At 39.0% G+C, this 59651-nt stretch overlaps 1 protein-coding gene across 2 annotated transcripts; it reads left to right on the top strand.

Moving 5' to 3' along the window:
- Positions 1-42459: 42459 nt before the first annotated feature.
- LOC131229556 (transcription factor bHLH25-like) lies at positions 42460-47073 on the top strand. Of its 2 annotated transcripts, none has more exons than XM_058225550.1 (5): positions 42460-42602; positions 43449-43532; positions 43779-44402; positions 45121-45492; positions 46417-47073. In XM_058225550.1, the coding sequence occupies exons 2-5, from the start codon at positions 43497-43499 to the stop codon at positions 46489-46491; spliced, it is 1107 nt and encodes a 368-aa protein (XP_058081533.1). In that variant the 5' UTR covers positions 42460-42602; positions 43449-43496; the 3' UTR covers positions 46492-47073. The 2 variants fall into 2 exon arrangements, with proteins under 2 accessions (XP_058081533.1, XP_058081534.1); XM_058225551.1 differs by lacking the exon at positions 42460-42602 and adding an exon at positions 42621-42675.
- Positions 47074-59651: the final 12578 nt, after the last annotated feature.

The raw sequence follows: 59651 nt of genomic DNA, 5'->3' as shown, positions 1-59651 counted from the left end.
TTCTTTCTTTCCTCATTCGACCGTTTGAGTTTCTCAATATGAAGTCCTTGTCTCAAGTTATTTTAAAATCTCTTTCCCTCCATCGATTCAAGTAGACCAATGGATCGAATTCCTATAGATGTAGTGATTGATTTTTGTCCATAAGGATGTGGGTGCCGGCAATGATCATTGAAGTTAATAGAAGATGGAAAACAAGTGCCATGCGGTCGAAATCTCAGCCATTTGGACGATCCTGATCGTCTGATCTGATAGTTGTCCATTGATGTGGAGGGATGCACATTTTCGTTTCTCTACCATTCTATATGTAATCATCTGGCATGATCTTGTCACAGGACTGATTGGGTAATGGCATGTTCAACATCATCCAATGGGATGAGAATCCGGCTTTAGGTCGAGGTGCGCCAACTTCTATAATTCTTCCCTTTGAAAAAAGATAAAAAGAAAAAAAAAAAAAAAAAAGAAAGAAAAAAACAAGTGCCCACAGTGTAAGTTATATGATATTCAGGCTGCATAGCACTCAGAAATTGAACACGGGGCTCACTGTCGTGGTGTCACTATCCGAAGATCAGATTAGTTGAACGATCCTAACCTCTGATTCATGGACACTTGTTTGCGGAAACAGGAGCATTGATTTTTTTAATCGTCCAATAAATGTCCAGCAACCCAATAGTTAGATAATCAAATGAGCTTGGTTTGGCTGGGTACTAGAAGTCAGGCCCTGGGGGTTTCACGTGGCACTGCATCACATGGACGGTTCAGATCTTGCACTCATATCATAGGAGATGAGTTCTCAAAAAGTTCTCACGAGTTCTCGTGTCAACTGGTGGGCAGGTGAGCCTCTCTCTCTCTCTCTCTCTCTCTCTCTCTCTCTCTCTCTCTCTCTCTCTCTCTATATATATATATATATATATATATAATTTTGGAGCCTAAATAGCCTTTGCTGGACCTATAATCTATGAATGATCTTGACCATCCATTTTTTCATGCCACAGACTGGATGGTTTGGATCATTCCATTAGTATAGTTTTATCAGGACAGCCGATGAAGAGTCTCTCTCTCTCTCTCTCTCTCTCTCTCTCTCTCTCTCTCTATATATATATATATATATATATATATATATATATATATAAAATTTTGGAGGCCTAAATAGCCTTTGCTGGACCTATAATCTATGAATGATCTTGACCATCCATTTTTTCATGCCACAGACTGAATGGTTTGGATCATTCCATTAGTATAGTTTTATCAGGACAGCCGATGAAGAGTGGTCTTTATCTGATCAATGGTTTCTCTTCTTCTCTTTTATATATATATATATATATATATATATATATATATATATATATATATATATATAATTTTGAAAAAAATATATTTGCTGGACCTATAATCTATGAATGATCTTGACCATCCATTTTTTCATGCCACAGACTGGATGGTTTGGATCATTCCATTAGTATAGTTTTATCAGGACAGCCGATGAAGAGTGGTCTTGACTTGATGAACCGTCGAGAGACATGATGTGGATGCCAATGATTACAAATGCAAATATGTGCATGGGAAGGTTCCTATGCTCTTCAGCCCATCATTTCATCTCTCTTATTTATAGTGCCATTTTCATCTTCTCATTTTAGCTTCTTTAAGTTGGATAGTTAGTGTTATTCTCACAAATTAACGAATCCCTAATAAGGTGAAACATCGTTTGTTTGTTTGTTTGTTTTGTTTTTTTTGTTTTTGTTTTTGTTTTTGTTTTTGTTTTTTGTTTTTTGTTTTTTGTTTTTTTTTGTAACCTTGTGCATTAAGAGCCATGCAGGTGTAACTTTCGTAAAATTCACTCCATCCATCAGGCGTGCTGCCTCATGTTCACCTTGGAACCCAAAAATCATGGCCATTCAGAACTCACATATGCCACTATTAATTGTGCAAGGGTCCAATCTGGTATTTATCTGCCATCAATCCATTAATTTGATGTTCCTCATTAGGATGAAAGAATTACTCAAAATTCACATTATTTCAAAACTCAGGTGGGCCATAGCATGTGAATGTAGAAGTTTTAAGGTATAATTTTAAGGGTTGGCCCACCAGAATGCTGAATGAACCTTATTTTTGGGATTGAGGCCAAACAAGGGTTGATGCAAAACTGCTGGAAGTTGTTATAATAGTAGAGACCAATGAAGTTTTTTCTTTTCTTTTCTTTCAGCCCGTTGAATGTTAACAACATCTAGATTGAAATGTTACCTTCCTTGAAAATGTTCCTTTTAAGTAATATTGACATTTTCACTTGCAAAGTCTAAGTCAATCAGGTTACCTACCGTTCATGGATGGTGCAAGATCGGTACATACTAACTTCTCATTGTAAAATAAGTGTTTAATATAAAATGTTTAATTCTCGGAATCCAATTTTATTACAGGAGATTTAGAAGAATTTTTTTTTTTTTTTACTCCTGTCATATATTTACCACGATCGCATTAAAATCTTGCAATTTGGGTTTACTCTAGTCATCCAATGAGACAAAAGATAAGTATGAGAGAGAGAGAGAGAGAGAGAGAGAGAGAGAGAGAGAGAGAGAGAGAGAGAGAGAGAGATTAAAAAAATGGAAAATGGTTCACCACCAATGGATGGTGGGAGATTTGTTTAAATGGATTCTTGCTTTCAACAAGTAGATGCAAAATTTTCTCTATCTTGTATCATGTTTCCATAACAAATAGTTGTCTATGTAAGTGAAATTGCTGAAAATGCGCTAATTTTAAAATTTCTTCAAAGGGAATTACGTCGAATGTGTAACCATGACTGTCTTTTCATTACATGGACAAACAGATGGAGATGAGGAAAACCTACCAGAGACGTTGATTCTTAACCATAGGAGGGAAGAGAACACCGTGTATATTATGAGATTTTTGTATTCAATGGACTAGGGTTTTTAGGATGGAAGAGATTGGTTAGGGCTTGAGAAGAGGGAGAAGTATTTCAAACTAAAGCCATACACTTATATTTATAATCTCCATCTAGAGAAATCCCAATTAGAGACTAACTCTTATATCTCTTCTAATAAGAGAACCTAATCCACATCCTCTAATTAGGGTGTGAGACCTCTGAAACTATAATTCCCTCACATTAAATCCACAAGTGGACCTCCGTCTTAATCTCTAACTACTTGTCCTAGACTATTGATTTGCTTAATTGGGTATGTTTGATTCCAGGTATGTAAGCATATAAATTCCAATGCTCCCATTGTAACATACACTTATTTACTTTTGAGATCGAATGAATTTTATTTTTTTAAACTTGATTGATCAGAATTCATTGAAAATATTAATATAATAATATATAAACATTTACAAACACAATTCATAATAAAATTTGACAATCCATTCAATCCAACGCCTTAGATAAGTATCATGTGTATCATTATCACCTTGCGATTATTTATGATATTTCTTTTATACATCTTCATGGCCTGATATTGATTTCGTCATTTTTCTAGCATGCATCTGACCTAATCAAATATGTGTGCATGGCTTTACAATGAACACCAAAATAATGTGACCTTATTGTGACACTGCGACGTAGCATGTAGAGTAATAAGGACACAAGAATTACGAATGTGACTAGCATATTCACACAATAACTAGATTAGAATCAATATATCACTGGTAACTAATTAGTCTTGCAATATATATGGCTCAATTCACACATCATTAATGATCAAGCATTTGTCTACACGATCACAATATGGGATCTATCTGATCGACCAATGATCAAGATCTATCCGATCAATCAATGATCTATCTCATTGCAATATATAGGGTTACACGATTTGACTAGGTATAAGCTAATTTGTATAAAGTCTCATCCTAACCATCTCATAAATCAACGTAAATTGTACATCTCATATATAGATGTATCTCAATTTGCATCACTCCTATTGTGCATACCCGCATAATGGTCTACGGCGTGCGACAAGTGAATCAAACTTTTAATCGATGAATGTTGGTCACTCCTCATTGTGAGGGCAATTTGAATATCTATTTATATACTTTATCATGAAATGATCACATCTATATAGATAAACTCAAACATTAGAAAATTTCAATATAATCCAATATATAAATATGTACATGTGTGTTCATTACAAATGTTTATTTTGATATTAGTTTGATTATTAACTCCATCGCAAAGATATACACCCAAACATATATTGTCAAGAGGCTTTTATTGATATGAGAAACATAAATACATTCTAGGTAGTGGTGTACATCGAGTCGAACCGATTCGAGCTGGCCTCAGCTCGACTCGGCTCGGCCACTAGTCGACCTCAGCTCAAACTCGGTTCGGCTCGGTCCTCGAGCCTAACTGGCTAGCTCGGCTCGATTCGGTCAGCAGCTTGGGCCAGTTCGAGCCAAGATCGAGCCAAGTTCGCCATTGCAGCATTTTCACAAACACCTGGACTGCACCTTCAAAATCTCATTGTATTTGAGACAGCAGCAATGGTTTTACATGTATTTTATCAAACACCTTCTAAGCAACATAAAAATCAAGAAAAAAAAGCGTGTTGGTTTCATATATATCCACACTTCTTTGAGTCATTTCATCAAACACTTGGTGAGCAACATCAATATCAAAGTAACTAAGTCACCGAACTGGTTCGATCTAAGTTCGATTCGAGCTGGGTTCGATCCGAGTTGAGTTGAGCTGGGGCCAGCTCAAACTCGGTTCGAACTCATTTTCGAGCTCAAAAAATCAGCTCGACTTGGCTCGAACTCAGCTTCGAACCGAGTCGAGTGAGCTAACCGAGCTAGCTCGGTTCGTGTACACCTCATCTTCTAGGCTTTGATCTAACATAGACCCTTTATTGCATTCATTGAAAAAAAAATGCTTGATTAAAAGGTTAAAAAATAAAAATAAAAATAAAAATAATAAAAATAATAAAAATCTGTTACATGGTATCAAGTAGATAAATGCAAATGATGCATGCAAGTCTTAATCTATGATCATCGTTCGAATCATTGATTAGGTGAAGCATTTTGGTGCTTCAAGGACTCAAATAGCCTTAGTGGTCATATCTTGAATTAACTCTTGGAAATTCAAAATTTCTGCCAGTGAGTCTGCCTTATCTCAAAGAGTTCCAAAGACCTTAGATAAAAATAGCAAATCAAGGGTTAGTAGGGATTATCTTAATAGTTAGCATGGGGCTACTTGGGAGTTTTTATTTATTTATTTATTTTTAATTAGTCTAAACAGTCAATATGGAGCCATTGCTTGGGGTTTTGGAAGCTTAGTGTTGATTCACCATAAGAGCCTAGAATAGTTAACACTAGGCCACTGCTTAGGCGTCTTCGACAGCCTGGAAGAAGCTTGACTGCTAGCAATTAGATAACTGGTGCGGAGCTGCAAAGTGATGTTTTATGACTCCTTAGACTCTTATTCTCACATTATTCCAGAAGCAACTCAGGAGAGAAGAGAGAGATTCACAAAGGATCCAAGGAAAACTTACGCGACCTCAATAACTAAAATAGCATGAAGTGCAGAAATGAAGACCAAAAGGGATATTTATAGTAAGGGGAGACAGATTAATTCCTAGCTACAAGGTGTTTGCACGGTTATTTCTCACCGAAAAAGGTTGTTAGGCAATTACGAAAACATGTCGACCCGCCATTAGACAAGTAGGAGTATTTTCCATTAGCACATGCTAATTAGTATGAAATGTTGTTCTACATTGACCTTGGATTTTGGCATAAATTGGATTTCTGCTAAAGAAACTTTATTATTCTTTCACACTATTCTAGACAGCAAGAAGACTGGACTTTGATTTCTCTAAAATCTGCGCTATTCTTGGATAATGAGTGTGGACTGAAAACCCGAGGACCAACCTAGCATTCACCATTAGAGCCTAGCTAGCATGTTGAAAGGGTTCAGCAATGGCTATAATCAATTAGTGCAGAATATCAATGGTCTTGACCATTCATTAGCGCCGGGTGTCATTAACAGTCTCGTGCCGACCATAGCACGGTCTCGTGTTGGCCAATGATGGTTTTCGCTGATTGAAATTAGCAAAATTTTAGTGTTGACAATGTGCAAATAAACAGTTCAGATGGGCTACAAAAGTCCGACAATTAATAAGAATATTAGTTATGGTCACATTTTTATATATTTATATGCTTCTTAAGATTAGTTAGCTTTACTTCTTATTAGTCAGCTAAATCCTTAAAAAGTCAGCTAAATCATGCTTTTCACAACTTCTTAACAAATGAGGTTGTTATTCATTTATCACCGACATTTTAATTATCCATAGCATAAGCCCATTGTAAATTGAGAAAACATTCTACCTACAACATAAATTACTGTGATAGAGATTCATGTGGGGTCCACCATGATGTACATATGACATCCAACCTGTCCAATAATTAAATACCTGGTCAAAATAATCCAGCCCAAAAGTCCAGCCAGCTGAATCATTGGCTAGGACATACCTTATAGTATATCCACCAACAAATTAAAAAGTCCCCAAACTCGATTTTTTTTTTTCTTGAATTCATATTGGTCAGCCTGATTTTTGGGTGTCCCATTTTCTTGATGGGTGACCATGTTGGATGGGTTGGATGGCACACACCATTGCGACTTTATTGTAGTCCACTACATACATTATATTCTAAAAAGGTATACATGGTTAATAATTACTTATAGCAACTTGTAAGAAATATTACATTCTTTGAAGATATTCCTTAATAATTTTAGCTTTGCATCACTCACATTTATTGTAGATACACACACGTGCGAGGTCGACCTCACGGAACTTCCCATGATGTCGAGCTGTGTGGGCCCCATCATGATGTGTGTTGAACATCAACACTATTAGACTGATGCACCCTTCCATGGTGGGCCACGGGCTTAAAAATCAAGTCAATTCATGACGTGGTGGACCACACCACATACAACAGTTGAGAGGGATTACCCTCCCATTAAAATATTTATAATCATTTATTGGGCCCACCAAGATGTGGTTCACAAATCCAGACCATCCATTGTGTGTGTCCCACTTGGATGAGGGTTCAGACAAAGTTTCAGCTGTATCCAAAACTCTGGTGAGCCCCACCAAGTACTTTTATATGTTTTACGCTGTCTTCACATGGTTTTAAATGGTATAGCCCACTTGAGTTCCATATAGAGCGGATTTTTGGGATATCCCATAACTTAAAGGGGACCCATCAAATGCAATGTGTTGATGTTCAACACACATCACGGTGGGGCCCACACAACTTGATCTCATGGGAAGCCGACCTCACAGTATGTCTCTCTCTCTCTCTCTCTCTCTCTCTCTCTCTCTCTCTCTCTCTATATATATATATATATATATATATATATATATATATAAAATTTCTCAAGCAGTCAATTGAACTGCCATAACTACTGATTCTAGCTTTGCTTGCACATGCGATTTAATCGGAAATGAAATTTTCATCCAAACATGGTAGTGGAAAGAAAAAAAGACGTCCTTTGATTATTCATCCCAGCCCAACCTAAGAATTGAAGATAAAGATAGAGTACTTTGATTATCTAAGCCGATTTGTGAATGGTTATTGACAATTAATCAAATGGACCTATTTTAACAAACAAGTATCCATGAATTTGAGTTTGGGATTCTCAACTAATCTGATTTTGAATCATGATTTAGCAATAATGGGTTCCACAATTTAATTTGAGTTAATGAATGCCACATGTGCACCTTAGTGCCTCTGAATCAAAGTCATACGAGTATAAAATAACTAACCTTACAAAATAGTGATAAAACGTGAAAATGAAGATCCTGATTCCCTGATACTTGATATAAGTAAGACATTTTGTACGATGTCGTACAGCTAATGCACTGTTACACGACACCCTATGCTTTGAAATTTTAGACAATGAATAATACAATGTTAGGCTCCAAAGTCATGAATCAGGATATACGGTAGACTTATATGTTAGTTTAGTGCTAATTTTAAAATGGTGGTGACTAGTCGCGTTCACATGTGGCACTGATGCAAAGCTATCAAGAGCTTTCAAATTAAGAGTCCCATATCGTGTTGGAGCATACCTCCAAAGTCACACTGATCAATCAATCCTAACCATCCAATTAATGGGCTATAAAATAGATGACTAAGAGTAAAATAGTGAGTGATCCAAATTTGAAGAGAAAGATCTAAGTAGTTGATATGATTTTCTCAGTGCAACTTCGAGGTTGTGCTTCATCCATCAGATCAGCAATTGGACGGTCCAGATTGTCATACAGCTATGAAGAGTTGCCACTATTTTAAGAAGAGGTGGTCACAAGTCCAACCCAACAAGATATGTTCCACCCACCAGATAACTTCCTAGCTCTAAAGTGAATAAGATGTTCAACCCTTTCAGTAGATAGATCCCACCATGAGGACCACTTAGTACAAAAATCAGCCCTGTATACAAATTCTAACCACTCATAAATAGAAAAATACAAGTGGGGTCCACTCAATGGGTGGATGTGGTTGATTTTTGCATAATGTAATCCTTGTGGTGGGGCCAACCTATTAGACGGGTTGGATGTCGCACTCACATAAAGGGTTGGAAGTTATTCTTTGGGTGGACCATAACTAGTGGGTCCAACTTGCTAGACTTGAGATGTCTTTTTAAAATGGTGCAAGACTAACATAGGAGACATTATACATTGACGTACTGATTTATTAATTGGAAGTGGCCAGTTGGGATGAGAGGACCTTTAGAAAGTTTAGAAAGCGATTCACACGCTTCTGTGAGATCTGGGCCACTCATCATACACTAGTGTGAGGAACGGGCTACTCATCAGGTGGACTAATGTTGTAGATAGAACATAATCAACGTGTAATTCTTATTCTCTAATCATCCATTCTTCCACATGTGGGCCACCTGATGAATGGATCGTGCTGATTTTTTAGGTAGGGAATGTTCACGATGGGCCCCACCTGATGAACGGCTGGTTCTCGCATGTATATTGGCACGTGTGCAAATGTCCCATTCAATCTCCTCCTCATGCGAATCACATAAGTATATACTTGGTGGGGTTTAAGAAGCAATATAATCCTCCCAACTACTAGGGTTTCTAATAAAAATGAATACAAATGTTACCATCAATCTAAGGCAAGATCCATTAATTTATGTTCACAACATTTCCCATTATCTCTCTCTAGGATCGGAATAGGAATCCCCACCATGTCGTATGAGTGACATCCACTCCGTCCATCAAGTTCGTTCCTTGATGCTACATCCTTTCATGAAAATTCGGCCTGATCCATAACTCGGGTGGGCCACACCACAGAGAACAATGGGGATGAGGTGACCTATTGGAAAAATTTCAGATGCTGTGCAGGGTCCACCAAAGAGTTTATATAACATCCAAACCTTTCATCACGTGGGCCTCACCAGGAGGAAGGGACTTGGTAAAAGTTCAGCCTGACCCAAAATTCAGGTCGGCCACATTGCCTGAATTTAAAGGTTTCAGGCATGATGTGTGATCAACTTGAGAATTTTATGGGGCTGATTTTTGGGATGTACGTAACATGATGGGACACACATAATGGATGGAGTAGATTTCATGCACGCAGTACGCTTGTCCCAGAATCGGCCCGTATCTCTCTGACCAGGTCATAGATAGCTTGCAACCTCTTTTTTTTTTTTTTTTTTTTGTCGTTTATGGGAAAGACACCTAAAGCACATGAACAAGTAGCTTATTTATTTATATTAGGAAGAAATAATCATTATCTAATCATACTTATTGCTTCTTAATAACATGATTAGGGCTTGTGGGGTCCACTTTCGAAATGCAGATTATCTATTAAATCCCTAGTGTGTCATCCGTTGGATTATGGCAGATCATATAGGTAAAATACATTAAAGAACGATCGAATATATAGTGTTCCGGATTAATTCGTGTAAGCAATAGGTAGCCGTTGGATCACAACGACCGCGTCCGAGTCGACTCGGACGAGTGAGATGCCATGGATTGCGCTGTTAGAAGTTGCAAACTGTATCTCAATTGGAAACGTCTAAATCATGGGCCCTAGTATGGATGGGTCATAGCATGAAAATTTGATTGATTGGATGATCCAATCCACCACTGATAAATGGACATATGCGACTTGGGTCATCATGAGATTTGGGTCATCGCCTATCTAGGTCATGTCCCATGATTTGGACCGTCAGGATCAAAGCCGCATGAATGCCATTCATTAAGTCGCTGGGTGCATGTGTATGGATCTTCGCACTCTATCGGATTATTTCATAATTGTTGATCCTTTATTAAGTACTCGGAAAACTTAAAAACTGAGATAGCAGCTGTCCAAGGGTTTCCGGTGATCAAGGTGGATAACACCGTTCGTGTGTGGCATCTATTAAGTTGAGATATATATATATATATATATATATATATATATATATATATATATATATATATATATATATATATGAGCACCTACGCAGGTGCGCGCCTTTGCACGCGTGTCATGGGTGTATAATCTGAACGGTCCATGTGATGCGGAATCCCATGAAACTCTAAGGAACAAATTTTCACCTTGATCTAAAATTTTGGTGAGCTATAACAAAGAAAAATACAAATCAAGGGAGGAAACTGTTTTCATTTTTCATGGCCCACTAAAGTTTTGGATCAAAGTAAAACTTGGGCTTTGGAGGGTTTCATGAGGTGCTGCTTTACATGGACAGTTTAGATTTTAGATCCACATCACATATGATGGGTTCTCAAAAAAGTTCACACCAGTTCCATGCAAACTGGTGCGCAGGGCAGCATATATATATATATATATATATATATATATATATATATATATATAATTTCTTATAAGTCAAGGTCTAGTGGGTCACTTGGGTGGCTTTGATCTGGGTGATGTTGGGGTCACCACCCCGTATTTTTGGCCATCTGATCTGACTGGACCAGGCCATGGTCAATATATCTAACATGCAACATGTGAGTAGATCCTGTCCATGTAAGACAAAGACAACCTACTTAACGCATATAGATTAAGACAAAGGCCATCTACTCAGGTCGAATATTACGGCAAGTGGTCGGAGTTGTAAATTACACCCTGATTTCCGAATCTGATAGGTGGGGCCCTTGTTTTGGCTATCCAATCCAACCATTCGTCTGTTGTATTCAGGTGGATGGACTGTAATCCAGAAATACGCCAGATTGGAAGATTCTGGCCATTAATATTGAGATTTTCTCTTAGTTGAATGTGGACGGTCGTTGTTGTATGTCTTCTTAGCCGTCTATTCGTAAAAATCGGAAGGCTCTGATTGTACTATGAAAGAGATTTTTGGGGCATGGTCCATTTTTATTTTAATTACCATGTGTCCTTGCGTGTAATTTCGTTAATGATCACTGCATTGAAAATTTCAAAATTAACCTGTATAAGAGGATAGAACCGTACGTAGTTTACACGTGTCCACATCTAACTACCAAATATAAATTTTGGACCGTTGCGATCATGATGGTCCCCACCAAATGAAAGCTCCCCTTGCAGAAATGCCTGCTTTGCCAAGTGGGCTCCGCCACCTTATGCAAATATTCCTATCTCCTAAAATAGATGGTTTTTGTCATTTTTCAGTGCGGTCCACTTCTGACAAACACTTACAACAAAATATAATGAATAATGAATAATTTAAATATTTTCAAAATACATTTTCTGTGTTTATTAATAACTGTTATTATGACTAATCATGCCTTGTTGAAGATGTATTTTGGTCATGCTTGTGGGGATCATAAAGGAGGAATAGGGTTGTTGTATTAATATAAGGGTGGTGATGGAGGGGAGGGGATGAGATAATGAGGAGAAGATTATTGTCTTTATCAAGTAAGCTAAACCTTGAATGCACAAGACAATTTTTGAATCCAAAGAAAAATTGTATCGAGATATGATGCTTATACTTCAGATTACACCATTTATAAAGAAAGAATCAAACCTTAACATAAGTTTTAATTTGATTAGAATAGATATTATTCGAAATAATAAATTATGTCAAAAATAAAAATGTCTAAATTTATCTTTAAATAAAAAAAAGACAAATCCTAAAACTCTAAGAATAAGAAGATACATAAAAAGATAAATTATTAAAAACAATAAGCTGTTCTTAAAATCATAATTTTAATTTAGAAGGATGTATTTTCTCGTGGAACGAGCAGACGCGAGCCACTATGGGGTTAGTTGACCCCGGATGGCCTGCTATATAAAAATCAATAGGTTGTGCATCCTATGATGATACCTGATCAAAAGTTGTGCCTAATTTACAGTTTCAACTTTGAATAGCAATTTCATACCACGTAGAGTGAATTTCTTCAACCGGGACATGGGGCCCAATTACATTATGCTCTATGCAAGACTGGGCTCGAATCGATATGATGGACTACTTCCGCTTCTACTTGAGCTTCTTTCGGTGCAAATATGCAAAAAAATACATCCGTGGCCCGCTCTACATTAAGTGGTAATGGCCATGTAGCCCACCCAACATTAAAAGCCTGATTTGGCTTTGGACTAGGTTTGGATATATTGGGTTGGCCGTGGGCTAGCTTGATCTGACATACATGCCCTGATAAGTTTTCTAAGAGTTTGGATCCTCTGTGAAACAAGAATTTCTAGTTCCCTACATTTTGAATGGGCCATGTCATCACTAATGACATCATCATTATTGCATTAAATGCAGACTACGATGACATGGCCCAATCACATTGCAAGGAATAGAAAATTCTTGTTTCACACGAAAGGAGGATCCAAACTGATTTTCTAATTGAGCTCAGGCTTAAACTAACATGACTTCCTATGTACATCCTTTAACACTACTGTGTTGTTTGGCAAGAGTGAATTAGAATCTAAATCAAAATTTTCATGTGAATTAAAATCCACTAAAATATAAAATTTGTGTTTGGTAGCTTGTAATTAGAATGTATTAGAATTCTATAATATATTCACATAAAGTTCAATTTGATTAAGTAAATCAGTTTTAATACTCTAAATTAATGTACATATGTGACATTCGACAAAATGATTGTAAAACACCATTAAAATATATACTTTGGCAAAAAATAAAGAAATTTCAAGTCTCGGGTGGGCTAAAAATGTAAGGATTTTAGACAATGTGACTAGTCAATTGTTTTTTAATCGTCTATTACTTAGTCAACATTTAAACAATTTGGATCATTCTATTAGTGTGATTTTAGTGACGTAGCTAATAATTAAATTGTTTAGAGGTATCATCAGAGTGCCACTTGTACGACAGTTTAGTAGCCTAATGACACCTTTGTTACTCACGTGACTCTCCTGTAGTTAAAAATGAAGTTATCTTTTTATTTACCCTAAATTTACATCAATTCACAGTCAAATAAAATAATTAAAAAAAAACACCAAAAATCAATTTTTTGAAATTGCGCAAGGCGGTGAGCCCATGGTCTATGTGTGCGGAAGCTTGACAAAGCTACAGAATGAAGGCCATATCCTAGAGAGAGCGGGGGGGAGGGGGAATTATGCATTTTAAACACAATTGCTTAACTTAAATTAATATGCATAACACAATTGCTTAACTTAAACTAATATGCATTCAAGCTAAGTAAAACAATTTAATATTAAGGCTTTCAAGCCATTAATGGGTCTGATCACATAGATTAAAAATCATATTTCTATGAAGCACCTATTCTATAAATAAGATAATATACATGTGTGTGTGGAATATGTTAACTGTCAAATACTAACATTTATCTAATCACGCATACATATAATTTATCAATTAATCACATAAGCATACTTAAGCAAGCATTCAAAGGCAATCCCAAACACAAGCATGTATAATGGTTCAGTTTTCCTACTCCACTCTCAGTAAACATATTCAACCCATGAGTGTACCGAATTTCACTATCAGAGATTTTAAGTTAGGTTTACTTTTAACATTTATAATCCCACACAAGGACCAGCTTCCTCAAAAACTAAAGTGATTTTCTATATGCTTGTCACAAACCTCGGTCCTAATCCAAGGACCTATGTTTACTCTCGCCAGAGGCTCCCATTGTCACGCTCCGAAATTTGGTACCCGAGTTGGCCAGGCTTGAACCCGAATTTCAGGACAGTGAGTTATACTTAAACAAAATATACATCGTAACCCACATTATTTTCATGCATTTTCAAGGCGATCGGAGCAATTAAAATGATAATAATCATTGTCATTAAACAACGTTCGCTAATCAATCCTTAATTCTTTAATTACATAGATAAAAACTAATAAAATAACAAAATGTATTGAATTTTAAGAAATCTTTAAATAAACAAAAGGAAAAAGTCTTCAAATCTTATCTAATTGACTCTTCATACACAGACCATATAAAACAATCTATAAGGGTGTGAGCATGACGACTCGTAGGGTCACATCATTCCTAAATTTGAAAATTCTACTTTAACACCAATACAACACAATAAAATAAATAAGATCAATTACGAGTATTGAATCAACATTTTACATGACAACAATAACAATTTATTTTTTATAATATCAAAATAAGATAATACAGTCATCTATTATACATGCTGATTTATTAAGACCAACACTAATGTAACGTCTCGAAAAAATCCGTACAAAGACCCGAGTACCACCTTAGACAGAAATCACTAAGGACCAAATCCTTTAGAAATTAGACGAGAATTATTTAGTGCTGAACCAGATCACCTGTGAAATTAGCACTGATCACTATAAACATGAACTGAAAGACCCAAAACGTGTAGAATCATTGGTGTTACTTTACCCTGAAATCTAGGATCAATCTCTAAACCCAGTTGCTCTTGGGAGCACTTTGAAACTTCGTATCGGACCTGGACCGCACGTCGAAAGTCCGATTACTGCGAAACTAGATGGTTATGACCGCATTACTAGACTTGATAACCATCTCAGAAATTAAGTCCTAATAGTACCCAGAAACGCACAACTTGAGCCAGGAGCGAAGTGTGTGAGAAACGTGAATATCTTTAAAAAATGAACTGAAACTTAAGTGAATTGAGTCGTTCACTTGCAGGCCAAATCTAAAGATTCTGACCGTCGAAATCTGACCCAATTACACCCTCGGATCAGGAAAAATTTCCAATACATGTCAGTGCACTTATGGCCCTGATCGAGTACCGGTGACCATTGAATTGAAACTGGTCCACCACGGTCGATCTGTAAATCCGATCGGACCGAAAACTCAGCTTGACCTAGATTTAATGTCAGTGAGCTTAAGTCTGACCGCACAAAGAAAAGGGACCTCCAGAAGTGCTCCGTTGAGCCGAAACAGATGAGTTTTGGCTATAACCTAAGTATACCATGGCCCTGGGGCCATTGAGCTCACGTTTGAGCCTATATAAGGGTCTTAAACCCTCTCTCTCCCTTTACAATCGAATTTCTAACCCTAGGTGAGAGAAGAGAAAAGAAAGAGAAGGAAAGAGAGAAAGTGAGAGAGAGAGTTGGCATTTGTTTCGGGGATTCAATCCCGCCGCTCCATGTGCTTAACTACCCTTCTCGTGTTGCTATTTCGGCGATTTCGATTTTGTTCTTAGGTTAGAAAACCTAACTCTAATCTGTTTTAGGGTTTTCAATAGTGTAAATAGTGGAATAGCTAACCTATTCCTTGTTATAGGTTGTTGTGGTGCCGTAGACAAAGACTTACCTTTTAAACTGAGTTCGTTACGAGTCTACCAGCGAAAGGTGCTGACTATAAATGTTTAGGTTATGATTTTCAAGGCTTTCAATGTTAGTTAATGATCTATGACTGACTTGAATGATACCACATGCTTAGATGCAATGTTTTTCGCACTTTATACATATATATGAACTATGTTGAAAATAGTGAAATCCATGTGTTTGGTAGCTTGTAATTGGAATGTATTAGAATTCTATAATATATTCACATAAAGTTGAATTTGATTAAGTAAATCAGTTTTAATATTCTAAATTAATGTACATATGTAATGATTGTAAAACACTATTAAAATATATACTTTGGCAAAAAATAAAGAAATTTCAAGTCTCGGGTGGGCTAAAAATGTAAGGATTTTAGACAATGTGACTAGTTAATGTTTTATAACGCCCTGAAAATCAGGGGTCGTGCATATACTCGACTCCCGAATTTCGGAGGTCACTTATAGCCAATTTTCATTAATATGCGATCCAATCTAAATGCCCAGCCTGGAATCTCCTGGAACATGAAGTACATCCACACAAGTCCACTGAAATGAAAGAGACTGAATACAAATATATATATATATATATATATGTCCAAAGGAATACATAGGCCGCATAAGATGCTACCCAACAAAATCACAAAAGAATAATATGACCAAAAAGAGTAAAACTGAGCCCCTGCCCAGCGATCCAATCCCGCCTCTCAAGCTGGCGGAGAACCGTCCATCAACTGGAAGTAGGACAGCTCGTCCTCCTCCTCGAAGCTCGCCTCACCAGGCTCCTCCAGTCCCGAGTCACCTGCATCTATGAATGGGTCTGGTTGGTGTTTTAAAACACCATCCCAGAGTGGGAGTGAGTGATCAACTCAGTGGGTGCTATTAGTCTTAAGTTATCACAGACATCAATTATAATATGATCTTAATGAAAAGTAGACAATCACATACGTCTAAGTAATCTTATTAATGCGCATGTATGCAGCATGATATGATGCATGCCCTCACCACAACGCTCCCTCGTGCGACACCATCTAACGATCGCCAATGCCAACACTCACTACCCTAACTAGTGCAATGCAATGATCGTGTTAACCGTGTGATTAGTTAGGTCCATTCATCCAGCAGATTTGGGAATCTGGTACACCCAACGTATCAATGTCCTAAACGGGTTGCGAGGCCAAGACCCCCCAATGCGTGAGGCCGAGACCCCGCGGTCCGTGATCCCGTCGGGTTCCTCGTCCCCGACTTCAAGCACATGAGGAGTGCTATGAGAAAGGGATCGCTCGCGGTCACTACGGGGAGGCGCGGTACCCCGGCATAGGCCGACAGCTCGGATACAGTGTCCCATTCCACCATGCCCGGCTCACGAGGCTGTGGACTAATTTCAAGTGTATTATTGATGAGCTACAATGGTTGTAGGGTGTTCTAGGTTCCATACAAGTGTGAACAAGCAGGGTTAACAATCAAGGTTGGTCAGACGGTAGGCTAGACCACCTGAGTCGGGCGAGCATGAGGCGAGTGACATCAGGCACAAAGGACCCATGTAGTCGAACTACAGCCACCCGCACACACCCGCCCAAACGCATGGGTCTAGCCATAGCATAGTTCAACCGATGGGACTACCGTCACTTTTCAAATTTCTGACCAACCCAAGGATAGGAATTGGGACTCATAGCATGCTAACTACTAAAGTAACATCAAGCATATTCAACACCATGTTCTCATGTTGCTTAACATACAATTCAAATTTCTCTAACAAGCAAACTATTAACATTATGAATAAAGTATATATGTGTGGTGTGAGTTGGTGAGGAAGTTAACACTTCCTCCATGTTGAGAAATCATGTACACAAGAGTAATGAAATCATACATAATATGAAGCAAACAACGTATAAAAATCAACACGGCATGAGCATATGATCATCCATACATCAAATCATGTGAGAAACATAAACGACATCATGAGAGAGAGAGTCAAACATATAAATTCATACCATTTCAACCAACATACAATTCCTAGGATTTCCTAGGCTTTCAAAAATAACATCCAAGCAATCAAAATCATTAATCTCGTATTAAAATTGGTGCTAGGTCACCTAAGAGTAATAATCCACACCTCCGGATTGTTGAAGGCTTGAAAGACGACCTAGGAAGATGGATTTTTAGGGTTGAACGACCGGAATCCCTAAAGCAAGCATTTGTATGTTAGAATTCATGTCAATCTCTTCTCAATACATGGATTTCAAGAAAAAGGGGTGAGGGGTTTTACCTAGACGACCAATGGACGATTCTTGTGGTTGTGGTGTAGGGATTTCCTTGGAGAAGGGGTAGAGAGTTGCAAGGTTAAGCTTCCTTGGGCCCCACCATCAACAACAGCCTCCTTCACTCTCTTCTTCCTCTCCCTTTCTCCCTTTTCTCTCTTCTCTCTTCCTTTCCTCTAGGGCAAAATCGTATGGGGAGAGGGGGTGCCCAAATGAGGCACTTTTATAATGCCAGATTTGGCATAAATGGCCCCAAAGGCTAGGTTTTCACTATACTAGACCTATAGGAGGGTCTTTCTAAGCTCTAGGGCCCACTATGAGGTGTACACATTGATTTACACCGTAGGATAGTTAGCCCTAATGATGATCTACATATGGACATGATTGGCCTGCCATTTGGATGCGCCGATCAACAGATATGATTAGAAGTCTGTTCAACGGTCACCGATGGTCGATCGGGACCACGACTATACGGATATGAGAAGGAAAATATCCTTACTCCACGTGTGAAGTTTGGTCGCAAACCGACGGTCCGAGATCCTCAACTTCGCATAAGAGTGGATGACTCAATTCACTTAAGTTCCAATTCCTTTCTTTAGGGTATTTGCGCTTCTCATGCACTCGTCCTTCGGCTCAAGTTGAGCGGTTCTGGACACTACCCAGGTCCGACTCCCGCGATGGACGTCAAGCCCAGTAAGACGGACATTACTCTATAATTTTGTAACTAGTGGCCTACCAACGAGCGGTCTAGAGCTTGTTCGGGAAATCGGGGCATTTTTGGAATGAATTAGGTATTGAGATTTCTCGTGGGCGATGATTAGGGTTTGGATTAACTATGTTCATAGTGTGGCCTATTCATAACTAGTGAAAGTGGAGATTCAGTCATGATTACTCTAAGCCGTCGGTTTTAGGCTAAAAGAGTAATGGGGTTGATTTGATCTATTATTCAAGATCCGGGCCTTATCTGACTCTGCCCTGGTTAGATATTTAATTTAGTTATGCTTGCCTTTATTAGTTAGCGAAGGGTCGGTTAGATTTGGGCCCTCTGGCCTTAAGTTTCAATGAATTCTCACAATGGCCCCCTAGGATTCCTTATTGGCTTTGGGGTGGACCCAACACCCCCTTGGCCACCAAATTAGGTGTGTAGGTGCCTTATGGCCCAATGAGGGGCCATATAAAATTTGAGAACAAACGGATGGACAGTTGTGGGGTTTGAGTTAACGGTTCTGATCTTTAAACGGCCCTAAAGGGTCCATTCTGGTGATTGGAGTGGTTCTGGTGGCCCTCTGGCTATGAAATTTTTAGGATAGATGCTTCATGGCCCGATGAAGGGCCATGCAAAATTTGGAGACAGTCGGATCTGGGGTTTGGTCGTACGGGTCCAATTTACGATCGACGGTCACCGTTCCACGATCAGGTCCCAGAGTTGGTGAACAGGTGTAGGAAAATTCATTAGACCTCCACCGTGAATGTGAAAGAGATCCGACGGTTGGATAGCCCGGTATCTCGGTTTCATTTGCAAGTGCTAGATTTCGGTCCTAGCATTAGTTCGAGCTGTCGGCCTACACTGATTAGGTGACGAGCCCTTTGTAGTGACCTCGAGCATATTTTAAGATTGCGTTGAGGCGATGAGCCTTTTCGTAACAACTAGAGTATAAACTAGGCCTACACTGATCAGGTGACGAGCCCTTTGTAGTGACCTAAAACTGCAACATCATATGAGATTTATTAGGACTAACGACCCTAGAATGGATCATTGTTCGGGAAATGATATAAGGGAGGTACCTTATGTCACGCCCCAAACTCGGAAACCGGGCTCACAAAACTCTCGATCGTCGAATCCGGTGCTGATAGCCTCCGCAATACCCCATTCTCGGCTCCTAGCGTTCATACGCTAGATTCCGATCCTGGGATATTACAAGGAGAATTTTTTTATTTTATTTTTACATTTAACTCGTAATAAGCATAACCACAAGCACACCCAAATCATAAAGGCAACATCATCATCACATATCCACTAATATAAACATTTGAATACAATGCTGAATGGAAAATACATAAATCGAAAATCAAGCTCCAGAAGACCGCTGCATGCTCCAAGCTCAACATTGCTGCAACCTAACATCACCTGCACGCATCTATCGTGCATAAGCTTATAGAAAGCTTAGAGGGTGGTGTAAGTGTGTGCATAAGGTAAGTGCCAAGTATTCAACGCAAGGCCATAGTCATACAATACCGAAAATACTGGTAATCTATAAATCGTACCATATCAGAATAAGAAGAAATATTGACAAGATCGTAAATTATCAGGGTAAACAGAAATACCGACAAGATCATGATAAGATCATAAATCATACAATAACAAAGTAAGCGAAAATACAGACAATTCCATGAGTCAATCAATATTAAAATACGCAATATAGAACAACTATGTAAATGAGGAGTCGTAAAGGGGCTAGGTATCAGATGTCGAGGATGCGATGCAATATGCAATTTCTAATGAGTCCATGAATAACATCAGTCGTATCTAGACCATATAATGCAGAAGCACAGTAACCAAAAATGTCATATGCCATGAATGTAATGCAATATGCGGTGCAAATGGAACGACCATGTTAGAGTGTGAAGTCGGGATGATAGTACGTAGTATCGCAGGTTATGGGGTCCATCACAAGGGACTTCTATCCAAATCAGTCCCATACCTAAATTTGGATAGTTAGACTTAATGTGGTAAACCTCTGATCTCAGGTTAGTCGCGCGCCTAGCCAAAATTCTGGTCATGTGAAGGTACACAGCAATTAGTTGTGCACCACCAGTCCGAGTGGATGGTGAATGAAATGAATGCATGAGTATGCAACTCCTACTTAATAAGTCCACATATCAGTACAGTTCTCTTCTGGGATCATCACCGGGGTTTAGTACACTCCAAATGGCACTGCCGCTCTCCCAGCCGCACAGTCCAAGTGAGCGTAAGAAACCTCACTATCCGCCTAACCAATAGTCTGCCAATACCTATCCGGCACGTCGATAGCGGACCCATTCACGAGCTGATCAAACTCAGCCTAGGATTGTCCCCTACCCTCGGGCTGGTAAGGCCACACCCCCTCCCAACCGACCACGACACAGTGGGAGACGCGACCTCCTGGTATTCGGCACTCGGGCGCTCATGTATCCACTCGGTCTCGATGTTGGGGCGTCTCCTGGTTACGGAGGTTTAGAGATTTTCACTCAGAGACATCTATGACACTCGTATGCTAGAACCAAATATTTTCGGTGTCCCATCTGGCCATTCACGATATGCCTGTAGAGGCTACGACCCTGATGTCGCTAGGGCGTACAGTCATCACAACACATAATGTAGGATGCATGAGTCATACAATCCAGTCATACGTCAATCCTACACATACCATGCGCTCATGTGAAATAGCCTCCGCCTATCAGGGAGTCTCGTAACAATCTGCCCAATGACATATGCAATAGTCAACCACATCTCATAACAAACATGCAGATGATGCATATGGGCATGTATGATGATTTATGCTGTCACATACTCATAATCGGTGTCAACGATCGGCCTCGATAATGTGGACATTTAACCAATATTGCCCCCAAGGAATGGCTCACATAGAGCTAAATATATAATGAGCCTACGACCCCACATAAAGGCCTAATATACAACGCAATGGGCCTTACTCAAGGGCCACATATACACAACAGGTGGACCCTACTCATGGGCCTCAAATACATGACATGTGGGCCCTATACATGGGTCTCGAATACATCAAATGGGTCATACATCATGGGCCTAATACATATCATAATGGGCCTTGCCCATAGGCCACGAATACATCACAATGGGCCTTACTCATGGGCCTCAAATGCATCACAATGGGCCTTGCCCATAGGCCTCAAATACATCACAATGGGCCTTAACTACGGGTCGCATATACATCATATAGGTATCAACAATAGGCCTTGGCAATCGAAATCGGCCTTAACAATCGGGTTCGACATTTGGAATCGGCCTCGATACTCAGCCTCAGCAATCAGAATCGGCCCATACAATCGGCCTCGACAAATCAGAATCGATCGATAATCTAAATCGGTCACGTCAATCCGCAATTGGTCATGACAATCGAAATTGATCGATAGTCGAAATCGGCAAATCGGTCATGTCAATCGAAATCAACAATCGGTCATGATAAACGGCATCGATCGGTAATTTGCCTCGATACTCAGAATCGATAATCGGTCATGATAATCGGCCTCGATCGCCAGGCGGGATCCATATGTGGACGACCGATGATGGACCAAGCGATATCAATGGGGCCCATTTGTTTGGGTTAACCCACTGGAGAATGATGAACATGGGCCTTATCAAGCCTAAGGAAAAGTCACAATGTAGAATCTAACCATCACTACTCAACAATGTTGACATTTAACCATCATTACTCCCAAAGAATGGCCCACATAAAGCCAAATATATAGTGGGCCCATGGCTTCACACAAAGGCCTAATATACATCGTAAAGGGCCATAATACATTGCATGAGCCTTACCACCTGGCCATAAATACACCATAATGGGCTACGACTCGTGAAACTCAATATATAGCAATGGGTCGCACTAATGGGCCTCACACACATCAAGTGGGTTACATCAATGGGCCGCATTAATGGGCCTCACACACATCAAGTGGGTTACATCAATGGGCCGCATTAATGGGCCTCACACACATCAAGTGGGTTACATCAATGGGCCGCATTAATGGGCCTCATACACATCAAGTGGGTTACATCAATGGGCCGCATTAATGGGCCTCAACTCACGGGCCCCAATACATCACAATGGGCCTCAACCCGTGGGCCCTAATACATCATAATGGGCCACATCCCATGGGCCTTGAACACACCACACTGGGCTACGTCCCGTAGGTCTTAAATATATCACAATGGGCCTCGTACCTGGGCCTCAAATAAATCACAATGGGTCACGTCATGCGAGTCGAAAATACATTACCATGATCCTCAACGCATGGCCCGAAAATATATCACAATGGGCCGCTCATATGGGCCTTGTGTATATCGAATCAGGCCGTGCCAATGAGCCTCATGTATATCGAATCGGCCTGGACGAACAATACCTATAACAGTGGGCCGCATGTCCAGCGGACTGGATGGTGTGGTTATAACACATACATCACGATGGGCCCAACCCCAAAATAAATGGACGGTGTAGATACAACGCCTGCATCATGGTGGGTGCTTAGATGGTACAGCTGCATCATGGTGGGACCGCACATGGGTCCTCAATTTAGACGGCATAGAGGAGGCACATACCTCATGGGGACCACAGAAATTGGTAACGTCAATTCACCAGCCATGTAGCAGGCGTGAGGTACACCATCTAAACCATTGGTAGGTGGGTCCCACATAGGGCCCATAATATAAGTATATACCATATACATATATGTCTATGCATATATATATATCTATATATATATATATATATATATATATATATATATATATATATATATATATATATATATATATATATCACACACACACACACACATATATATATATTAATATTATATTAAAAGGAGAGAGTTCATACGTCCAGCGTCTGGACTGACAGTGTGGATTTAAACCACATAGGGTCCATACAAATGGATGGACGGTGTGGATGGCACCCACACAGCAACTGGTCCCACATCAATGGGGGCTGTGACGTCAGTACAACACCAATATAGTTGCTGTACGAAGCAGCCAGCTGTTGCTGCTTCAACGGCAGGGGTGGGTCCCACGTGAGGCCCACCATAACGTTTATTTCCATCAAATCTGTTGATAAGGTCACATAGACCTGGAATGAAGAGGAAAACAAATTTCATCATGATCCAAAACTTCTTTGATGACCTAAAAAGGGTTCCAATGGCAGCCATTAGACCCCACTGTTTCCTGTGATGTGGGTCGCCTGAGTCCTAGATCAGTTTGATTTTTGGAGTAGGTCCACTTGGGGAAGTGGCCCACCCGATGGACGGTGTGGATATCAAATATACATCATGGTGGGGCCCACAGCAGGGGCCGTGGGTCCCTGCCTTCCGCCCGCCGTAATGACGCTGCAGTGTCCTGCTGCAACAGCAGCAGGCGCTGCCTAATGTTCATATTTTTTTTTTGAAAAAATAGAATTTCTATGGTTTTTTGTACATGGGGCCCACAGCAGGTGAATCTAACCCATCCATTGCATTCCATGTCTCAAGACAGACCAAACAAGCCCAATTTTAACGGTGAAAACTACTATTTTCTAAGCTATGGCCTGCCAGATAGTTGGATTGACTTCATTTTTCAGCTCAACGCCTAAAATGACATGGGGAATAGAATGGATTGCGTGGATTGGATTGATATATCAAGTTGGGGCCTGTAGGAGTGGTCCATCCAAAGTTAAAAAATCAAACTGAGACTTTTGTTTATTTGTCAGTGCACAACACTGTCAGTTCACTCTTCACCTTGTGGCATCGTCCAGCGTCCCTGGACACTGGATGGTTGGATCACACATATATTTAAGGTGGGCCCCACCACAGATATGCTATCAGGGTGGGCCACCAATGGTTGGATGGTGTGTATCACACATGACTGGTGGGTCCCACGTCCAGCACCATCTTTCAAGGTGGGTCCATGTTCCAACACCAAAAGAGAAGGAGAGGGAGAAAGAGAGAAAATAAGGAAAGATTGGTGGAAATAGGAGGGACCCCACTACTATGGCCCCCCCTATACAACACATATATCAAGATAGGTCTTACATATGTGGCCCTCAAATCACAAATCAAGTAATAAAATCACCCACCTCGACATCTCTCCTTCCTTCTACCGCCAATGCATGATAGAGTCCCAAATGGACAGTTTCAATGGTTAAGATGGGCTTAGGATGGTGGGATCGGGTGGTAGAAAGGTGGGCCACACTACTCTCCCCCATGGAAGCCATGGACGTGAGTTGCTCCCATGGAGCTTGGGAGAAATGAGAGAGAGAGAGAGATGATGGGAGAGAAGTGATGGTGAGTGATGTAAGTAAGTACTTTCTTGTAAGAAAATGTTGACTTTTGGAGAGGGTGGTTATACTTGGGGATGGGTGTAAGTGATGGTGAGTGATGGGAGTGTACTTGACATTTGATGTGATGGATTCTCTTAGGATTTATAACGCGTGGCGTTTTCCTCGAACTGAACGTGGGTCCGCATCCCCCTGCCAGGGTACCGGATTGGTATGCAAGATGCGGCGTTGGAACCGCGACGACGGTGCGGTCGTAATGGTACAAGTTTTAGTTCGAACTGACTTCAGTATGCGGGAGCAGCTTGAAAACTGCCTATCGTATGTGACTGCTAGGATTGACGACCCTAGATGGATCAATGTTTGGGTATATGATATAAAGGGAGGTACCTTAGTTTTTTAATCCTGCTGTATGAAAAGGTCTAATAAGAACTCGGTAATCATGTTCATGCACCGCATTGCATATGCCTTTGGCGTTAGAGTTGAGCACTGTGGAAGGGATGCATACCGCGACCGTGAGATGAAGTTCGCAGAGGAAGTGCAGGCGAGGGCATACATCATTAATACATAATATCCTTGCATTAACCCGAGTACTTAGGAATGCTTGTTGTATTGCTTTATCATTATTGCGTGACTAAATTGATAACATGTTAACCTTTGCTTTATAGCTCCACTGAGTTGATCACTTACTCTCACGTTCTGGGACGGTGTTGTAAACACCAATTAGACTCTGTCTTAGTTGTAGGTGGTGGCAATGCCTACGAGGCAGAGCCAGACTTCGAGGATGACGAGGAGGCATTCTCCTACATGCAGTTATTGGACGGGTTCATGTGAGTCGTGTCCTGATTGCCGAGGCTACAGGGACACTGACTAGATGCCCTTACACTGTTGTTCTGTATTTTGGAGCACACATGTATACTCATTTTGTACATTTTGAGAGTATACATGTATATATTTAACCTGGTAATATGATCACACTTCGGAGACCTACTACAGTTCATATATCTTATAAATGTATTACAGTCTTCTACTTGCAAAACTCACTTGTCTCTGGAGTATGATATACTGTTTTGGTATAATCCCATTCATGTTTAATGCACTAATACGGACAACATTTAATCATCATTATCTATGTTGCATAAGTGATGTGTTGGAACTCGGGAGTTGGGCCTATGCTCGACTCCCGATTTTCAGAGCATTACAACTAAGGTTTCTAATTATCTAATATTTAAAATATAAGAAATATAACACATTAAATCACTGAGTTGACTTGGTGAGTCGACTCGAATCAAGGCTACTCTAACGTATAAAATCAAATGATGAAGATATAAACTTAGCTGATAAATGGCTCGAAGTTGGAATTTGGAATCAGCTCAGATGATTGGGCTAGCGGGTCATCGGGTTGACTCGCCGAGTTAACTTGATAAAACTACCTGCTTCTCTTTCTTCCTTCTTTCTTTTATTATCATTTCTTTTAGTCTTTTCTTCTAATTTATTCTTCTGATCTTGTCCAAAATGCGCTGGAACAACAACTCAGGGGATAGAACAACAAGTCAGACGACTCGGAATGCTTGACTATCTCTTCCTCTCACTGATTCGTTTTCTTTCATTTTTCTTTTTATTTCTATCTCTAACTCTTTCTCGTGATGGAGACTATCTGAAGGCTCAATGGTCGTACAGATGTCTTTAGAAAACATGGCTTTTGAGTTTCTGATGGAGACTATCTGAAGGCTCAATGGTCGTACAGATGTCTTTAGAAAACATGGCTTTTGAGTTTCTGTGGCACAAGAAAAGTTGGCACCAATGCGATCGTTTGAGTATCAGTTTCATTCGGATCTCAAACTCTACACGTTGGTATTGATCTTGGCTCAGATTTAGTATTCATACACTGCTTGAAAGGCCCAGATGACTTCTTATTTGAATCTGAAATAGTGCTCCATGCAGATCATGTGGTCGCTACTTGACAAAAGAGATGGTGTGGTCTCAATGGCGGATTCTTGTATAAGATAGATCTCAATGTACCGTTTGTTCTGGATGGCTCAGATGAGTCCCACGGGCTGAGGGAAGGTGGATTTTGAAGCTTCAATGAACTTAGTTAGGGGGTATTGTGGTTGGAAGCTTTCAGATGTTGCACATCTCTCGTCAAGTGTGGAGAAGAGTCGGCGTTATCTTTGGTTGAAGTCTGATGTTGGAGCTAATGGTGGGTCCCACAGATTTTAGGAGCTTTTGAGATCTTTCTTGGAGAAGATGAAGATTACAAAGGTTTCAGTTGTTGGTGGCCCAGCTGCAATTACTGACGAGGTTGTTCATATTTGGATGGTGGAGATCTTCTTAACAGACGGTTCAGATTGGTGGGCCAATCCCATTTGGATGGTGGGTTGATGGCCAAAGATGGGTTCGAGTTTGCAGTTGTATCACGGAGAATAAGGAGAGGAGAGAAAATCGGGAGGTGGGATTGGTTTTCACGTCACTTTTGTTTTTGTTTTTGTTTTTGTTTTTTTTTTGGTTGAAATAGGGTGAGACTATAGAGATGTCGTGAAAAATCTACTCTATCCATCAGTATTTCCACCCATGATATGGCATGGGCCTAAAAATGAGACTGATCCAAAGCTCAAGTAGGCCACATCGTAAGAAACAATGGGGTTTGGGATACCTGCCATTGAAAAAAAAATGGATATTACACCCATGGAGACTAACACGTACACCCCCGTGTTCGATGGCTTGTACAAGAACTTGATTTATGTCCTATACAAGAACTGAAGTCCTATATAAGAACCTAATAAAGTTTGGCACTCAAAGTCTTATACTCAATCCTATACAAGGAATGAGTATACTTGGATTCTTACAATTTGACAACTTACTTATTGCATTGAGCCACTTTTGTAATGTTAATCTTGAGTTGTTTCTTCAAAGCTTTCCTATGCTTGAATTCACTCTTCAAATACTCTTTCGATCATGATGCCGATGCGTTTACAATGCTTCAGCTCCAAGATCAGACACCTTACATATGATGCTCCTTTGAGGTAACCAAGGTGATGAGAGGTTGGGTGAATCTCGTACAACCAATAGAATGTTGTAATTCCTAGGGTATTCACCTAGATGAGTCTTCTAGAGGATTTAGACAAAGGGTATACCAATACAGTTATGTTTAATCTCTAAAAAATGTTGGAGTTCAAGCTCATCTTCAAGATAGAGATTAAAATTTTTATTATAATGTTAATATCAAGGAAGATAACTTAAAACTCAAAGGTTTAAAGACTTATGATGAGTGATATAAATATAGAATTACCTGGGCTTCTATTACACAAAATACTCTTTTAAATGCCCAAGAATCAAATGCCCTTTTATAACAAATTGATTTGCAACCGATATAAAACGGCTAGTTAGCGACTCTGTCAATATGATCGAAATGTCATTCGATAAGATTGAACTCTCTGTCGATCTCATTGAAAAAATATATAATTTCTCTATATGGTTGTTTGACTCATTCTTCGATCCAATCGAGTGGACCTTCAATTAGATCAAGTCTCATCGACAACCTGTTGATGTGATCAAAGACCATTCGAAAATTACTGTTTTTGGCATATGATTTGAATGTGGTTTTGCACCTCTTATAACCTAAGTTATTATATTCCAATTAGGCTCTTAAGGCTAAGGAATGATCGATAAAGTTTATCTATTAAGCCATAATCATCTATATGTTCAAAGGTTGTTTTGGGTCAATAGTTAGGTTCACCAAGGCACCTACCTCATTTATCTATTCTTTGATTCTTGATGTTCATATTCTCTTATATTTTTAGTCTTCAACTTCTAAAGGCTCAATTGACTACATAACACATGGACTCACGTGATTGATAAACAAAATACACAAATTGGTACACTAATAATATGAAAGTCGATAAGACCTAAAGGTTAAATTAAAAAGCGAGTATAAAAACTTGAAGCATACAAGGACAACGAGTCAAAAGTCAAGCTCCAAAAAACAAGATATTAGCGCACTTTTCGTTTTTTATCTATTTCATTTCACACTAATTCATACCAACCAAAATGTAAGCATCACATTTTAAGCTTTGACCAAGACCTTCATCATCTGAAATATATAGAGTTGATTTTGTTGCTTTGAATGTCTATTTCTTTGTTCATACCAGATCAATGGATATACAAGGAATATCTAAGTAGGAAGTAGGGATTTGTAGGGTAGGGCTCGTGATGGGGCCCACCCAATTTATTATTTTATTATTTATTTACTTTTATTTTTATTTTTTGAGCTTGGGCTGACCTTGAGGCTCGGACCTTAGGTGTTGGACCAAGCCTGAGCTCAGACGAGCCTGGCACTAAACTTGGCTCATGGCGGCCCCTACTTACATTAGCTATGCACCGTTAATAGATGGTGGCGACTCTTCAAATGCACACACTGAATAGTTGTACAACAATCTAGACCGTCCAAATCAATGACATAACTGTGGATGCAGCATATGTTAAAAATTGCACTGAGAATTTAATATCAACCTGATTTTCCTTTCGAATTTAGACCATTTACTATTATACTTTTAACCATCAATTTGATAGACATTAATTGAGTGGCTAGGATTTCTTCATACACATGGGACCAACAATTCACAGTAGTTTAGATAGCCGTGCATTAATGACACGTACGAAGGATACGAGAGAGATTTGTGCACGTGTTATTCACATTATCAAAAGATGTAACACGTGCGTATTTACATAGAAAACGAAAAGGCTTAATTGATTAATGGTTTATATTACGTAGGAGCATGACTTTTTGCTGACGTGGATGGACAACTTTACGTGGATGAGATCCACTCCGTCCATCAGGTGCCCCACCATGTTTAGTCTTTGATCCGGACGCAGATTGCCTACTGACACTACCAGTAACGACTCGCTACTGGACGGTGCTCTGTGGGCCCCACCATGATGTATGTGTTTTATCCATGCCGTCCATCCATTTTGCCAGCTCATAATATTACGGCACAAGGCAGATCAAAGTCTCAAGTGGACCAAACCATATGAAACAACCGGTGATTGAACTCCCACAGTTAAAAACGTCTTAGGGCCCACATAAGTTTTGGATCAAACTGATATTTGTGTTCTTGTGATCCAATTCACGAGTTGGATGGCAAATAAACATTACAGTGAAATTTTTAATGGTGCACATTCATGACCACTGTTTTGCTGTGGTGTGGTCCAATTAAAATTTGAATTTTTCTTATTTTTTGTGCTCATGCCCTAAAATAATGATCCAAAATAAACGTACGGGTGGATAAAATACATTCATCATTTTGGGGGCTCACATAGCAACGTCCATTCGCAACGTGGCTACTGCCGGTGTAGTATTGAATCGGTTTCCGAAAACGAGGCAGCGTCCAAATGGACGGCGTGGCCCCAACGTGGCCAGTTCGTAGGAACTCCCGGTATGACTGCGCGTAGTCAAGCGGTTCTAGAAAAAGTCAGCAGTACGGAGTGCGCATCAAGCGTCGGTGCACACCTTTTCCTCACCGTCCACTCGATGGGAACCCCGGCATATGTAAAATGATTCCAAAATCCCCCACGTTTAAAATACAGGACGGTTCTCAAACTCACCGTGTTTTCACGACCGGAGATAGGGTGCACGGACTTCGGTGTACGCAATGCGCACAGAACTCCCGGCCCACATGTTGAAATCTTTATTTATACGAGTGACAGCTGATTTGTAGAATTTCTTAGAGAGTAATCCAAATGTTGCTTGTCCGGACATGTAAAGATACCATACAATAATCCACGTATAAACATGATGCTAATACCACACACACATACACACATGTATATATGATATTCTCTCTCCCCTTCCTGGCTGATGAATCCGATCCTGTGAATCATCTCAAGGAAGTCACATACTTACACAAGATGATCCAAAACTCAGGTAGGCCTTGCAACAAGGAACAATGGATTTGACGGATAGGATGGCCTTGACAATGTGCGTGTGGCTTTCATGGCTTGTGCATGCTTTCAAAGCTGTTAAAAGGTGGGAAAACTAAAGATGAAAGGATACTTTAAAAATAAGGCCAATCTAAAGCTCAAGTGCACCACCACATAAGGATAATGGTTAGGATGGTGCTTACAAGAACTGGGCACGGGATGGCCCGACTTGCCTAATTCAACTCCTCTGACCCGTTTGGACTCATTCGAATCGAATCAAACCGAACCGAATGGGTAAGTTGGTCCGAATCAAGTAAGATTTGCCCAATCTGAACTCAAACCAAGTTGAGTTCGAATTACCAAGTCACTTGACCCGACTCAAGACTTGAATTTGGGTGTGTGTGTGTGTGCATATATATAAAATTAAAAACCTTAGTTTTTAAGTCTTTTTAACAATATACGTTGCACCTGGCCACAACTCCGGCTCGATTCCAAACTCTCTCTCTCTCCCTCTTTCAACTTCTTCCAAACTCAGCAGCCACTTATCACCATCACCACCCTCCTCTCTCTCTTTCCTCCACTCCCTCCCTCCTCTTCCAAACCTAACAGCCACCTAGGGGTCCACATGGTTCAGTTTGGTCCGGTTCTGGGGTGAAACTGGAACCGAACCGTTCCTAACGGTTCTAGGAAATTCGAAACTAGAACCGGACCGTTGGCACCCTAGAACCGAACCGTTAAAATCGGTTCAGTTCCGGATCGGTTCCATGATTCTGGGCTTTTTATAATCTAGCCCAACTGCAAACCTATGTCCATTCATGTTGTGGTCCATTTGATGAATGATTTAGATATTGTATAAGGTGTGCAAAAATACATTTACGAAAATAATTTTTCTAGAGAAAATAATTATAAGGTGTGTAAAAATACATCGGTTCGGTTCTACGGATTGGATCTACGGTTTGGTTCTACGGATCAGTTCACGGTTCGGTTCGGTTCTACATATCCCCAAACCAAGAACTGAACCAATGTCACCGATTCTTTGATTTTTGGAATCGGAACCGGTGCACTCTAGAACCGGACCAAACCGGACCGTTTGGTCAGTTCCGGTCCGATTCCACGGTTCTACCGGTTAAATGTGCACCCCTACAGCCACCCACCAACATCACTACCTTCTTCTCTCTCTTCTGCACTTCCTCCCTCCCTCATTTGTCAATTCGAATCGGTGCCAACTCGAACCGACTTGGTCCTTTTAAACGAATTGGACTCGGTTCGGATTAGTCTAGGCTAGACCTGGACTCAAATTGGTTCAGGCATGTTGGACTCGATACTAAGTCTAGTCAAGTTAGGTTCAGGCCTATTTCAAAATCAGATCGAGTTGGGTCAGCCCTAATTCGGTCTGACTCTGACTTGATGCCCAACTCTAGTGCTTACCATACAAACATTCTAGATTGTGTGTGAGGGATATTACAGTTTATATGCCATCCAACTCATTCATCAGATGCTCAGCCTAAGATGAATGGACACTCCAAAAATCAGGCAAATTCAAAAGTCAGGTAGGCCACGTCACGAGAACAATGTCTACCATACAAACATTCAACATTGTGTGTTGCGCCCCACCATAGTTTATATGCAATCCAACCTGTTCATCTGGTGCTTCAAACTATGGATGAAGGGATAACCCAAAAATCAGGTCAACCAAGACTCAGGTAAGCCACGTTACAAGGAACAATTGTTATGATAGTTCTCACCATACAAACATTCTAAATTGTTTGTAGGCCACCATGGTTTGTATATTCCATCCAACCCGTTCATTAGGTGAATCGAACAAAGATGAAGAGACACCCAAAAAATCAGGCCAATCCAAAACTCAGGCGGGTCACACCATATGAAAACTTCGGTTTTGAGCACAAATTTACAATATTCCTACACTGCCGCTCATGGCCAAACAAAAGAGGGCGCACCTGGCTCTGCGTTTGGACGTCATGCACACATCATGGTGGGTCCCACAGAGCTTGACTCAATGTGATTATTGCCTATTCTTACAATAGTTTATACTATAATACTTGTAAACGGCTCAGAATCATATCTATCTGTGGATAATCCAACGATCTACATTCTATTGTATTGTAGTTTTCAAAGCAGGTAGAGATACGGAAAGATATTCTTGCCGTGGAGAAAATCGGAAAAGAAATAAAAGATTTCCATAGCCGTTCAATTGCTACCTGTTAAACGTGTGCAAGATCAACGCCAGTCATCGGGTCGGGTACAGTGTAAAAGCATGGACTGCCAAAAACTTGGAGTCGGTCTACTCACTAGCTGGGCCTTACACGTGTGAGGAAAGTGGACGGTCAGAGAAAATGGCTGACGGTCTATATTCAATGTGCATATGTCACCCCTTTGATGAGCTTAACGGCCTGGATTTTGGATGAAAACATGCTCATGGCGGGCCCCACCTAAATGGCCCCAGATTTTGATACGTGTGACGCGGATTGCCTCTTCAAAAGCGAATGACAAAAGGAAAATGATACCAGAAGCTTTTAAACTAATGAATTAAGAATCTACTGTGCTATGCTAAGCCCACGCGCGCGTACAAGTCACCTATTGCACACGCCACAATGCATGCCAGCGTGGCATACAGGTCCAAAATCCAAGCCATCCATCAGAAGAGTATCGGTATTTTGATTACCCATACTAAGGATTAATTTCGCCCACTATTTTGGTGGGCCACAATTAACTGACGAAATTCCCTGTTGTGGAAAAATCAGATGAAGTTTATAACCGTCCAATTATTTTAATATCATGGAACGGTTACTTAGTGGACCATCCTTATCCTTTTGAATTAGTATTTTCATGGTGAATTTCACAAATTAGATGGCCTGGATATTTCACCCGTGTGGTACGCAGGCATATGTGGTGGCGTGTGCATTAGCCGACCTCTACACACGTGTGGGTTTGGCAAAACTCGACTTTAGTAATCCAAAGACCAAAGTGATTTGACCAAACGTGTGAATTAGAAGCAGACAACGTTTGGGAGCCGTAATTGCTAATTTCATATGTTTTAATTGACTTTCACGGCTCTCGTGTTTCATGCCAAACAAGAGAGAGGGAGAGAGGGACGCGGTTTGGCTAGTGACGCCAACATCATCCAGCTATCTGGTGTCAAAGCTCTGTAGGCCCCACCTTGATGTATGTATTTTATCCACGCCGTCCATCCATGTTTTCAGCTCATTTTAGAACAGAAACCCAAAAATTAGCGAGATAAAAATCTCAGATGGACCACACCACAGGAAAATAGCCAGTATTGAACTTCCACGAATAAAAACTTCCTAGGGCCAACTGTAACGTTTATTTGCCATCCAACCCGTTGATAAGGTCATTCAGAACTGGATGAAGTGAAATCATAAATATCAGATTGATTCGAAAACTTCTGTGGCCCCCAAAAAGTTTTCAACAGTAAGTGTTAAATCCCCACTGTTTCCAATGATGTGGTCCACCTGAGATTTTTATCTTGTGTATTTTTTGTCTCAAGACCTAAAATGAGCTGGAAAAATGGATGGACGGATTGGATAAAACACATACATCATAGTGGGGACCACAGAGCTTTAACATCAGCAAGCTGGCTGGTTGGGGTCACTAGGCAAACCGCGTCCTCTTGACATGTTCAGGTGGGAATATGGGGGCCGTGTTGAATGGGCCACAACAGGAAGTTGCACTGATCAAACCATCGGAACCATTGGATGGGTATAAAACAAAAGACGATTAAAATAGTTGGAAGAAAACTTTAATGGACACGTGTGATTCATCGCACCCGCTATCTTGAAATTGTACATGTGCGAGTGCTTGAACTCAAATCAAACCATCCAAATCGTGGGCACTTCTGTAGACGGACATAACCAAAATTACAGGGAGCTGATGATCTCCAAACTGGACTTTTGGTGAACATTTAGTCCACAATGAGATGAAAATGCTGTCAACGGTCCAAATTCAATAAACAAATGTCAATCAATCAGCGTTTTGATCTTAAGTCAATCTGATTTTTAATTTACGGACCGTCTAACTTTTGTTACTTTCCTTTAGCTGTCATACTCAGTCCGTCGCATCAAATAACTGCCAAAACAGAGCAGAAAAGATAGTGAGGTTTGTTTCCAAGGTTTTCCTATTGTGCACCACTTGGATGGCCCACTTGAGAAAAATCTGTGAGCATTCTTGCTCATCTGGACCGTTCAGGAGACGGGACACCTTTCAGATTGGATCAATCCAAGCCGAACAAGTGATCCTAACCACCCAATCTGTTTCCTAATCTTTTATCATCATTAACAGGTGTCCATACTAATGTCATTTTGGAAGGTGTCCCACGAAGAGGTTGACGTTCAACAAAGGCCCAAAAAAAATATAGTTATTATGAAATTTGTATTTGCTCTAATCCAAGAGGCGAGCTATGTAATGGACGGTCCAGATTGTTGAAAACATCATGCTGGTGAACGTTAACCAAGGCTGCCCAGTTTAAGGTGGTACGGGAAGAAGTAGGGCCTACGTGGTGTATATATTACATCCAACCCGTCCATCAGATGAATCCCCTCAATTTAACCCCAAGTGTCAAAAATCAATTCAATCCAAACTCCGGTGAGCCATATCACAAGGATCAAGGTGGTCCCTTCATTTTCACTGGTGCCGACCTGAGATGCTGAACAACATGATTTTTGTCCTGATGCTTTATCCATAAGATATGAACGGGTTTGGACGGCCTGGATTCCATATAAAGAGCATGGTGGGCACCTATTCATCAACGGTAGGCATCTCCTCTCAGCTTGTCAGCTGTACTGTGGCTCACCTGAGTTTCCATCTATCTGAGTTTTACTACCTGAAAGTAACGTGAGTCGGTAAATCTGATGGATTGATCGGATTCTGTTAATACATCAGGTGGGCCCCACATCTTCGCGGTGCTACCATTGCACATGAAAGTGGACTCGCCTCACATACATAAACAAGGTACACGTGTTTAAGATCAGAGCCATTCAGCAAGCGATTCCACCAATGTAGTGCCAAATCTATCAATGTATATGATCATAAGATGGGCCTCACGTGCACAAAATAACAACGGTTAAGATAACTCGACTAACAACTAAATTCGTGACAGGATTTGTCTGACTAGTGATTTCCGGGATAAGGTAACGAAAGGATGGATGGTCTTGAGAGCGGATTAGCTGTTACCTTACCGTGTGGGGGTACCTTGATGAACGTGTTTCATATCTACACCGTCCATTCATTTTTTCAGCTCATTTAAGGACGTTATCCTTTAACTTAAACAAATCAAAATCTGTAGTGGACCACACCACTGGAAAAGTGGTGAATGACCATTAAAAGCTTTTTTTAGGCCACACAAGTTTTAGATCATGCTAATCGTTGTATTTTGCCTTCATCCAGTTTTGTTTGACCTTATCAACAGGTTGGATGGCAAATAAATGTTATGGATCTTCTTAGAGTGGGCCTTGGAAATTTTTAATGGTGAGCATTTAATCATCATTATTTTTTGTGGTGTGATCCACCTGAGATTTGGATATGCTTAATTTTTTGGACTGTGACCTAAAATACGCTGTAAAAAAAGATGGACGGAGTGAATATAAAATATATGATCATGGTGGACCCTACTGTAAGGGTAACCCCCACTAATCTGTTTCTCAAGTAACACCTAATCTGCGCCGATGGTCTTTATCTTATACTTGTGTCCAACGGGATTGAGGACAAATTGCCAGATGTATCCGGTCCCTACTAATGGCTTAGTAGTAGACTCACAAGAGATTCAACACAGAGGTCATGGGTTCAAGGGTACCCATTGTGGTGTGTGGGGGTGTGAGTGTGTAATTTTTTTTATTTTTTTTTATTTTTTTGTTCTTGCCTGATGTATTTTCTCTCTTCAAACTACTTATTAACACTATAAAGACCATTCTAACATTCGGATCTTCAATACCCAATGAGAAACACTTCATCATGCTTTAGAAATGAGAATCCACATTAACACTTTCATTTGAATGGTTGAAAATCAACTTTAAAAACAAATATTATTTTGTAATATTAATGGTATTCATCTTGATTAACTGTTGAGGCAGTGGATGTCATAGACGTCTCCATATTAGAAAAATTCTATCATTTCTGTTAGTCCATTGATGATATACATTGATACACCGCCTGAGCTTTTAGAGAAATTAATTGTTTGACATGGTATGAAAGCAAAAGGTCATAAATATTTGTATCTTTTTTTTTTTCCTTTAGCTTTTATGTTTTAGTTTGTCTCTTTTCTTTTATGCTTTTGCATTGTCAACATTAACTGTATGCATGCATTTTTAATTTCCTTAACAATTCAGGCCCAAAGGTTAAGAAGCATTTTAACATAATATCTTTATTGGGTTTTAATGTATTTGAGTGCCAAAATTCCATGAATACAATTACACAATGAGGAAATTGAAAATGATTGCAATTTCGATAAAAGAAGGCCATGCAATCGTGATCAAAGTAAAATAAAGAAGCGCATGGAGATGAAAGATAAAGTTTTTAAAGAGGAGGTTAGTTAGCTATAATAGATCTTTATCTTGCACTAGATAATTTAGATTTATTAATGTGCCGAATCAAATCATTACTACAGTTTTACAAAAAATATTGTGGAACATGTATAAAGGAAAATTAATGTTAAACATGAATTTTCTTTGATGACACCTCTAGGAATTGAAAATGAATAAATGATCATCTTTGCAAGAACACATGAATGGGATTTAATATCCAAATTAGTATATTGGTGGCAATCAATGTAAAGATAGATGAGGAAGAAAAAGCTACACTTATGCTTTGGTTAATGTTAAATTCATGAGATATTTGATTATGAATCTCAACAATACTTCAAATCTTAATATGGAATTAGTTGTGTCCGCATTACTTACCAAAGAGGTCATGAAAAAACTTTGGTGATGATATGATGATGAAAGGAAGATCTATTGAGAAATGTAACAGTTGAAAAGATCAAATGAGATCCAAGTCGAAAAGATACAAGATAAGGAAGTTTTGAAATTGCAAAAAAGATTACTTGCGTGAAATTTATTAACTTGGGAAAGCAAATAAAAAAATAATAATTAAACCTAATTTGTATGATCAAACATAAAACCTTTATTGACAATAATAATTCATTTGAAGACGAAGAAGTGTTTCGACTATATATGATTCTACAAAAGAATATGAATCATTAATGAATTTTGAATTCGAGCACTTAATTTCAAATGACACAACATAAATTATTTTCACACATTAGTCATCTGATGGCGGCATAGTTTATATAGGTGATAATGATGAAGAGAAGAGAAAAACAATCTAATTAAAGCCTTAGGTGGGTCACATTATCTGAAGTTAGTGGTTCTAGGAGCAATTTTACATTATTCCCATTATTGTGGCCCATGTTAATTTCTAATCAAGCTTATCTTTTATATGTACATTAAAATAATGGTTCTTACTTAACATACGAAGTGAATTTAATACATGCAACATGGTAGACCCCATAAAGCTTGGAGATTGTACATGCGGCATAACACAAGCATTTAGACAATACCTAACCCAAGTGCAGCACTATGCATGGCCCCATTTATTGTGTCTATGGAATCCAACATGCCCAACAAGTTAACCACTCAGAAATATTGCCAAAACTCATACTTATCCAATCATCATATGTTCCACCACGTGAATTTGAACTTTTTTCTTTTATGTTTTTCTCCTGTTTCCATTGGTGTGGCCCACCTAATAATTGTATAGGCCTGATTTTCTTACATCCTATTGTCATGGTGGGATTTACATAATGCACTGGTTATATGGCATGTACACATGGGATTGGAACCTTAGGGAAGAAAAAAAAGAAGAAGAAAAACATAGCCATTCAAGCTATCCTATGTGATGGTTAGATTGGCATGATTTTTGGGGCATTCAAATTTCATAGTGGATTGGAACCCTAGGGAAGAAAAAAGAAAAAAAACATAGCCATTCAAGCTATCCTATGTGACGGTTAGATTGGCATGATTTTTGGGGCATTCAAATTTCATAGTGGATTGGAACCCTAGGGAAGAAAAAAGAAAAAAAACATAGCCATTCAAGCTATCCTATGTGACGGTTAGATTGGCATGATTTTTGGGGCATTCAAATTTCATAGTGGATTGGACCCCTAGGGAAGAAAAAAAAAAAACATAGCCATTCAAGCTATCCTACGTGATGGTTAGATTGGCATGATTTTTGGGGCATTCAAATTTTCTAGTGAGCTGACCTTGACAGAAGGTTGTATCTTATTTACACGTACAGGTGGGCCCCATGTGCAATATTTGTGTTATAAGATTAGTTTAAGACAACTAATATAAGATGATACAACAGATATAAATAAAAAATGTGAAGGTTCCTAGTGCTTGAGTAGGGTAGATGGGATTAATTAGCAAAATTGAGATAGGGAATATATGAAAAATAAGAAAAGGAGGTGAGTAGTCTGGGAAACAATTATGATTGGCGTTTGCCTTCTATTCGGAAAAGTAAAAATAAAAGACCATTTAGGTATGAGAAATGCTCCGGTGCTCCTAGAGAAGTACGAGTGATAGTGCTCCTTGTTGTATTGGTTCATTTGGACAGTCCAATCAATCAATCTTAACTGTCCATTAAGTTCAAAAAACAATTCATAGGCTATCATTGATAAAATCACACTAATCTTATGGTCCAATCCATCCTTGATTTGGCTTTATTTCCTGTAGCCATAATTTTTCCAAATCCATGGATGCAATGGTTAAGATTGCCTGAAAAAAATGATTCTTTAGAATCATAAGCATTCCATAATGGTCCCTAACAAATGGATGGATCAGATTGTTTCTTAGACCTATGTTTGTGTAAATGATCTCGGCTGTTCATATTTAAGTACATTGATCAAATGACTAATACTTGCCATATTAGTGTGAGATTTCAGTAGTAGCTCATGCAATGGGTGCTGGAAATAATGAACCGTCTAGATCAATTGATTGGACCATGTAACTGTCCCAATGCAACTAGGCGCACTGTAACTTACAACACTCTAAGAATACATTGTGTTTAAACCACCGTTTATTTGGACTTCAAGGTTTCCTAACCGTCAAGGCGTAAAAATATATAAAATGGATCATGATATACAGTATACATCCTGATATGACTTTGTTAGTGGGTCCCACACCTCCAGCTGGGTGGTGGCCCCACCATCCGATCACCGATCGCCACTGGCTCATGATTGGAAAACGGTTATTCTTCTGTACATTGACGTCCAGTATATATCATTTCTTTTTTTTTTTAGCCACCCTGGATCAAACAACGGTTGTGTATGGAGCCCGTGCAACAAGAAATTTGTGGGACCCACTGCTCATGTCTGTGTGGCATCCACTCCGTCCATTATTTGTGACAGCTAGTGTTTGAGATAAGTCCAAAAAATCAGGCTGATCTGAAGCTCAAGTGGTCCCCACAACAGGTAAGAGTGAGAATGTTTCAGTCTCATTGTGTGGCTCACCTGAGTTCTGGATCGGCCTGGATTTTGGGTTCGCATGCTAACATGAGCTGATGTAAAAGATGCACGGAACAGATGTCACACAGGTCACACGGGCTCCCCATCCCCACTTTTCTCTTTGGTGTGGCCCACTTGAGTTCTTCATCGGTCTGGATCTTGGGATCGAATCCTGACATGAGCTGTAGCAAACGATGGACGGAGCAGATGTTATGCATGCCACGGTGGGCCCCACAGGTATTGTCGCACGGGCTTCCTGCACCAATCCGGTGCGAAATTCGCGTCCCATTTAAATGGAGCCCCTAGTTATACCCTTCAATTTGATAAAACAGTCCTTTATTTTCTAATTTGGGTAGTAAAATAGTATATTTTTGTATCACTAGGATCCCAAAAAGCAAGACTTTATGAATATGGGTGTAAATATCGTCCCTACAAACTCAATCTTAGCCTATCGTTGACGGATCACGAACTCTATCATCCCGCACTTTTGATGAATGATAATTTCCAATCTAACATCTACAAGCGCGTGTCACACACGCGCACCACTCGTGCAACATTTTCAAACGCGTGATTCATCTAAGCCGTTCATCTGATTTTACATCTACCCATCATATGTTTCCTATAGCGGTTTAGTCAGAAAGTGTCTGAACATCTCTATCGAAATTTTATTTCTTTTCATCATTTTCCTAACAACTGTGGGGACCACCCTGTTAACGTCTAGGATCACACACGCATATTACATGTTAGCACGTGTGGTGTGTCTGCGCTTGAATATGTAGTGCATTGAATTAGCCATCCCTGGCTTCCTCGTTTTTAAAAAGAAGAAAGAGAGGAAAAACAGGTTGCCATTTATCTAATGTCATCAATGCGTCATCGATCCGTGTAATGGCAATAAAAGGATAGAAAACGACAAAATACGGTGGTTAGTTCGTACCATTTTTCAAAAGGGTAGTGATTCGCTCTCCTTAGATGTGGCAGGATGTAACGCTATCCAGACCGTCGAAATTGTGGGACACATTTTCGATGGATCATAAATCAAAACTTATATCGATTGATCAATCTCAACCATTCAATCGGTGCCTGTCAAGTGGACGTGTAAAATTAAAATAGTTATTGGTCCAAATATGAGGATAATAATTGGATGGTTAACATCATGTTGTAATTCTTGTAATCCATTTCAACTATTCGGACAGTCTCGATTTTCTTATAACTTTTTTACTGTGGTGTGGTCCACTTGAGCTTCCGATCTGCTTCAATTTTGGGCCTGTAATGTAAAATGATCTGGGAAAAATGATGGATGGAGTGGATATGAAATAAATACATCATGTTGGGCGAAATAGCGACCAGAACATCAATACACCACCTCTTGGTCCGTGTTGGCAACACCACCTAATCAGCGTCGAGGAACTTCGAGATGGAAGTTGTCTGGTGACCCTATCATCGGGATATCCCTGATGGCAGGTTCTGTGAGGCACACTGTGATGTTTTTTTTTAATCCACGCCGTTCATAATTGTTTTAAGCTCATTTTAGTGAATAATCCAAAAAATGAATTAGATCCGCACATCAAATGGACCATACCACAGGAAATAGTGGTGATTGAACACCCACCATTAAAAACTTCTTGGGGCCCACAATAGTTTTGGATAAGGATTATATTTCTGTTTTCCCCTTGTTCAGGTCTGTGTGACTTTATGGAATGAGTTAGATGGAAAATAAACATCACGGTGGGCCATAGCAAGATTTCAACGGTGGGTGTCATTAACCACTGTTTCATGTGGTGTGGTCCATTTGAGATTTCGATCTGTTTAATTTTTGGGATGACGCCTAAAATGAGCTGAAAAAACGGATGGACGGCGTGGATATAAAATAAAAAAAATCAAGGTGGGGCCTAAAGCACCTGCCATCAGGGATATCCCTGGTGGCAGGTTTACCAGGGAATCCGCGTAGCTTCGAGTTGGAGAGGCTTAAAAAATAGGAGGATCTTTTTCCAGCCATCATCAGAATAGTAACAGGAGGAAAGAAGGGACTTTTCACACGTGCACATTACTTTTCACACGTGGGAAGGAGGGATCTGCCTCGTTGACTATAAAACTGGGTGGAGAAGGGATTCTGTTGCTGATTTAGAAAGAGAAAAGCCTTGCAGTTTTCATTTCAAGGTGAGAGAGACAGCTCTTCTTCTTTTCTTCTAGCATAAGATCTTTGGTATTTTTTTGGGCATTCAAAACCGAGGTATTTACATGGAATTGAGTCTCTTTTTGGGGTTTTGATGGATGGAGATGAAATGGGTGTTGAGGTTTTTGAGTTTCTTCAATTGTTTAGCTTTGATTTTGGTCATTGAAATGATTTGAATTGAATCATTTGCTTGTTTGGTCCTTGAAATGATTTTGGTGTCGTTTCTCTTCTTTTTTTGGGCCAAGATGCTTGGGTTTCTGTAGTAATTTCTTCTTCTTTTTAGACCAAGGTCTTTTAATTTCCACAATATTTTTGTATTTCTACACTAGTTCCTTTCGTTTTTTGGTGTGGAATCTCTCTCTCTCCATGAAATTCCTTCAGTCCTTGAAATGGTTTCAATTGAATCATTTGCATGTTTGTCTTCTTTTTTAGATAGGGGAATTTGAAAGTATTCAAGATTATGGTGTTGTTTCACTTCTTTTTGGGCCAAAATGTTTGGATTTATGTTTTCGTATCTTTTTCTTTTTAGACACATGTGGGTCTTTTTGGTTGTCTTTGGTTGCAACTAATATCATGAAATTTCATTGTACTTTTTTATTTTTTTCATTTTACCTGTTATGACCAAACACAGCCTCTCTCTCTCTCTTCCCAGGGAATTCCTTAGGTTTTTTTTTTTTTTTTTTTTTTTTGAATTTCTTTTGTTTGTGCCTAAAAATCATAGGATCTGCAGTAATATTCCTTTTATTGCCATGTAATAGATCTACCCAAGTGGAGTGTTTTTCACCTTATTGACTTAAAGAGGTCCTTGTTTTTTAACTGTTTAATGCCAGGTTTGAGTACCTAGACAACAAGCGTTTCTCAAGGAAGATACTGCATTAATGGAAATTTCATCTGTCAGATGGTTATCCGAAATGGTATGAATAATATGGTTATGATCAAACCCCATATATCTTCATGACACATGCATGTATGTATGCATGCATTCACATACATGTATGTTTGTGTCTATCTATCATTATATGACACTACAACATGTAAGCTATGTGTGCATTATGTATGTCTATAAGGTGTACATGTATGCATGCATGTTTTATATGGATGTGTGTATGTATGTATATCTTTATGAAGATAGAATTGATAGACTTTGGTGAAAACTACAGGGAATGGAAGACCCCACATTCATACATCAATGTGAGATGAACTCACTAGATGATTTCACCACACAACAAATAGCAGCTGCACTTGGAGAGGATTTCCAGAACTCTTTCTCTTCAGAGAGCTGCTACTCCTACCCATCCTTCAACCCAAGAAGTAACACCACCACCACCTACAGCTGCTCATCCATGGAAGCTTCTCACACTGGCATCATCGAGCGGCCCGCCAAGCATCCCAGAACCAACAGCTGGAATTCCTGCACCACCGAGCACATCTCGACCATCCCCGACACTACTTCTCCTCCAAACATGCTCTCCTTCTCCAATCAGAACTCAGTCAACCAGCATCAACAGTTCTACGGCAATTTCGTCAATGGGCCCATGAAGCCCAAGGATGAGACTGTGTCTCCAAGAACATTGACCATCCCACCGGAGATCTTGATCTCTCAAGGTTCTTTAATGAATCAAAGCTATGTATCAAAAGCAGGCCAGGGAACCAAAAGGGGTAGCGTGGCGACTACTAGGCCACCTTCGCATACTCAAGATCATATAATAGCGGAGAGGAGGCGGAGAGAGAAGCTCAGCCAAAAGTTCATAGCGCTGTCAGCAATCGTTCCTGGCCTAAAAAAGGTATGCTTCTAAACTTTCTTTCACATAATTACTCTTTCTAATGTTGATTTTATATTTATAGATTATGATTTGTGATTTCATATATACTTCACCAAATATCAATAGTAGGACTTTATTTACAATGACCAAGATCATGAAAAAACCTAACAAAATTACACTAATATAGGAATTAAATGTCACCAGAAATAGATACATCTGAACCAATAAATCAAGGAAAACACATATTGAGAATGTTCTAGCAATAGGTGAAGATCGGCGACCTTTTACATATCTATGCTAGCCCAATTGGACAGAATTCAAATGTGGCTCTCACCTTGCACTTTGCATGGGACCTTGGTGCACCCATGGCTAGCCATGTGGTGCACTCAGGTAGATCGGTGCGTCTGAATCCCTTGATTTTGTACCTTGGCAAGCAAAGGTGGGCATGTACAACAGTGGATTGCCAACAAAATCGGTGCAACTGTCGGCATCTTAGATGATCTATGGTTTATTCTAGTGTTGTAAACCGCTGTTGGTTGGTTGATGGATTACCAAGGTGAGGGACTGAGTTGAGTGATCGCATACCTAACATGATCTGTCATTGATCTATCGAAGAAAATGTCAGTTGGGTATTTCAAAACTCTGGAAATTTCTTATCTAATTGATCATATGATATTGAGTACTAAGTTACTAAAATGTGTATCAATTTGTAAAAACTACATTTTCAACCCTGTGGCAGATGGATAAGGCTTCGGTTCTTGGCGATGCTATCAAATACTTGAAACAACTACAAGACCGGGTGAAGACATTGGAGGATCAGACCGTGAAGAAAACTGTGGAGTCAGTGGTCTTTGTAAAGAAATCACAGCTCTCCATTGATGGCGATCTCTCCTCCTCAGATGATAGTTTCGATGGGCACTCCGATGAGGCTCTCCCTGAAATCGAAGCAAGAGTCTCTGAGAAGAACATTCTAATAAGAATACACTGCGAGAAACGCAAAGGAACGCTGGTGAAAACTCTGGCAGAAATAGAGAAGCTCCATCTATCCGTCACCAACACCAGTGTCATGCCATTCTCGAATTCTGCCCTAGACATAACGGTGATTGCGCAGGTAATTTCCGCCAAATTAGAACATGTCTTTTTTTTTTTCTTTCTTTCTATCTTTATGTAAACAAAGAAAGAGAAAAATCAAGTGCACATCTCTAAGCTTTGTGAAAATTTTCAAATTGCAACCTTAGATTATGTGTATAAAAAAAGAAGTGCATATCTAATGTGTTATCTTATATTTTTATAAAAATAAAAATTTGTACTGAAATCTTCATTTTATTTAGTTTTTATAATATTAAAAATATTGTAATTTTCAAAAATTGTGTAGAATAAGTACTAAAAATTTGGTCATTGGTTCATCTCCTAGTTAATTTCATGCATGAAATTTATATTAGATTTATGTTTGTGTTTACTCATAATTTTTTGGGTTCTATCCTCAATATATGCCCCCCATTTTATTTTTTTATCCATAAACCCCTTTTTTGTTTTCTACTTTCTCTGGCAAGAGAGAGAGAGAGAGGGAGAGAGAGAGAGAGAGGAAATAGGGTATGTGTCAACAAACAGGGGTTTATCATAACAAAATGTAAGGTTTTCTAAATGAGTCTCCAAAAAACAAGACAACAAAAAATTGATTTCTGCACTAACTCTTATTGGTAATGCCCATTTTCTTCTACTTTAGTGATTCAATATTACAACTTTGTACCTATAACAACAACAACAACAATTTATACTATATATAATAAGAGTTAGTTGGGGACAATTTTCCTTCTTAATTAGTTTTCATAGAGCACATAAACCTTGCATATTCAAAGGATATTGGAGAAATTTAAAATAAAGCGAAGTGCATTTTAAGAACTCGAAATTTTGGCTGGATGATAGGGATAAGGCTTAGATGAATAACAACAGTAGTAGTAGTGGATGTAGCTCTAATTACATTTATTAGAGACCTTTAGCTTATGAAAATCTTCTTCTTTTTTGTCTTCTTCAGATGGAGGAAGAATTCTGCATGACAGTGATGGATCTTGTGAAGAATCTACGCTCAGCTTTCAGAAAGTTCATGTGAAAATCAACACCCAAATCATCAAAATCCCTCTTCAGCTCTCCCATTGCTTCATAGAAGCCTTCCAAAAGAGTAGAAATAATGGTGGCGCATTGTCGGCTACACTCCTTTCATTTGTTTTTTTGACCCCACTTTTTTTCCTTTCTGAAAAATACAAGGCCTGGAAAATCTCCCTCTCTTTTAAGACCGTCCATCTTCTCTTGTTTGCCGCGAGGTTTGTTTTTGCAGGGTGGTTTTTTCACCTTTTTTGCATGGTTGACTCGTTGACCATGTTTTCTCACCACCCTGTTGAAATTTTTTTAAAAAAAACTAGCGGTTGATTTGGGCTTTTTTCAGAAGGGGTGGCCCCTTTTGCATCATTAGCAGCCCTAATAGCTTGATGGAGTGATACACACACAAAAAAAATGGTCTTTTTTTCTTTTATAAATATTTGGAGATAGAGAGGGCCCTTTTTTTTTTTTTTGAAATTTGGTGAATTTTTTTTAGGGCTTTTGGCCCTGTCTTTTTGTTTTTGGGTTGATGTGATATGTTGTAATGATAACTTTGTAGTCGATTTGATTAAATAAAATAATGTTGAATGGTACATGATGTGAGGCTTCTTTTTGTTATTTTGAAAAATAAACTTATGTTGGATGGTATATGATATGAGGAATGATAGTTGCACCCGCCTGGCATATGGTAACAAGGTACACGTGTTCAAGATCAGAGCCACTCATCAAGCGATCAGTAATGTTTAGATGCCATGTCTTGAAAATGAGACCGATCGGATGATCACTTTGATCACATGTGCACAGAATTTGGATCATCCGTTAATTTTTCTTACATATGTGGTCCATATGATGATTATGGTGACAAATTTCATTCTCTTCAATTTCCCAAACCTGAAATTTCTCGAGAGATTTTCCAAAATTGAGGTTTTCTCCTAGATTTATCCGGAAAATCTCATGAAAAAATACTTGAAAATATTTATTAATTAATAAATTAATTAAATTAATTTTTATGCAAAATTATCATGGAATCAACATTTTACCAAATAATGCTCAGCAATTAGAAAGTACAACGAGGTGCTTTTCGAGAATGGAAATTATAAAAATGTCCTCCTTCAAATTTTTTTCTTTGGAAATTATTAAAAGTCTCATAGGACCCACGGATATACAAATAAAATCCAAGCCATCCAGCATACGCACCCTATTATAGTGATTGCATGAACAAAACATCAGACTAATCAAATCATCAGTGTGTTGTACTTAATTTGGATGTTTAGAGGTGGGTGTGTGTGTGTGTGTGTGTATACGGATTGCCAACTTATGATTAGATTCTTAGTATCTTTGGTTCACCAAATAATCATGTTGGTGGGCAACTGTTGGATAAGTGGGATGCCAGACACATACCATGTGGCCCACAAGTCTGAATTATCCTCTTCATAAAGAAAAAAGGGAGGGTGGTAATGTAATTTATCCTTTGAAAAAACATTGTCAAGGAAATATGGTCTCCTTGGGGTACTATTTGGTAAAATTGGAATCATGGAGGCATTTTATGGTAAAAAAAACAATTTTATATAGATATATATTTAAAATTTTAATTTAGAGATTTTTTATTGTAAAATGCCTCTGTGATTCAAATTTTACCAAGTAGTGCCCCCCAAGAGCCCATATCTCCTGCAGAGCTTTTGCAAAGGAGAAATTATGTTACTGTCCTCTTTTTCTTTTTGTTTTTTATGATAATCTAAAACATGTTGGGCCCATGTGTGTGTCTGACATCTAACCCATCAAACAAGTGCACATCAACTTGATTATTAGGCAAATAAAAAATATTGAAAATCTAATCACAAGGTGGGCCAATTTATAAAAAATAACATACACGACTCGAAACATCCAAATTCAAGTGTAGCTCATGTGGTGATTTGATTGGCCTGATTTTTTGTTCATGCAATCACCATGATGGGGTATGTGTGTTACATAGCTTGGATGTTATACACGTACCAGGTAGGCCCATAAGCTTGGACTTTCACTAAGTAGATAATCCAAAATTGGTGACTGAGCTTTTGCAGAGCTTGGTTCATGTGTAGCCCATTTGGTAATTTGATTGGCCTAATTTTTTAATCTTGTGATCACCATGATGAGCTATATATGTTATAAGGCTTGGATGTTAAATACATACCACGTGGGCTCCACAAGCATAAACTTTCAGCAAAGAATTTATATTTTATTAAATAATGCTGAAATTAAAATCTCTTAAAAATCTATATTTTACCAAATAATGCCTCCAAAATTAGAAATAACCTAGAGGTACATTTTGAGGATAAAAGTGCCCTCATTTAATTCTTTTCTTTAAAAAGTAATAACACTTAAGCCTTGTGGAGCCATATGATATGTGTATAACTTGCACCCATTAAACATATGCACCACACCATGATGATAACATAAACAAATCATCAGGTCAATTAGATCACCATATGGGCTATGCTTGAATTATGATATTTTGAATGTTGTACATTATTTATATGAATTAACTACCTTAACATTAAATCCGCGAGAAGTTTTATTTGTCTAATAATGTTGATTTGCACGTATTGCACAAGTTAGTTGTGAGAAATTACATACCACATGGGCCCCACAACTTCCTATATTCCACTATGTTGTAAAAAAAAAAAAAAAAGGAAAAATGGGAAAAAAAAAAAAGAAAAAAAAAGTTAACAGATTGCAATAATATAATTTTTCCTCTTAAAAAGCACAGCTGGGAAATATGGGTAGCAGGAGGCACTATTTGGAAAAATCCAACCCCCTGAGGTTTTATTAATCTTCGACTTATATTTTTAAAATCAACTGATGTTTTGGTATAGAGTATTATTGTGAGATTTTCAAAATACGGGCGATATTTGTCACCATGACTAATCACACCAACCTGAATTTCGAGGCATGTAATCTACCCAGTGTGGTCCCTTGATCGAAGGCTCTCAGGTGTTGCATGTGTTTTAATTTTTATTGGATTGGTGGGTGGGGCATGACATGTGAGATGGTGACAGGTCATCTATGTAGGGTTTCTACGTTGGATGGGAATAATTATTATGGTTGAGGAGCTTATCAAGTTGTCTATCTAATTTATTAGTTTAAGGAGAATTATTAGTCAGACACAATCTCGTTTTGGTTCTCCACAAAAGATTGTGTGGCCCACCTTTGTCCAAACATCGATGGTGGGTGTTTATCCATTCTTAAGCTCAAGTTGCTACGCGTGGACCTTGTAGCCTTGTAGGACAAGAGAAGCTATTTGATACTCTGGCAGTGTGTGATGGATGATAATCAGTCACTTTCACTTGTATACGTGGCATAACTTAACTCGATTAAACTGTCTAAAATAACACTATTTAGATGATTTTAGTCTCTTATATATGAGATTTTGTTTGTTAGTTTAAGAACCGTTGATTGTTTTCCGCATTAACCATTCATTAGATATGAACTAATTGACCAGTTAAGGCATCATTTTGGTGTAATTGTTATTTGATAAACCATCTAAAGTGGGGCCCAGTCATCGAGGGTTCAATTTTATTTACACATGCCACGTGTATAAAATTCCGAGCCTGCGTATCATCTATCACGCTCACCAGACTGTCAAAATACACAACAACGGATAATAACTTTGATACTCTGGTAGACTGTCGAGTTCCATAAGCATGCACACAGAAATTTTACACGTGCAATACTCGAGCCTCAAGATAAGAGGCCCAACACATGGGCCCCACTAGATGGGTCATCAAAACCTAAAAATCCACTAAAAATATGATCGAAACTAGCTGATGGGTGGATATCGAATGGACGGTTAAAATGGAAAACCTCAACTGATCAATCTCAACAAACAACAAACGTCCATTGATCTGAGATCCGTACAATCGAATTTATCTAAATTTTCATATATTCTCCATCTATAATGGGTCCCACAATTTAAACTGTTTAAATTTGCATGCCACGTGTACGTTTATGGACCATAAAACTTCTCTTTCTTCACTGCATCCTAAAACTCCGCAAGAGTCCAGGCATGTCTTATTGGCCTTCCTCTATGGTCAATGACGTACACCGACTAATAAAGATAAGCAAGCGGCGTTGAAAGGATTTAATGCTATCTAGAAGAACCTTTCATACCTTGGTAGGGTAAGATAGTTTGTAGGCATGAAAGTCAAACTAAACCGTCCAAATCGTGGGACACATATCAGATGTGTCAAAAACGAAAAATGGCACTGGATGAATGTTTTAACTAGCCGATTGAAGAGAATCCAATGGCTAAAATAAAAACTAGCCAGTGGACCTTATTCAATATCAATTATGAACGGCCAGGATCTTGCATTCAATCAGATTTTGGAGTTATGGTCTTTTTGTAGTTGGTATTTTCCACCATTTCAACGGTTTGGATGAGTTACACGTTGCCACGTGTACAATTTCTGAGTGCATGAGTATGTATCAAATCCACCTAGTGGTTTTAAGTCCAACTTATGTCAAGTTCCCGTGGCTTAAGGGCACATCTAATCCCCCCAAATAGGGCGCCGATTAGCTACTGACAGGTTGAGTAGCGAGGCTAGCTATTGAAGTGACGTCAGCAAGTTCCGTAACCCCATCATGATGTATGTTTTGTATCCGCCCCTTCCATCCATCCATTTGGAGAGACCATTTTAGGGTAACATCCAAAGAGCCGGCACAAAAAATTGTGGGACAATAACAGCCACCATTAAAAACTTCTAAAGGCTATAGAAGTTTTAGATCAAGCTTATATTTGTGTTTTTCCTTATTTTATGTCTTTTTTAACATTTGAATAAGTTGGATTTCAAATAAACATTATGATGGGCCTTAGGATAGTTTCAATGGTGAGAATTACTATCCCCATTGTTTTATTTGGTGGTGTCTACTACAATGTTTTATTTGTCTCATTCTTTGGTTTATACCCTTAGGGCATGTTTGGACAGAGATTAGAAGGGATTGGATTGTATTTGAAGGGATTGAAATGAGTAATCTCAAGATTAGCTGAGTGTGCCAAACAGACACGTTAAACTTTTACTTGGATATAGCAATCCCCGGCAATTCACTGGCATAACCATCATTACTTTGAAATCCACCCAATCCCTCGTAATCCCTCTTATTTTGCCTCGGACGTGTTTGGTTAGACGGATTGAAAGGGATTAGCCTAGTGTAATCTGAAGATTGGCCAAGCATGCCAAACAGACACGTGGTGAAATCCCTGAATATCCCAATCCCCTGGGATTTCCAGCAATCCATTTATGCAGCCATCATTACCTTTAAATGGCTGCCATCTACCCTAATACAGTAATGGAATGGACCCGTCCAAACGCTTGCTAAAATGATATCTAGAAATGGATAAATGGACGTATAGTGTGGATATAACACATACATCATTTAGTAGGGCCTACAGAACTTGGTGACGTCAATTCAGTAGCCGACTATCTAATCCGCGTCCCTCCTAATAGGATTTTATAGGTGGGGTTTGTTTCGTTAAGTCAAATCCAAACTTACACGTGTCATCTCAAACCGGAATTTCAAAATCCAACTCTTACCGTTTTCATTGACATGTTGGACCGGGTGTTATTTGATACATGCTGAGTACAAAGATCCATACTCATGCACACGTGCCTCGTTTCAAACCGTCCAAATCTCTCGATGGGTCACAACCCACATGTCACAATGCACAGATGACCCTAACCATCCGTTTGCTGTCATCAAATGGATGGCTAGAACGTAAAATAGACAAATGTCCGGGTTTGATAAGTGGACGTTCGTTATAAGAGGGTAAGACATGATCGAACTGCGATATTCTTTCGGTGGTATGGCCCACCTACAACCGGACCCATGATTTTTGTAGCTTTGAAGGAATACGTATTGCTGTACCATTGAAGTGTGCACGTGCATGGATCATTGTGCTCTGCCAGTGTACGAATGTTTCTCAGATGGGCCTCGTTTTCTGTCGGTGATCGGTCATGGGTGGCTTGAATTTCAATACAATGAAAGTAGCTTTGACATTAAAAAAAGAAAGTTTGATCCGAAAGGTCAGGCTGGTAAGCACACGTTACACTGTTGGTTGAACGGTGGAGATGCCTTTTCGAGTAGGGAATCTCTACTCTTTTGTGATGATGATTGGTGTAACCCTCTGCCTTTAAAGTCTGAAGTTTTCTAACCCTACTCGCACCTCCACATGCAGCTATAATCATGCATATATCACATCCAAGCGTTTGTCAGGTGGACCAACGGATTAGATCATCTGTTCAAACTCAGGCGGGCCACACATGAACGAAAATAACGGACGTACGGTCTAAAAAAGCTTGCATTTTTTTTTTTTTTGAGTCGTCCTTTTTATCCGAACACGTGTCGCGTACTCTAGAATTGGACAGCCTAAATCTTTGCTTTGGATCGTCTATAAGGTGGGTTGAACCAGATACACGTCGCGGATGTCTTACACGTGTGTCAGGTTTGCACGTGCAGGTGCGTGTAGAGGTGACTGGGGAGGGTTGCGTGTGGGGCTAGCGAAAGCGAACCTGCTGAAAGATGTAATACGTCATTTTCCCGCCATTTTCAACGGAGTTACGAGAGCAGTTGAGAGTGGGACATTCTTTTGGAACTTTCTGTGGAGCCTAACATTGGTGCACACGTTTACAGTCAGCATTGAAGAGTCGGTGGGCACACATCTTTCACCGTCCAAGTAAGGTTTACGGGTCTATTAATGATGTATAGCGGAACGTGGACACTTTCACGGCAAAGATGGATACAGAAGGCCAGATAAGGTGCAGAGATTATCGGATGCGGAAATTATCATAACCTTAAAACAGTCCTATCTCACGAACTGGAATAAGTTTTTGACAATCCGTTACTTTGAATTTGTGAGATTTCACAGATTAATAGTCAAAAGTTCACTTTATTTTTGTTTTTAGTAAATAATAAGTTCTAATTTAATCATAACTTTTGATCATACGAGTCGTAGGAGTTGTGGCCAACATAAAAAGGGTTTTAAAAAATTAGGAAAATAATGTGGTCAGGCTAAATTAAACAGTTGCTATTTTTTGCTGAAAACGATGAAGTCTATAAATAGTAAGTTTATACCAAGTCAGGTCTTTTTTTTTTCTTTTTTTTCTTTTTTTACACACTCACCACACACTCACGCCTTAGTGGGATTTCACCACCTATGGGTACTTGAACCCTTAACCAGGTGTTGATACTCCCGAGAGTCTACCACTAGAGTAAGAGTAAGGACCCATATTGTTTTTAGGGAGTTTGACTCTTAAATTCTATCCTAGGTTTGAACTTATTATTTAAAGAATTGTAATTTTGTTTTTATAATCAATCAATATAATTTTGAATTTATTAGTTATTATTTCTATTTTATTCCCTATGGATTTGAGAAAACTTTATGAGAAATCCAAAGAGTTGTAGGTTCAGAGCAGTTATTTCTGAGGAAGATGGTGATAAACCTCATCATGTCCTTCCCTGTGTCAAATATGTATCCCAAAAACGCAATTTTGAGAATATGGGTTGATTCCTGCCCAGCCTAGGTTACAAATGAGTCGGGGCTAAGGTCTAACCTAGTTTGCGTACTCCATCGGACATGGACGTGGATTATGTACTGAGTAAACTCTTTGGGGGCCACTAGGATGTATGTCTTATCCACACCGTCAATCCATTTTTCCAGCTCATTTTAGTGCATGAACTCAAAATTAAAGCATATTCAAATCCCAAATGGACCACACCACAGGACATGGATCTAATTTTTTTGCCCGAGTAATACCAAGTAAGATTTTGGGATTCAACTAGGGTATCTTGACCCATGAACCGAACTTGGACTCAAGTCAGCAATGAATAAAGACTCGGTGTTGCCCTAATGACTCAGCCTAGTCACATAAATTTTGACCGAACTAACTTTCCAATAGGAGGAACCTTTTGGGCCATTAACTAAGGTGGGGTTCAACAAGCTAGTGACATGGATTAGAGGAATATAGATGTAGGGCTCTTAATAGAGCAAGTTATATCTGAGATCCGATTTGCTTTGAACTCGTATAATGCAGAGTTGGATCTTAAAATATGTCTAATTAATTAAAAGAATCGGATTCAGGTTCACAAAAATAAATTAGAATTATTTTAGGGTTAGATCTGGATCTAGTAGTAAGATCCAATCGGATCCTCACTATTGCAAGCTTCAAGCTTTCAACCATTTCGACTTTCACAGTAATAAGCTCTATGTGGTTTTTGACTTATGCTCTACAAATTTCAAACTCCTACATAATTTAAAATGAAAATATTCAAATTGCACCATTTCGTTGCTAAATTAAATATATTATCTTATATATTTTTTTAGATTTGTGATGTGGTGGATTCAAACCTAGATCTGACCCAAATTCAATGGCTATATATATTTTTCAATCATAAATGGATCTAACTATTTATAAGTGAATCGGATATGGATATCACCGTTTGGATCAAAGTCATATTCGAATCCGGCTATGGATTTTCAGACTTATGTCGGATCCAACTAGATCCCATCCAGATTCAACCCATTGAGAGCCCTAGATGTAGAGTGGCTATGGGCTGAGCTAGGGTCCCACCAAGGTCCTAGTCCCCTTAGCCCTAACCCTGTCATAGTTCTAATTGTGCTAAAAAAGTCCTCAGCTCTAGCCTTAGTCTACAACTAGTCAAATGTTTAAAATTAATCCTACTTGATAAATTGTTGAAAGTATAAAGTCCTTCGTCCATTGTGAAGAGTTTTTAGGTCATCTGCTTATAAGGGATGTTTGAATGTCTTAAATCACTTGTATTCTCTTTATGGGGCGCCGTAAAGACTTTATAGGAAAGAGGACCAACATGAAGCCTAACAAAGGGATTCGGATTGGGTACTACTCCTACCAGGACCTACTAGAGATGGACGGTCCTGGCATGGCGCCCTGGGCCCACTTTATTCATCAAATCACTGTCTATCTATTTTGATACATCATTTTTTTTTTTATGATCTCAAGGGAGATCGAAGGCTCAAGTGGACCACACCATAGGAAACAGTAAGAATTAAACATCCACTACTGAAAACCTCTTGGGTTTTTTTTTTTTTTTTTTATGATCTCAAGGGAGATCGAAGGCTCAAGTGGACCACACCATAGGAAACAGTAAGAATTAAGCATCCACCACTGAAAACCTCTTGGGGTCACAGAAGTTTTGGATCAAGCTGATATTTATGTTTTCCCTTCATCCATGTCTATGTGACTTTATGAACAGGTTGGATGGTAAATAAACATCACGATGAGTCCTAGGAAGGTTTCAATGGTGGTTGTCATTGTCTCCACTACTTCCCATGGTGTGGTGTGGTGCACTTGAGCCTTTGATTTGACTCATTTTGCGCTCATTGCCTAAAATAATCTATTAAAATGAATGGTGAGGATAAAATACATACATCATGGTGGCCCCCACAGAGCTCCTATCAGGATTATCCATCTCTAGCTAGGTCTTGGTGGGAGTAGTGCCTCCTGCCAAAGGGTTGTGTCTCACATTACCTATAATGTCATAGCTGTTACATTAAAATAATAGAAATATAGCAGAAAATGAAAATTCAAAGACAGATTAAAGGAGAATTGAAATTGGGAGAGCTCATCCGCGTTACAATAGCTGTCGCAAAGATAAATTTATTCGACAATGGTTGAATCCCTAATGCATTGGGTTTCAGCACCACTATCCCAAGGATGCAACAGCTCTCCTTAACGAAGGATGGCCTAGATTAAGTATAGGCTTGATCAAAGCCACTTGAAGCTTGACATATCTCTCCATTCACCCACATTGAGAAAAACAACAAAAGGAGATAGAAAAATGTTTGTTGCTATATTTTTGAAATGAAAATGAAAATCCCTTTTTAAAAGGTAGCAAAGGAGATAACATACGTGGTCTACATTGACATGTCAGCACACATATGGTGCTGTATTGCAACTTTCAGCACGTAACTGATGTCATCCAAAAGAGAGAAACAGACCCATGCTCAAGACAAAGGCACCACACCGTATCTCGTCCCGACTGTGACCCGACATGGTGTGCACATGGGCAGGCAAAGATGCTTTCAAGGCATTCTCTTTGTTTCAAATACAAACTACTAAAAGACAGACTTAATATAAAGGCTTTTTCATCCCTCTTTCTATCCAACGTGGGATGAAAACCACTACAAAAGAAAATCAAATAAAAACTTGATTTTTTGTTTATTATTTAAATCTATTTTTTCCAACAATTACAGCTAGGTGTTGAAATTTTCAAATATCTATTTAAAGAGATGTGCATATCTCTCTCTCTCTCTCTCTCTCTCTCTCTCTCTCTCTCTCTCTCTCTCTCTCTCTACCTTCAGCAGTTAGAAAAGCCTTTGTGCACCATCGGTGATTACTTTTTCAGTTTCTGTTTTTTTCAGTGTTTTGTATTTTTATTTATATATATAGAGAGAGAGAGAAGTTTCATGTCCTTGTGGATATGAACAACTGCAGGAACTGTTTATATACTTTGTGGAAATATTTCAACCTAAATAAGACTGCATTGAATAAAAATGGCTTTGGTTGAGACAATGAACACAATTGAATAACTGTAAAATAAGTGGTTTAGGGTGAATTTATTTAGGTAAGTTAAATAATTCTTTTTAAAAACTAAATATTTTTTTATAGGATCTTTATGAAAAGTATCTAATATTTAAATTTTTTTTTACAATCATACCAAAGGCCCGAAAAATATTATATGCGAAGATGGCAGTGCTGCGAGTCACACATCATGCATTTTGAATATTTTGGAGGATTTTATCTCATTTTATCTCTCCATGCTATGTCTGGTGTGAATATCTGCTCTCTAACTTGTTAATACCTTATACGTTACCCAAATACTAATAATTGTTTAATTATAAATATTTTATAGCTTAAAATATAAAAAAATGTAAACACTTTACACATAAAAAGAATTTCAGGTGACATGATTACAAATGGTTCAGAACATGACCCTAGATCTAAGAGTGCTTAAACTTCACATTTATGGTGAATGAGAAACTTTGATAAATGTCTTTAAATTGTCCATTGTATTATAACAGTGCCCTACTTGATGATTAGATAATCCTATTCATTATTAATTTGCCAGCCCGGCCTAGATTCAAGCCTGGCATGGGTCTTGGGCTAAGCTTAGAAGACAAGGCCCTACCCTACAGGGCTAGGCCACCCATCCCATTCCTATCCCCAGGAAGTTGAGTCTCACTTGTTTGAAGTGAAGATGTACATATATAATGTATGGACCATCATTGATCCTAATATTAAGATATTAAACATTGAGCTTATTAAAGATGATGTACTCTTAATATTTGAGCCATAACAAATAAATTTGCATGTATTTAGTGATTATATGATCATTAGTTTAGTTATTTCAAAATAATACTTGTGTGCTTTGCGAAATGGTGAATTAACTTTTTTTAGAGAGCTCTCATTCTCATTGCCTAGCCCTTTTTTCCCCATATTGAAAATCACCAAGAAAAATTTAAGAATTATAAAGGATTTCTTCATCTATTACTTTTGAGAAATACCAAAACTATAGTGCCCACGTCGAAAAATCAATGCGAGCTTAATTTGATTCTATTAGAAGCTGCTTGGATGCTCAAAGAGTTTGCTATGCATGTCATACAACGTTGTTTCGGAGCTTAAAGATAGCTAGTAACATTAGGGTGCCACCGGGCTTGGCTTGCCCTGTTGTGTCGGAGGCTCCATCTCCGCAAGCACGTTTTACTAATATGCTTTACAGCCAGCAAGCAATGGGTGTTGAAAAGCCATTGCTAAATCAGTTGCATGTTATCTATGCAAGACAACTTGGAAAGAGTATCCAAACAGCCCCTTTGTCATATCCCAAAATGGGTAGACTGCAGCCCTAGCTACTACTGCTTTCAACTAATCTAGTCTTTAGACATCAGACCTTGCACATGACAACTCATGGTTGAACTTTTAAACCTTCATCTTTCCCTAAAAAATCCTCTAATTGTATGATTTGGAGTGTGGTATAATAATTCAAAAACCCTGAAACTCGACTCAGCTTGATGTGGAACTGAGTATTAAGTTGACTGGACTCGATAATTTTTAATATATAAATTAAAAATATATAGAGTATAATAAATACAACATTTGATAGAGATAAATAAATAAATTATATTTATTTATTTATTTATAAAGAGTCGAGTTGAAGTTTAACATTTGTAAATAGCCCAGGTTGGCACGTTGAGCTTCCGGGCCTGGCCCATTTGGGCTGGTGGAGCATCCCGCCTAAAGTCCAGGCTCGGGCTAAAAATTCAAGCCTATTTCTAAACGGGCCGGTCTTGGACACTTTCTGGGTCAGGCTCTGGTAGACTTTTGTGGCCCATTAGGGCAGTGTGGGCTGGGCTTAAACAGAGATTGGCCCGAACCAAACCCAGCCCGTTGACACTCCTACGTTCAGGTAATGCCAAGTCATCATGCGATGGGCCCAATCTTCCCCCATCAAACTATCTTAACCGGACGCGGATTTCCTGTGAAACCCTTTCGCAGGAAGTTCCTGCGCAGGGATGCTGGGTGGGGCCCAAAAACATGTTTGTGGGAAATCTACTCTGTTAATCCGTTTTTCGAGATCATTTTAGAACAAGAGACAGAAATTGAAGTGGATCCAAAACTCAAGTAGGTCACACGAGAGGAAACAGTGGGAAAAGAAATTCCTACCGTTGAAACCTTTCTAGGCTCCACCTTGATGTTTATATGCCATCCAAACAGTTTATAAGGTCACTAAGACTGGGATGAAGTGAATATATATATATATATATATATATATATATATATATATATATATATATATATATATATATATAGCCTGAAACAAAGCTTTTATGGCTATAAGAATGTTTCAACGGTTCTCACTTAATCCCCACTGTTTCCTCTCGTATGGCCCACTTGAGTCTTGAATCCATCTAATTTTTTGTCCCTTTTTAAAAACATGAGCTCTCCAAATGGATTAACAGAGTAGATTTCACACAAACATGTTGTTGGGCCCCACCCAGCATCCTTGCGCAGGAACTTCCTGCCAAAGGCTTTCGGTGGAAATCCGCGTCCCTAGCAGTTATATACATGCATACGCACACATCAACTAGTGGTTAGATACGGTCCTGAC

This window comes from Magnolia sinica, chromosome 16 (genome assembly GCF_029962835.1).
Source record: "Magnolia sinica isolate HGM2019 chromosome 16, MsV1, whole genome shotgun sequence".
In the NCBI taxonomy this organism is placed as follows: Eukaryota; Viridiplantae; Streptophyta; class Magnoliopsida; order Magnoliales; family Magnoliaceae; genus Magnolia; species Magnolia sinica.
The sequence above is the reverse complement of the archived record's forward strand: the minus strand, read 5'-3'. Positions and strand labels throughout refer to the sequence as shown.

Coding starts and splice junctions, on each gene's coding strand:
- LOC131229556 (XM_058225550.1), top strand. CDS start 43,497: ATGGAAATTTCATCTGTCAGATGGTTATCCGAAATG. Junction 43,533..43,778: donor TCAGATGGTTATCCGAAATG/GTATGAATAATA, acceptor TGAAAACTACAG/GGAATGGAAGACCCCACATT. Junction 45,493..46,416: donor ACATAACGGTGATTGCGCAG/GTAATTTCCGCC, acceptor TGTCTTCTTCAG/ATGGAGGAAGAATTCTGCAT.